Consider the following 72089-nt stretch of genomic DNA (forward strand, 5'->3'; position numbering starts at 1 on the left):
TTGCTCTTATAGTTATGGGTAGTCTAGCCAACCATTACTTATGTAGCAATGGGGATGTTACCTGATGCACTGAGAAGTACCTCGCTCTATTTCTCTAATATATTAATGTATAAATATATACCAATATTGCCGTCTCTAACTTATTTCTCCTTTTTCCCGCAGGTCTTCCTGATTAAGTGCAGTTGTACATGTTGTTCTGTCTTTCCTGTCGTCTACACCCCAACCAGTCGAGGCAGATGGCTGCCCTCCCTGAGCCGGGTTCTGCCGGAGGTTTTCTTCCTGTTAAAGGGGAGTTTTTTCCTTCCCACTGTCGCCTCATGCAGCTCAGGATGGGGGATTGGATCGAAGTCATGACTCGATGCAATCAGCTGGTTTCTAATATGGGATATGTATGAATTGGCTTGAAATGATGTGTATGTAAAGTGTCCTGTGACAAAATTGTTGTGAAGTGGCGCTATACTAATAAAGTTGAATTGAACTGAATTAATCTGACACAATCAAGTTAACAAGACACCATTAAAAACCAGCAAAGCTAAATGATTCAGTAGCAGTCCCCAGACTATTCAACTTTGTATGTCATGACAACCAGGTGTGTATGTTGATGTTTTTCCTCAAAAGAAAGATGTGAAAATGGTTTAAGCCTCTCCAGCAGGGTCATCTCTCCGCTGAGCAACCATCGTCGAGAGCGAAGCATCAACTCACTGATTCTCTGTGAAAGGTATGTAGATCATCGGCATAGAACGGTAACGTAAAAAGGCTGCGTAGTGATCTGCTTCTTTTCTGATTTTATAAGGGGAACAAACTTCGTATGTGTGAACACACATCGTTGCGATGATATGAGAGGCAAAGCAGAGCAGGACTGTGTCTACAGCCTCGACCGTACAGCGCAGGTGAGTTGTGCAGCTTCTCTGCCTAGACAGAGGAGGCGCTGTTGAGTCATTTTTAATTGAGCTATGAAAAGCACTAAATGCCATCAGTTAAATGTTGATAGATACTACAGGCTATAGGAAATTATCCTCTGAAAGATTATATTAAAGATGGTTATTATAAAACAAACCAAAAAAATGTAGAAACTAATTATTAAAATGGAATGATTACATTTATTTCTTTCCTACTTGGGTAGGCAGTGCCTGGACACAACTGCTTGTAAATAACTTATTAAAGCACTACAACATACTTCCTGTACACGTCAGGTGTGTGTTTGTGTGTGTTATGGTGACGTGATGCTCGGAGGACAGCAGCAGACCATAAAGGGTGTCATCACGTTATGTTTCGTGTTGTGTCTTTAGTTCTGGTTTCCTGTTTTATTTTGTAGTTTTCCTTGTTTAGTCCCCTTGTGTCTTGTTTCCTGTTTTTCTTTCCCATTCATCAGATTCACCCAGACTATATTAGTTGATTCATAACACCTGTGTCTTGTTCTGTTTCTGTCTGTATTTATAGCCCTTGGTTTCATTGTGTTTGTTTGCTTCATCGTATTCATTGGCCTTCCAGTTTTCTGTTTAGTTTATTAAAACTTGTTCCGACAACCCGTCTGCCTCCTGCCTTTCTGTACCTGCATTTGGGTCCACACCTCCACCCACACTGAGACAAAGGGATTGTAAAAGTATTCCAAAGTAACACAAGAGAAAAAAAATCCCCTTGTGTCGCCTGGGTAGGCTCGGTCGATAACGTGTGTTACCACTGAAACCTTTGGTATGGCCTTGCTCTATTTGCTGTGACTGCTTGGACCAAGTGCAGTGAGGAGACGTGTTCTTGTGCGTTTATGTGACCCTGTTGTGATTATGTGTTTCATTATTTTAACTTTTTTTTTTACATACCAGTATTCTCTTCAGGTGTCTCTTCCATGGAAACTATGGAAATACGGCTGGGAAAGCAGAGAAAGAGAGGGGACAGCAAGGGGCATGAAAAAAGACTGGGAAAGGGGGCTTGTCCTCGAAATCTAATGGAGAATTATTTGTGTTTTATTTTATTTGGGTCTCAGCTGGCAAAATCCAACGTATTCTGTTTGACTGTATGTGTGTGTTTGTGTTTCAGATGCAGGAATCACTGAGGTGATTCCCAGTGTAGATTCAAACACACACACATCTACGGTGCTAAGTGAAACTGCCCTCCGAGGTTAAAATTTACATAATGATCCGCTAACTGTTTGATTTATCAGTTCAAATCCGAGTCTCCCATTTCTTTATGATCCCCTGGGTGAAGCCGTTTACTGCTCCACCGTCCCTAATCGGATGAGCAAGGCAGCAACACGGCCTGGGTGAGAATTCGATTCAGGGCGGGGACAGACATGTTAAACATTAATACAAACTGATTCCAGCTAAATAGAACGTTAATATTGGAAATGTTTAATAATAATATAGTAGCTGTATTTAAATGTGACAGGGAGAGGTTGAAGAGTCAAACAAACATGAATCCCTGGTGGAAAACTTGTGTAGAGGGAGCAAAAATCTTACAAACAACCATCTTAATTAGAAATACTAAAAATAAGGACTCAACTTGTAGTTAATTATATAATTGTCACTAATAATGCTTAATGCTTTTTTATTTTTATTTTTTTCTTTATAGCGACCAGGATTTTTTTGCACTGTTGTTATTCTTTGTCATTAAATCCTATAAAAATGGCCAAACCCAAATATGTTTGTTCATCTCAACTTTTCTCATTTATTTAAGAGCTGTTCATGGTAGCACGCATTTCTGTCAGCATTGCTATTAATCCATTCAGAGTGCCTGGCAGTATAATAACAAACCACATGCTGGAAAAGAATCGGAAAGTAGTTTGACTTACTGGAGGCAGGTTATATAGTTACAGCCCTAAGTCCAAAAAAGGAAGTTCATGTAAATTAAAGCAGGATGCTATTATATGCGAGTCTTATAAATACATATTTTATTCCCAGTAAAGAAAATAAACATGGATTGGCAGAGTGTCCTCTCGATTAGCAGCTGCTGGGATGAGCTCCAGCCCACCCGCCTTCCTGTACTGGGATAAGCAGGTATACATTATGGATGAAAGGATAGATAGATAGCACTTAAACAATATATAAGATGTTAAAACTAAAAGCCTTTACACACCAAGATGGATACGAATAAACACAAAATTGCAAAATATTTGGAGGTGAATTCTCAATGTTTCTGTCCATGTACATCAAGTCCAAAGCAAATTGTGAATAAATGATGAAATTCCTTAAACAAACTCACAAGGTGGCTTCTGCATCAAGCCACAACAGTGTGCTGAAACAGGCTCTGGGTTCATCATGGTCTAGAAAAGAGAGGAGAGCTTTGTTTAATTCAGCAGCTGAAGTTCGACCACAGCTGCTTCAGCATGGATTTTAGGACCCGCTTTGGCAGCTAGCTGCTTGCTATAAGAAGCAGAGAATAAATAATAAAGACACTCAGCCATGATGATACAAAGTTTGAATGAAAAATCAGCGAAAGTGACGCCTGCATAGCTCACAACCAGTAATCTATCAGTCAACATGCTTTCTCTGATTCTCACTATTTACATCTGTCTTTTGTGGATATAAAGAAAAATCTACTTCAGTTTATAAAAATAAACTCACAAAGTCACTTGACATGATTTCATCTCTGATGTAAACCATTGTTTTGACATTGACTCAATAAAAAAATATTACCAATCAAATTGTTCACACAAAATATTTGGAGTGGGTGTGTAAAGGCCTTTATTCATTTAAGTAGGGGTGTGATGATATGAGTTTGTCCCGATTCGATTCGATTCAAATTTTTTTGGGTGGCGATTCAATTTATATTGCAATTCTCACAATTCTTCGATATTGCTGATTTTTGTAGATTAAAAACAAAATAAATGTATAAAACTTTTTTTTGGTCGTCATTTTTTTTTCTTGATTTCAATTAGGAAAAAAAACAACCCAGTTGCCAGATCATCACCCAAGAAGACAAGTAAAAAGATCAATAAAAATAATGAAAATGACAAAAATTTTCTTATGTATTATTTTTATTTGTTTGGGGAAAAAAACTATTTTTGTAACAAAAAATTTATTTTTAAATTGTGAAGCAAAAAAATCCAGATTTTCGATTTTTTTATTTGATTTTCCAACCCCTACATTTCACCATTTCATAGACGATACAGAATCAGTCCAGCAATTCATCACAAAGTTTGTTGTAGCAAAGAATCGACCAGGATTTGGACAACTGTAGCACTACACATCATTTGAACAGCTGGTTTACAGCACGTCTGACTTCCTTCCTAATGTATCACACATTTCTGCAAATGACCACAGTAGAGAGAGACAAGTTATTTTAGATCATAGCATTTAACTCATCCCAGGAAATATTCACCAGTATGAGGTTTAGCTATAGCTGTAGCCACAGCTTTAGCTTTAGCGTTAGCTTACCATTTAGGATTAATTGACAGTGATAAAATAATTATTATATATCATGTTTTAAGTGGGTTCTATAAATGCCAAGTGATCGTATTTTAATACGATTTTCTTATTTTAAGACAAATAAATATTTAGTTGCTAAGACTAAAAATGGTGGTGGTGGTGGTGGGGGAGGAAGCCGGTCAGAGCTGGCAGGCCCAAACGTGTTGTGAGGGTCTGCTGGGAATGTCTGGCTGAGTCCCCTGTCAGAGCGAGCTTCAACTCCCACCTTCAGCAGAGCTTCAAACATGTCCCGGGTGAGGCGGGGGACATTGAGTCCGAATGGGCTGTGTTCCGTGCCTCTATTGCTGAGGCGGCCAGCCGGAGCTGTGGCTGCAAGGTCGTTGGTGCCTGTCGTGGCGGTAATCCCAGGACTCGTTGGTGGACACCAGCAGTGAGGGATGCTGTCAAGCTGAAGAAGGAGTCCTATCGGGCCTTCTTGGCCTGTGGGACTCTGGAGGCAGCTGATGGGTACCGGCGGGCTAAGCGGCATGCGGCTTCGGCCGTTGCCGAGGCAAAAACTCGGGCATGGGAGGAGTTCGGCGATGCCATGGAGAAAGACTTCCGGACGGCTTCGAGGAGATTCTGGTCCACCATCCGGCGGCTCAGGGGAGGGAAGCAGTGCTCCATCAATACTGTGTACAGTGGAGATGGGGAGCTGCTGACCTCAACTCGGGACGTTGTGGGTCGGTGGAGGGAATACTTCGAAGACCTCCTCAATCCTACCAACACGGCTTCCCATGAGGGAGCAGAGCTGGTGGACTCAGGGGTGGACTCTCCTATCTCTGGGGCTGAAGTCGCTGAGGTGGTCAAAAAGCTCCTTGGCGGCAAGGCCCCGGGGGTGGATGAGATCCGCCCGGAGTTCCTTAAGGCTCTGGATGCTGTGGGGCTGTCCTGGCTGACACGCCTCTGCAGCATCGCGTGGACATCGGGGGCAGTACCGCTGGATTGGCAGACTGGGGTGGTGGTCCCCCTTTTTAAGAAGGGGGACCGGAGGGTGTGTTCCAATTACAGGGGAATCACACTCCTCAGCCTCCCTGGTAAGGTCTATTCAGGGGTCCTGGAGAGGAGGGTCCGCCGGATAGTCGAATCCCAGATTGAGGAGGAGCAGTGTGGTTTTCGTCCTGGTCGCGGAACAGTGGACCAGCTCTATACCCTCTTTGGGGTCCTGGAGGGGGCATGGGAGTTTGCCCAACCAGTCTACATGTGTTTTGTGGACCTGGAGAAGGCATTCGACCGTGTCCCCCGGGGGCTCCTGTGGGGGGTACTCCGGGAGTATGGGGTACCGGACCCCCTTGTACGAGCTGTCCGGTCCCTGTACGACAGGTGTCAGAGCTTGGTCCGCATTGCCGGTAGTAAGTCGGATTCGTTTCCGGTGAGGGTTGGACTCCGCCAAGGCTGCCCTTTATCACCGATTCTGTTCATAACTTATATGGACAGAATTTCTAGGCGCAGCCGAGGGGTTGAGGGGATCCGGCTTGGTGGCCTCAGGATTGGGTCCCTGCTTTTTGCAGATGACGTGGTCCTGTTGGCTTCGTCTGGTCGTGATCTCCAGCTCTCGCTTGAGCGATTCGCGGCCGAGTGTGAAGCGGCTGGGATGAGAATCAGCACCTCAAAATCTGAGACCATGGTCCTCAGCCGGAATAGGGTGGATTGCCCTCTCCGGGTCGGGAGTCAGGTCCTGCCTCAAGTGGAGGAGTTTAAATATCTCGGGGTCTTGTTCACGAGTGAGGGAAGGATGGAGCGCGAGATCGACAGACGGATCGGTGCTGCGTCTGCAGTAATGCGGGCTCTGCGCCGGTCTGTCGTGGTGAAGAAGGAGCTGAGCCAGAAGGCGAAGCTCTCGATTTATCAGTCGATCTACGTTCCTACCCTCACCTATGGTCATGAGCTGTGGGTCGTGACCGAAAGAACGAGATCTCGTATACAGGCGGCTGAAATGAGTTTCCTCCGCAGGGTGGCCGGGCTCTCCCTTAGAGATAGGGTGAGGAGCTCAGTCATCCGGGAGGGGCTCAGAGTAGAGCCGCTGCTCCTTCGCATCGAGAGGAACCAGTTGAGGTGGCTCGGGCATCTGGTCAGGATGCCTCCTGGACGCCTCCCTGGTGAGGTGTTCCAGGCACGTCCCTCGGGGAGGAGACCCCGGGGAAGACCCAGGACACGCTGGAGGGATTACATCTCTCGGCTGGCCTGGGAACGCCTCGGGATCCCCCCCGCAGAGTTGGCAAATGTGGCTGGGGAGAGGGAAGTCTGGGCTTCCCTGCTTAGGCTGCTGCCCCCGCGACCCGACCCCGGATAAGCGGCAGAAGATGGATGGATGGATGGATGGACTAAAAATCTAGTTGTGTATCTAGCTAAAGCTAATGCTGAAATGTTTAGCATTAGCACACTGTTTAGAAATACAAATAATTTCTCTTGAACTGGTTGTTGTCAGCTGTAGATAAGACACTAACAAGTCATCATTCCTACACAGAAACCCATCTATTCATCTGTTTTCTATCCTACCTGTACTAATTCAGGGTCACACAGAAGCCTATTCTAGTAATTAGCAGGGGAAAGGCGGGGTACACCCTGGACAGGCTGCCAGTCCATTACAGGGTCACAGAGTAACAACCACTCACTCCGAGGGAGAATGTAGGGTGAGCAATGAACCTGCATGCCTTTGGACGATGGGAGGAAGCCAGAGATAACCCAGATACCCAGGAAGAACATGCTAAAGATGCTAACTCCACACAGAAAGGCCCATGTTCAAACCTGTCACCAACCAGGGCTCAAACCAGCAACCTTAGTAACAATCAGACAACCATAAGTATTCATGCAAACTTCTGAAAATAAAAGAAAAATTAACCTCAAAAAGCAATGTTAAAAAATCTGTGAATTGAAGCATTTTTGGACCAAAACTCCACAACGATGCGAAAGACTCTTCACATCACAGAAAATCTTTACATTAACTTAATGGTGCTGAAATTGATTATTATTATTGAAGAATGAAGTTAAACACACTTCTGTATTTGGGTGGTGTCAGATAAACAAATAAAAATCCTAATTTATTATATCATGACTAGTTTTTCTGACATAGGGATGATCAAATGTAAGACCCTGTAAGGATCAAGTTATATAATTTTTCAATATCCTCAATATCATGTTTATGCAATAGATGATGTATTTAATTATAATCAGAGTTGTGTTGAATATATTAGTCATATGATGATCTGATGGCATTTTACTGCAATGATTAAACCATTTTAAATCCTATTTTGATATAATTATTTTTATTTGTACAAAACCAAAGCTGTTTATCTTCTTTCAAAACTGCCAAAGTACATTGACACCATTTAATAATATGTTTATGTTTTCCTGCCATTGGCCAATTTCTTCAAGGCCCATCCTTGCTGATACTTGCACTGAGTAAACCTGGAAAATTTCAGCTCTTTTTATCAACTGGAGGCCATAAAACAGACATTGGGTGTCTGATTCCTGCACGTGACATTCCTTCACAAAGCACCAGCGTTTCCAGATGTGATTTAGCCATCAGACTGCACAGATTACTCGCAATATTTGTATTTGGTTGCAGATCAATTAAACATGTCTAATCTCCCACTTTCTTCATTCTTCATTCTTTAATTTGACATTTACTTATTCATTCATTCACCTCATTTGTTCATCCATGTATTCATGATCTCTGCACCCTCTCGATCATGCATGCATCAATTCATGTTAATGTATTTTTTTAATATGCATGTTGCGTGATTGACTTCAGTCAAACATACATTTTAATTTAATGCGTTTGATCAGCACATTAATTCATTCATCTGTTTGTTGATTCGTCGGTTGACTCTAAATTCTCCCCGTCAACATGGTTTAAATTTTTTAGCTGTGATCTGGGCAGGTATCGGTCATGAATATCAAGCTCACCTCAAAGAGAATAATGTTCCTCAGAGGTGGCACACACACTCATCCAGTGTCGCTACTTCACCTTTAATTTGATCAACTCTGTCGGGAAAAATGTCAGATGACAAGAAAAAGACCTTTTTATATAACTTTTGATTTAATTCTTCACATTTGATTAAATCATTTCTGGATGACAAATGGATCGTCAAACACTCAGCTGATGCAATCTTACTTTAAACGCCATTAGTTTATTTAAATAAGCAGAAGATAAATAAAACATTTTAGAAAGGGTTTTTTTTTTAGGGTGGGAAACAGTGAGCATCTTCTCTCTATTAGCCTGTGCCAGCCTTTTCCATTTCCTGCACTTCTCCCTCTGTGTGTTTCTATAGTAACCTTGGCTAAAATCCAAACAGCCGGCAGGACCCTCTGAAGGGCATAACGCAGGCAAGATGAAAGATTTCCACCAGGCGACTGCAGCTTCTAGGCAACAGATAAATGTGATTTTTAAAGGAGGACATGGCTCTACTGAACTGGGAAGGATGAGAATGTAAGGATGACAGCGATGACAGCATCCATCAATTTAAGCCTGATTCTAAATGGGCTACGTTTACTGGCAACCCAAACGTCCAACCAGAAAAAATGTATGACACTGAAAACGTGCTAATCCATGTTAAAACGATTGCGTAGTTGTATTTAAAGGCTTTATTTAAAGCACAGAAGTAAAAAAAAACAAAAGGCATAACACATGCTAAAATGTGTTCACCTGAGTAATGATGAAGCCTCTTGTGGCCATCAGAAGATCTGTAACTTATTCAATAAGTTTGAATAAGTTTGGAAGAAAGCGATGCCAACTGGAGCTCTGTGTCTCTAAGTTAATGTGCTCCAGGTTAGTTCCTTATAACTGAGTTAAAACTAGTACTTTGCTGAATCAGTAAGCGTCACAAAACCTGACTCTTATAAGCAAAAGTGTCCAATCAAATTAAATTCCTTTATTTATTTGCAAGCAGAGTTGTATCAATTTAAAAATGTGACTTTAAACAACACAGAAAGCCATAGCAGATGGTGCATTTGTAGCTGAGTATTATTTTAATGTTGTGTAACACTGGAGGGATGAATGTGTACCTGTTTAGGCCCATGTGCACCTGCTATATTTGGCCTTTTTTTGTTGTAGAGATACGACTCTGTGGATAATGTTCCAAATTTCCCAGTATTATCATATGAAAAGAATAATCAAAGCAACTTTAAAACTGCACTAACGCTCCTGTGAAGGGGTTTAAAAGAAAGCAGAGTAGTAAGAACTTTTAGGGTTTAATTTTCACTCTCATGTTGCCGTTTCTCTGATTCCCAGACATTCGGTTGGTTGTTGAGGGAGAGATCAGCAAAGGAGTGTGAACCTCTGAGCACCAATGTTTCTGTTTGTTCCCTGAAAGATTCATAAGCACCACATCCACATGAATCATTCACTAAGGAAATGATTGCCGTAAACATGAAGTGCCATCTCTGCCACTGTGAGCTGAAAAATTCATGCTTTTTAAGTCATAAATTATGACATGCCTTTCTCTCCATTTGCTGGAGGGGGGTAGGGTGTGGGATCCTGATTTAGGGTTCCTCTCTTTCCTGCTCTCTTTCTCCCCCATACGCATGCAGACAAGGCCAAAGCTTTCTCACTTTTTTAAGGATATGATAGAAACTTTGATAATAGATATTATAGTAAAAAAAAGTTTTTCATACCACCAAGATCATGTACTTGCAGCACTTTTCTCAATTCCATGACGTTTCACACAACCATGCAAACGTTTAGACATAATAACACTTACACTTAATAACCTTTACGCTAAGTTATACTACATGGGAGAGCACAGGCTACCTGATCGCTAACACAGCCAAGTGAGCTGAGCTCACACACACACACACACACACACACACACACACACACACAGAAAAGTCAAACACTTTACAACTAATTTTATTAGTAATAACACAAACAAACCCTGGAATCTCAAGCAACATAGGTTCAATAAATACATTGCAATATATACAGGTTGGCCAAATTCCACTATAAGCTAACATGCTAATGCTAGCATCGCTAATGGCTAAACTATCACACAGCTGAATTTTACTCAAATATTTTCCTCCACTAATATTTTATCACAGACTGTTTGATGTGAATAAAAGAGTCTGTTCCCAAGTAATTATTTAAACTGGTCCAATATTGTTTGGTCTATGCTAACAGGTTTTTGCTAACCGCTGCTTGAGTGCTGCTAATAGAAAAATGCTAAAATGAATAAAATTACATTTTAAGAAACATTAATGGCCAAATAATTAGCATTAAAAAGCAAAGAATCACTTTTTTAGGGAAGTTAAAAATGGAACTGGTCACACATTTTCCCAAATGTAAGCAAGATGAACTAAAAAGTTGATTTGTGAAGTAGATACGGAAACACATTTATTTTATTCCAAGAATTTTTTATTGCTTTGTTAATAATATATATAACACACAATCAAGGTGCAGTAATTATAGACGCAAGTAAGTGTGCACCAACATTTTGCTCGTAGCACCATTGCAGGCACCATTAGTAATGTTGCTTACTCAAACTAAATATCTGAACATGATTTTCTGTGTTGTGTGGACTGATATATCTAGCGGATTAACTTTTCATCTGTTTTTATATGACTGGTCATTTATAGATTTTTGTCAGTAATTACTCCAAATCTTTGACCTTATTTAAAGACTACAGGGTTTTAATATAAGAGTTAGCATTTTAGCTACTACAGTAGTTCTATTTCCTTAGAATAAATTATCCATGTCGCTTTGTGTAGCAGGTCTTTCCATAGAGAGCAAAGCCCAGTTATAGTCCTGCCATGGAAAGCAAAATGAGAGGAACATCCTGGACAGGAAGGGGAAAAAGGTAACAAACCAGTGAATATTGATACTGTCTGATGGTAAACATTTAGAAATTGTGGAATAATACTGGCATGATGCATGAATAGAAAACAGGCCATAAATCAGAGAGACAAAGAAATGAAGAGGAATGAAAAATGTTTGGCTGAAATTGCTCCTGTCAAGGCAGGAAACAGGAAAGCTGGTGTGATTTTTTTGCCTGGTTGAAATGGTTCTTCACAACCATGTTTGAGTATAATCAGCTTTGAATCTCCAGATTTTGGGTCATGGATCTTTCTTGAAAAGGGCATTAGAAACATTCCAGGCTCTTGTTCATAAGTGACACAAGAATTGGTTTGTGAGACTGAGTAATGTGACCTCTTCATCATGCTCTGGTGGTGGTAAACCTCTTGAATGATTTAGTCAATCTCTGACGCAGGCCTTCAGACTCGCCTCAACCAGTAACTTTTCAGCCAGTTAGCGTCCAGTGGGAGTCTCACACATTTCAGAGAGGGTGGTGTCACAATAACAAACCTGTCAGGAGGTTGATAGCCCATGTGTGAAGTGGCAGCCATTTTATTAAGCTGCATTTGTCCCATCACCCATGGTTATGAGCTGGAAATACATTCAGCCACAGAGAGTTGCAGGAGATAGTTACAGGCAGGTTATAAGCTTGCAAATGGAAAACCCCAGAGCAGATTTGCTGCTCCTCCAGGTTGGGAGACGTTGGGGTGTGTTTACACCAATATAGTCCATTGGACTTGGTTTGATTGGGTGAAGATGTCTGAATTTTGTTGCATCATCTCTTGGTTGGGTTTGCTTTCATGCTGCTCTCTGTGGAAGCAGACCAGGGTTCATTTGAAGCAGACCAAACAGCAGCAGTGTGAATGCACACCTCCAGGGCCCCTCTTTTCAGCTTTATTCAGCTTCATTTGCAGAGCATCAATTCACCAAAAACACATCTGAGACAAAGACACTTTTATAGATACAGTATAATTTAATCAAATTCATTGTAGATAATTATGATCAAATTTAAAAAATCCATTATATTATCTAGATTAGGAGAGTTTTGTAGAATTTTCAGTCTCCAATCCTGAGCTCCATGAGGTGACAGAAAGAGAAAAAACTGCCTTTTAACTGGAGGAAAAACCTCCAGCTGAATGAAAACCAAGAAGTGGACCATTTGCCTGGACTGGTAGGGGATGAAGAAGACAGGAAAGAAGCCAACAAGCACAACAGCTGCAAGCCACAGAAACCTGCCGAGGAAGAAAAGAGAAACACAAATGAATGACATTAGTAGTGAAATGCAGAGTAAAGAGAGTAGAGAAGAGCCCAGGGCTCCTAAAGGGATGGCCAAGTGTCACCAAGTCAATCCTAACTATAGCTGCGTTTCCATTTCCCCTAGAATCACACAAAAACTGAATATTGCAATGAAAAACACTAATAAAACACATATTTTTTAAAAAGTCTCAGAAAGTTTTAACTTTCTCATGAGGTGGTTTTTCAGACATTTTCATAGGACTATATCGCAAAAGTGGAATGGAAACACTTTTTTGTATTTACGTGTCCCCGGATGTGACACGAGGTTCAGTTCTGGTAAAGATGGCACAGCATAGAACAAACAGCGAATGTCAGAGTTTTAGAAAAAATAAACGAGGGAGAAAAGTTCAGAAAAGCCGTAGCAAAATCTCCACAGAAAGTAGAAAACCCCAAAATAATGTGATGTGGGTACCTTGTATAAGCTGTAATTCTCATAAAATACCATCAGCCGGATGAGATTTAATGAGAACTGAGTCTTGCTAAACACTGTTCAATGGAAACACCTGCAAATCGAAGTTGTTGCTTGTCGAAACCTACAAATATCGCTTTTAATTTGCAAAAAAAAGCAAAGGAAGCACTACTTCTAATCGTAAATGCGATTGGTTACTTATTGGTAATACTGAAGTTTAATGAAGTCTTAGTGAAGTCTTTGTAGGGAAACATGGATCCTTCAGCCCTCTAAGAGCCATGGAGATTGGTCTCTGAGTTTCATATGTGAGAAGAAGAACCTAAATTGTTTTGTGGATTGAACAGAAAACCAGTGAAGAGAAAATAAAACTGGCAATATGCTAATTCTCATCAGAATCAGGGAGGAAGGTGATTTTCAATGTGTGTTCCTTCCTTCCTCTTTCCTGTTCTCACTGTCGGGTCATGATCTTTATTTTATTTTAGTTTTTCCTGAGGAGTGTGTGGTCCTATCTGTGTGCGCATGTTTCCATCTTTGTGTGTGTTCCTTTCTCTCGCTGTATACTGGGCTCTCACCTCGAGGCTAGTCGATCCTCTTACAGTAATACCATTGCCTAATCTCAGAGGCATATCAGAGGGAGCTCAGAGCGCTCAGCACTAATAGGTTCACACAAATGGGATCTAGTCAAAAACCTCCCAATCCTCCTGCCACTGTAAATATGGAGAGCATTATCTAAGTCTGCCTGGAGGCCTCTGATGTGGAACTGATGCAGATTTGACAGAGAGACCGAGAGATAGCAGCCAAAAAAAGAGATGATTTAACATCACATTTACCACGTTAAAACGCTAAATTATTTCCATACTGATGGCCTGAAATGAAAACTTTTTCAACTGAAAGTGAGGCTGATATAATTTAGAGAAAAATTGCTTTAAAGATCAAGAACAATAAATGTTTAGATACATATTTCTGAGGCTAAAAATTAAATAATTTTCTATGTAAATTGGCTTCTTTTCAGGCCAAAGCATGTTAAATGGGCTTTTGTGACTTAAAGTTTTATGTGAGTTTAACTGTAAGTCATGTTATATTATTATATTAATGTTCATATTTACTCCCAGTTCTGATCTTATTTTCATGGCTTGTCCATCGTTCCCGTATTAGTTTTTAGTCGCCATCTTTCTTTTAGCAAAAAAAGAGTTTTTCATCTGTTTTACAGTTTGTGGAAGAGTAATGTCCATCCATTTATTTTCTATACCTGCTTTATCATAATCAGGGTTTCAGGGACCTGGAGCTTAGCCCAGCTGCTACAAGAATGATGTACGGGGTATATTTTGGCACAAAAACATGAAACTGGAATACATCCAAAGTTTTGAACGTTTTAAAATGACTTAAATGCTAATTGCAAAGAAAATAAATGCAGCTTCACTGTTCCTGCTTTGCAGGTCAGATCTAATTAAAATTCCAGTTTTTATTGAATTATTTTCTAAATTCCAGATGGTTTCAGGTGAAAAGCACATATTGTTATTTATGTACTTCATGGCTCAAAGGTCTTTGATATCATTTAAATTTGTCAGTACATCATCTTTTACTTCTATTTTTTTTTTTTTATTATTTACTTAAAACAAGACTTAAATATGTTATAAATGAGGACAGCTTTGGATACCAAAGTACTTGTGTACATGTAGAGCCAGGAATCCCAGCATTTACCTTGCAGGACTTTGTCTTGATGCACATAAATCATATCTCTGCTATGTGCTGACCAAGCCTTAATGTTCTCTGTGGTGAAGACGCAGGAATATATGAGAAAACATTAATGATGAACTCTGTTCCCACAGCTGACCCACACACTCGTCTCCAGCTGGAGTCTGAGCGAATCAGAGCAGAGAGGACGCCACACACGATCATGTAGTGACACCTAGAGGCCGCAGGTGGTACTGCTGGGTTCACATGAATCGACAAGCTGGTCATTAAGTTATTTTAAGATTTAAGACCTTTATTAAAAACGCAAATTAATAGATAATTATCTGGAAATTATTACAAAGGTAGGAGCAGATGTTTAATTCTTTTTGGTCACGTTTTATCCTTTGATGTCCTTGCTCGTTTCCTCCCTTCATCCAACACCGTCCCAGAGGTCCCCATGTCTCCAGAGATACCTTGTCCCTGGCGGGACATGATGGTGAATGTCAGCCATGATTATTCCATTTGTTTTGTTGACTGTGTGTAATCAGTTTTGTTTGGATGAATCACAACACACATTTTCTAGAGAAGCAGACAGTTTTTAGGGTTTTATTAAAGTTTTCTTTCAAAGGAAACCTGAAATAAACCAATGAGATGTTACTTAAAACTTAAATAACCACTGAGTACATGGAAGAAATTTGATTAATAAATGTCATCACTTGCCTTTAGAATACTTTATTGACTCTGGATAAATAATATGTGACAAACTCAGAAGTATTCATTTCAATGTTAATGTTGGTTAAAGTGAATTTTGTAATGTTTAGGTTGGGTTTGTTAGTTTATTTAAAATTATTTGTTTTACTTCTAACCTTCAAATTTGATAAAATAATAAAACCCACTTCACATGCATGATCAGGTATCAAGTGTAACTCCTGTTACTTTTCTGTCTTTGTTTCTGGATCTCTTGCAGTTTTTCGCAGCAGGTCAGACTTCAGGCCTGTACAGACAGTAGACATCAAATCAAATCAAACTTTATTTATAGCACTTTTCGTACAGATGCATTTCAAAGTGCTTAACAACATAAAAACAATTTCACGCTTGGGGAAACCCACACAGGATTTCATGCATCCAAACTTAGAAAAAAGTTTGATCTGTGTGAGAGGAGTCAAACCATTTAGAAGCAGGAACTGAGACATGATGTCTTCTTACCCCGATGCTCGCTTCACACTGGGTAAATCTGGACTCATCAGACCACATGACCCCTTCCAGCTCCAGAATCCTGTCTTTATGCTCTCTAACAAACTGAAGGCTTTTTCTCTGGGTCTCCTCATTGATTAGTGGTTTTCTTCAGTCCATCCCAACCCCTTGACTTCTGAGTGATAATTTACTCACCACCCTGTGACCTCCGACTCCCCAGACTAGTCTTTAGTTTTGGCCCAACCTTAAATCCCCATTTAAAGCAGTCGCTGCATGTAAGGGACACGGAACCTGTCAAACACGACTTCCTTTACTCCCAGCCTCGTCCATCTACAAGCATTTTCCCAGAATTCTGCAGAACGTTGCAGCATCAGGACTTCTGTCTATGAAGTATTGAGTAAAAACCGCTGTCAGCAACACATCCATGCATTCCTCCTAATTCTCATGATCCATTTGACAGAGTTTGCACTGCAAAAACTCAGCCTTAAAAAGCAAGAAAAAAATATACAAAAATGAGGTAAATGTTGCTTAAAATAAGATAAATTATCTGCCAACAGAACAAGAAAATTTGGCTTGTCAAGACTTCCCAAAACAAGTAAAAATACTCTTAAAACAAGAGGAATTCTCTGGCAAAAAAAACTAAGAATTATCTTATCTTTAAAAAAAAAAAAAAGCATAGGTGCACTCAATTTAAGATTTTTAATCTTACTTAGATTTCAGTTTTTGCAGTGTGGGAGATCTCTTTCTGTCTGCTGATACATTTACATTTGCATACATTCCTCTTCTTTGTGCTCCAGAAAGCAGCTTTTACAAATTGTATCTGACCGCCTTTTACTTTACTATCATTTTCAGATACATAATATCTCCAGAAATGAAAACTTATGAGAAAGCTGAAAAGTGGGATGTTTGTGGTATATTTTGTTTTACAGAATAACACGACCACATTGTTTTCACTGATCAGTCATCCATAAGTTTTCCTTTTAAATGCAGCATGTTGTGTTGTTCATGAGGAAAGAGGAAGATTTAGGTTTGTTTTTCATGTCATTCTTCCACCACTAGGTGTCACTATTTGCTCAGACTTTTAGAGTTTATTCTAATAGTAGGAAATCAGGAAAAACAGAAAACATAAACCAGGAATCTGTTGTGATAAAGAGATCTAAAAGACAAGCATGCTGATTCAGTAACAGACATGTAACACTATATGTAACACATAACAAAGTAACACATGAAACACAATAAAATATAACACTCAAAGCTTATTTTAGGGTTTGTTTTTTTTGCACATCGTTTATTTCGGTAGTCTCTGTTGTGCCCCTTTTCATTTCATTCTACAAAGACACTTGTGATGTTTTGCCATTTTTCTAACAAAGTTTTGTCATCTTTTTTATTCCTGTGGATTAAACCTGCAATCACCTCGTTTTGTCTTAAAGGTGTGCACTTACAGGGTATCGGTAAAGGTGTAAATAACAGATCTGGCCACAGAACAATTTGTCAGTTTATCAGCTTGGTTAAATTCAAGATTTAGTTATCTGTGCTGATTTAACACAATGACTTCCATTCATGTCAATTCACAGAAGCCAACTAATGTTTGAAAATGTAGTTTTTATTCCTGAACTCAGACCTTTAAACAAACAACAACCTCTTCTTTGGATGAAAATTGGCTAAAAAAATTTCTGGATGCGGATATTCAATATATTCACACATCATGGAAAAGAAAACTGAGCAGAAAAATGTCTTTCAGTCGACATTAAAGTAGGATACAGAGTAATGTTTCTCCTATTTAGTCTCAGATCAAATTAACTGGCAGATTTTATAATAAGCAACTCTGAGGACCTGGAAATGTGGCCACACACAAGGGGCAGCATTGGTTGGCAAAGAAACCGTGGGAAGGAGGTGTTTTCCAGACCAGCTGATACCAGGTATCTGAAAAAACTGCAACAATAAGGGTATCAATCAAAAAAGAAAAGAAAACTTAACCAAGTTGGTAAAGGATGAGAAAAGGAGTCGGTGTTGAGATAACAGAAGGTCTGTCATGTTCGAGTCAAAGGAAGGAGAGGGTGATACAGGCTTTTAAACTGGTCTGCAACTAGAAAACAGACAGAAGCACCGAGGAACCACTGGACCCGAACTGGCCATTAAACGGTCAGAGAAACAGGGACTGGAGAGGGTTTAAGTAGCGCTGGGGAACAATTAGGAAAGCCCAGGAGGACTGAATGAGGTTAGCTGCCTAACAAATCACCACAGGCATGGCAGAAACATGAACCATAACAGATTTTCTCTCTTTTGTGTCCAAAACACTCCTCCATCTTCATCCTGTCTCCTCTCTGAGGTCTCTCCAGCCAGTAAAAGTTATTTGTCTTGAAGTCTTATTTCTTGCTGTGTCACTTTATCTCTTCTCCATTCTTCCTCCAATAATGACTTCTTACATTTCTCTGAGAAATCTGCCATGGTGCCCGGTCAAAACAGCCAGTGTGTTGATATCCAGTTGCTAGCGTATAGCAGGGTTGTAAAGAGAAATGCTACTGCAGGAGTATTTAATCCCAACCTGCAGAAGGTTTTCTCTGTATTCCTGTTTCAACACATCTTAATTAAATTAAATAATTCTAACAGCCAATCAGGTTTAAGCCAGCTGTGTTGGAGCAGGGATACATGGAACACCTGCTGGACTGCAGACCTTGTGGGACCAAACTGAGTAACCCTGTGCTACTGTTAGCATCATGCAGCGGCCTCAGGGGGAAAAGTTGTGAAGTTTGGTTCATCAACCTCGGGATGCTGCATGGGAAGGAATGTGTATAAAAATGTAACTATAATCACACAGACTCAAAGTTTAAGTTGAGAAAATTGTGTAATGTTGCTTTAAAAGAGAACATAGTAAACATATGTTAATGAACACATGAATGAATAAACATATTTTATGAAAACTGAGACCTGACTTTATCATAGTTGCACACCTCACCCTCAGACGACAGACTTTTCTTAACACAATAAAATAAAAATAAACTGCAGTTGTAACAACAAAGAAAATGGATTTGACTACTTTGAAGTTTGACATTTTTACTTTCAATTGATGCTGTTGGCTTATTAACCATTGTATTAATATTGGCTCATTAATACAAACACAGAGAGACTCGGGAGGAGCTTCTTCCCTCAGGCTGTCAGAACTGTGAACCCACTGGTGACACTAACAAAGTGTCCTACTTTCTGCTGGAAAGCATCCTCATTTAATCATGCCACTGTCACTTGCACCACTAAGGGTTTATACATTACACACCATCTACATCTTCAGTTGGGAATATTCACCTTTTGGGTCAAATTTAGAGAAAATGTAGAAAGCTGATGATTCACAGGATTTATGTCATAAACGTCGGGCATTTAAATAGAGCCATTAAATGTTAATTCCATCATTCAAGACAATCTACTGACACAAAAAAGCTTATCACAGAGGTAATTATACCACTACAGGAAATGTCAGTGTGTCCAGTACTTGTGCTGTATTAACTGTCATCTCAGTCTGATGATATCAAAATGTGAACAGTGTACCATATTATCATTAACGTTAACCTGGGATCCAATGTCGGAGCGACAGTGGGTGTTTTAATTATTAATTCGCTGTGTCCTTAGACAAGCGGACGATCTCGGGGCACCACCCAGCCCTAAATTTGTTATATGGTCATGCAGGGAATACCGTAATATGACAATGATATTTGTCTAATAACAGATAACCATCAGTCTCAAAGTACGCTTACTGTAAGTTCTCGTCAGAGGGAACAAATCACTTCTCAAAGATCGATCACGCTACCACGACTTCTTAAAATATAACACACTTTATTAAAAACCACACCAGTTAAAATCATCAGGCACAAATGAAATTAATAATGTAAACCAGAAATAGGGTCAGCAAGCATCAAATACTGAATTAGCCAAGATGAGGATGTGAGAGCGAGCGAGAGAGAGAGAGAGAGAGAGAGAGAGAGAGAGAGAGTATGGAAGCTCGAGCCGAGCCAACAAAAAAATGTTACATAAAATTATTAAAGGTAAAGGTATGTAAGCAGCTTACATAACTTACACAACTAGGAAGGTTGGAAAGATGGCAAGTCTAATGAAGTTAACTAACTATGTCAGGGTAGACTATCAGGCGGATACCGGGGGAATGGATTTAAAAAGGGGCAGCTTCTGCTAAGACACCAGCTGGATCGGAGACAGTGGAACAATGGGTCGGCTATACTTCAGCGCCTTGGTGGTCGAGAACCCGAACCTTGGGTCCAGTGGGCAAGGATTCAGTGGTCTTCCTGATACTTGTCCAAAGGGGACCTCCACAGAAGTCAGGAGCTCGCCTGGAACCGCCTGGTTCGACGTCTGAAGCTGGACCCAACTCCGATTAGAATCCACGGGTCACGGGTACCGGCAAAGTCCTGGGATCAGCTGGAGCAGTAACGTTCTGGTTGTCCGTGCGTTACTGGTTCCAGTCTTTGTGGGCCAGGAGAGCAGCTTCGATGGAGTGTCAGAAGCAAAAATTGTTCAGCCAGAATTGGATGAGTTTTCTGGTGTTAAGCAGTCGAGCGAGCTTACTTACTTAATAAAAACGAACACGGCTCCAGACGGACAAAAACACGACTAAAGCAAACATCAAACGAAAACGAAGAGAAAACAAAAAAAGAGAACGAGAAAAAACAAGAGAGATGAAAAACAAGAGCAGGAAAAAAAGAGAAGAGGAAAAAACGAAGAAGAAGAGATAAGAGCGAGTTCCAGGAAGACCCGCAGTTAAATTTGCCAGCGCTCTGGGGCGGACTTTAGATTATCCAATCAGAGCGCAGGGGTCAGGACATGGGGTCTGAAGGTTTGGTCAAAATACTAAGTTCTTGGGGAATTTAACTTAACATTTTTCCAACCTCAAAACATGTCTATAAAATCCATTTATAGATGAGAAGAAGTATGAATGATCCTTATAAACAAGAACCTTAAAACAGTTTTGCTGCTGTCAAACAGGGAAAAGGTTTGTTAACAGGTACAAGACATTTCATCAAGACATTTCAATACCCTGCAACGATGATTTTCACTTTCCACAGACCTGGTGGGTCAAGAAATCATTTCCACACAACAAGTTCTTACTTTGAGTCAGAGTCGTTAATAACAACAGCATATAATGTTAATCACGGTGTTTTTAATCAGCCTGAAATGCATATCTCAACCTGTTCGAGGGTGTCTGCTAGATGGCGCCATTGCTCCATCCAAGGAATCAGAAATGAACTAACTTGGTAACTTCTGTGGATTTCACATCTGAAAAATGGTTAAAGTCTTGGATTAATTTAGAAAGGAAGAAGAGTCCATTTTTCCAGGTGTGCTGAGGATACATCCAGTATTTTATACAGTTTAGAATTCAGATGTGTTGAGAGAACCTCTCCAGGTGTTGGCACTTGGTGATCAGTCTGATTAGCGCCTGGCTGACTGGTATAAGGGCAGTGCTGCACACAGCAGCATCATTCTGAGAATACCTGAGTGCACATTTCTGCTGGCTGACCTTCATCCAGATAAATTCCTTTGTGGGTCTCCTTCACCCCTGCTGATCAGTTCATTACTGGTAGGTCTGAATTCCCTATCAATAAATCCTGTCTGAGCGATTATTAAATGGGTGTATTATCAGGTCTTTTCACCGTGGGGAAAAAGCATCAAGCTTTTTGCTCCGCTCTCTGGCTGACTGGGGGGATGTCTGATCGGTAAGTCATTACTGGAGTATATATTTTAGTATTGCTCTGTGACTGACCTGTTCCATGCACCACAGGGACTGAAGGCCTGGCTGATAAAAGCCTAACGAGCAAGTTCCTGGGCTGTGGCTCGTGAAGTGGGCCGCTGGAACACGGCTGCTGCTTTGCCTCTGTCTTTTTATACATTGGACGGAATCGAGAGGAATCTGCAGGCTGATGCCTGTGTTGAGGAAATTGACTGGTCTGTGTCGTCCAGTTGTGAGGACGATCCCTCCCCCTCCGTAGCTTTATCTTTCGTGGGGAAGCTGACTGTTAATGTGTTCTTTTTATTTTAGAACATTTTAATCTTTTATCAACCATTTTAGTTTAATTGTTAAAACTTCTTAAACTGGGAACAAGTCTCTGATATTTAGTGGATAAACTTGTGTGCCTTCTGTTAAACAATTCCTTGGGTGAAATTCCCAAGGTGGTCTCGCACACGACGAGAGCCGATCTACCTCTCTCGTCTTGCCACACAGAGCTTAAAAGGTTCTACTCTGGAATTTGGTCTTTGTGTGCTGTGGATACAAAGGGACCTCCTGGGGTGATGGACAACAGGCTCTTACCAGGGTCCAACTTCAAAAGGGTGCCACAGTGTGTCTGTGTAGACCCTTCCTACCAGGAACAAGATAAAATCAGCAGGGTTCCTGGTTTAAAGTGGAGGTCTGTCTACTGGATTAAGATGGATCTGATTTTTAGGACTTTCATTGAGCTCTGTTTTGGAGATGTGTGGATGGACCTCCTCAGATAAGAACTTCCTGAGTTCTTATCTGATTTGGGAGTTAACTCGGCCTTGGGAGGTTGCTACAACAGTATGATGAAGAGGACCGGATTGTTACAAGGCATCATGGAAGCAGAACAGTGAGTGGTTGATTAATGATTTAGACTTTTTTTTTTTTTTTTTTTTTTTTTTTTTTTTTTTTTTTTTTAGTACAATAAACACTGAAACTGTACGTGTCTCCAAAAGCAAAAAATCAAGTTAATCTTTTGAAAGGTTTTAGTGTATTTTAGGTACTTTCTGTCATCATACAAAAGATGAAAATTCTTAACTGTTCGTGTATGTCATCATCGAGCAGGGGTAGGCAACTCTGGTCCTCGAGGGCCACAGTTCTGCAGATGTTAGGAGTCTCTGCTGCAACACACCTGGCACACATTAAACTTTGCATAAGTCTGCCGATTAGCCATTGATTTGAAACAGGTGTGATGTTGCAGGAAAACTCCTAACATTTGCAGGACTGTGGCCCTCTAGGACAGGAGTTGCTTACCCTGGCCATAGACTGTGTAAGATGGGCGGAGCCTCTGACGTCAGCCAAAGAGCTGAATTGAAGCTACCGTTGCCATCTTGATAACGTCACGCATACCGCCGCTCACGGAAAATACAAAAATGGGCAAAGAGGTGGAGCTGAGAGGCACGATGTGACCGTGGGGGTGGATGACTGACATCCAACACCGACCTGCCTGTGACTAAGAGCTATCAGAGCTAATTGGCTAAGCTAAAGCTAAGTCACGCTGTTAACCAGCTGAAAACTGCAGTTCTACACTCTGCCATCTTGCAGCAAGATTTCACATACCTGCCAATCAAAACGAGACACCCGTAATTATGCCTTTTTTTTTTTTTTAAAAGTACCAGATGAAATTGTTTATAAATGGATGAGTCATAAAAATGAGATTTAAAAAAAAAAAAAAAAAAACTCACTCACCCTGAAGTTGTCATGAAGGTAAGCCTGACCTATTAAACCTGAAATGATTTTTGTATCAGACTGTAAACATGTGTGTTTCTGCTGTGAAGCTGGCTTTTAACATGGGAGTCTATGGGGATTTGCTCTTTAGAGCCCCTAGTGGATGACACTAGGGGCTCTAGTGTCATCCACTAGATGACACTAGTGGCAAAAAAATGGCAAAGCCATTTTTTTGTCACTTTCACACAGGTTTCACTTTTTATCGTGGGATGTTTCCCCTTGGCAACATCCACACAATATACATTCCCTGCACTGTGGGATCTTGTCCCTTTTTAACATGTCTTGTTAGTGTTGCGTTTACTTGTTGGTGTTAAATGGGTGTGCGTATTCTCGGAAGCTTTTACGAATGCATTTCATTGCCATTTTGTATACATGTGACAACTTTAATTGTATTATATTGATCATTAACACCCCGGGTGTTCAGCAATTCCCACTGAAGTGAGAACTTCAGAGTGAGAAGATTTTAGGAGCATCTTAGAAATTATAGTATAGATGTTTGATATTTTCATTTCCAGTTGCTGATATAATTGGTCACTGTACAGATAATGTAAGGTGGTGTTTTTACACCCCCAGATTCATCAAGTACAGTTTGTATCTTCTTGAAATGTAGACTGCAAAATACACATTCCTTCATTTGAAATAATCTTCCATCCTAAAAGTGTCCATTTTTTTTCTAACTGGCTTGCAGTTGCGTACTTTCATAACCTCAAAATAAAATGACCCAGCATTTAATCTTCTACCGCCCCAATAACTGAATGACATCAAATCCTGTCACCCAGTTCTAAGAGATTAGGAATAAACTGAACAAATCCTTCTCGATACCCCCTAAAATGTTCCCCAAGTTAACACTATACTTTTCAGGAAGCCAAACTCTCTTCCTGCAGGTGCTCCTGATTGTCTGAGACTGTAGGATGGTCACTGGGGTAACAGCTGCTTGTCACATTTTTCTTTTTTTCCTCATCTTTGACTTGTCATTTTACTGATTTTAATCTTGTTTATTTCCTTTCTTTTGTCCCATCAGGTTCATATGTAGATTCAGCAACATAGAAATTCGAGAGAAGTACTTGCATATCAAGACATTCATCATGAATGTTTGCTTCTAACTACAAAGACCTAAGAGAAATTACTAAAACATGAACTAATCAGAAACGGTTTATTCTACATTAGAAGACAAGTTATTTGGTGCTGTTATAACTTTTCATCCTCCATCTTTGCACGTGTAGAAATAAGAGGACCCTCCATATAAAATGTGTTGGCATGGCGACACTGACACACTGATCACCTGCAGTTAAACATACAGCTGTTTGCAGCTGTGTCTTCTCTATTTGCAGATAATTCAGTCACATGGGTTCTCTAATTTTAGCTTCTGGATGTTCCCAGCACTGGTTGTCACAGTAGGGCTTTGTGGCCATTTAGTAAAATTTCATATCATTAAAAATGGTGCACTTAAACTAAACTTCATTTCACTATTTATTCACATTCTTACTCATTGCCCCCGCATGCTAGGTCAGTGGTGTCCAGTTCCAGTCCTCGAGGGCCACAATCCTGCAGGTTTTCCATGTATCCTTGTTCCAACCCACCTGACTCAAATTAACCAGTCATTGTGCAGAACTCCATCAGCTGTTGGATCCATTTAATAGAAGCCAGGTGTGTTGGAGCAGGGATACTTCAAAAACCTGCAGGACAGCGGCCCTCGAGCAGCAGATGTCTGAACCAAAATGTCCATTCTCCTCAGACATTGAAACAGACTGATTGGAGACTAAAAGGCAACAGGAAGTCGTATCACTGGTTCCAACCAGGAAATCATCTCTAAACACACAACAAACCCCAAAGCAGCAAACTAAACTGGTGTATGGAGCCTTGTTATATTTGAAGCACCAACCAGCACAAGTAACCATCATTACCAGTAAGCTGTTCCAGCATCACAGCAAACTGTACGGCTATCTGTGTACCTTATCTTTGCCAGAATGATTCACTGTCAAGGGAGACGTGTCATGTATATGGCTGCCCTTGAAATTCTGAATACTTTTATTGAAATCAGTGTTGATATGGAAGCACCGGACCTGACAGAGAAGGAAAAAAAAAAAAAAGAAAGCGTGTCTAAGCTGCTAAAACCACTGTATTTACAAAAACAAAAGAGTTACAGAACAACAAGATAAGATGTTTTCAAAGAAATCCAAAACTGCAGTCACACATTAAAAAGCAGATATTTTACGTTGTAACGTCGACTGGAAGTTCATCACTTCTTGGGAAGAATTAAGATCTTTGTGTAGCGGTACATCAAAATGAATTGTTTTAGTAAATACGACGATGGTAAACATTTCATGTTTGTGTTGTTGGTGTGTGAAAACCAGAAACACTAGTTGTTGCAGTGGTTCTAAACTAACCAGACTAGCTTTGGGAGGACTCGTGCATGTGGCGGAACAACAAATCTGCAGCAGCTGTGTGATAAAGCTAACTGAAGAATGTTTAGCATCAAGAAGTGTGTTCTGAATAAAAAAAGCTGGTTCAACTCGGCATCAGAGTCTGAGCTGCACACTGGGGGGAAAAAAACAGACAACAGATTGCTAAATGTGCCCTTGGCTTTTATTAATAACCATGATAAAAACCGGTGTCACATGACTGCGACCAACCTGCAGCAGCCGTCTGCTGCCATCCAGCCAGTAATAAAAGACTATCCAGTAACAGTACCACGAGGAGGAAAACAGGAAGTATGGTCAGGTTTAGCTTAGCACCGTCTCCCAGATGTTCAGTGTGAACATTAACCGTAAGAAAGTTGTAAACAAGCAGAAAATCCTTATTTTCCTTCTTTTGGATTCAATGAAAACAGGATTTTTAAAAAAATCTTTTAAGAGGTTAAAACAATGGAGATGAAGATAATTTAAGAACTTCTACAGAAAAGTAAAACAGAAGAAAACCAGAACAAGTCGGCTCTGAAAGCGACTCCAGCACGACGCTTCAGAGCAGGAAGAGAAAAAAAAAAAAAATCACTATTTACAAGTCATTCTTAAATATGGACACTAACTCATGACATCTAACATCCCACAACTAGTTAAAATAAAACATTAAAACATATGTGATGTGTTTAGCTTCATCTGCCGTAACAAAGGAACTGTTTGGGCTCAGACTTTTAGACAATTAACCGTTGTCGCTAAATGTTAAACAAAGAAAATAAAGCTAAAACTTATTAAATAACGTCAGTTTCCCAGCAGCCGCAGAGGCGCTGAACAAGCATAAACAGTAAAAAGAAGGTCTTTATTTTAAAAATCCTGAGTTAAACAACATTGTCGGTCACACGGAGTGACTTCAGACCTCCTAACGGCGGTCGCTTCTTCGGTGAGTTTAGATTCTTTTTTTTTTCTTGCTATAAATCAGGACGTCTGAGCAGAGGCGACGAGTTCAGGTCAGACACAAAGCTGTCTGGTTTCTCCATAAAAACTCATCATCAGGGGGAGGAGCTTCTGTTCTCTCATCCCTCAGAGAAAAAGGTCCGTTTCAGACGCTCCTCACTCTCCCAGACGTTTCCAACCCGACCGCTTGGCTCCGCCTCACGCTCTGCCTTCCCCTCTCAGATGTTTTCATCCTCTCTTCGTGGAACCTCCCTGATGCTGTCCTGGGGTCCGCTGCGGGCGGGCGGGCGCCGCCGAATGCTCCGGCCGGACAAGATGAGGTCAGCGTAGCCTTGGGAGTGAGAGAAGGCGTAAGCAGAGCGGCGGGAACGGCGGCCGCGCTGGAAGGCTGGAGCCCTCTTCTTCTCCTCCTCCGCCAGCTCCATCTCGTACTTCTTCCTGTTTCTCTGCACCTGGAGGATGATGGGAAACCAGCAGGTAAATGGAAAAGTTGTCCAGTTTGTTTCATTCCTGCCAGATTCCAGCTCATAATAGTTAGACGAAAAGGAAAAAGTGAGAAAATGAAGGCATTAGATCGTAGACAAATTGTCTGTTACCATGACTACCACTGTATTATGGGTACTATCCAAAACGTGTGTATAGCGCACCACATCATGATTGTCGTCATCCTCAGGATGTTTTAACGTCTGGACCAGGGATCCTCAACCCTGGTCCTCGATAGGGCAGCCAGATGTCACGCTTTGTGCGGGATCGTCCCGTATTTCTGCTTCTTTTAACACGTCCCACAAAACGGGACCCTGTCGCATCACACTGCCTGCTGATTTTATTGACACTCATGTCAATCAAACTAGGAGGCGGGACTTAATGCACATCTAGGATGCGCCGGGAGACGACAGCAGCGAAGAAGAAAAGTTTAAAGAAAAGCAGATATTCCTGGGTTAAACCTGTTCCAGGAGACTGTGAAGGTATTTTGTGATGTTTGTCAGTAATTTTTCCGTGTCACAAAAAGACGTGCTACTCTGGAGGCTTCCCAGTCAGTGGACATGTTCCTGATAAAGCCTCGACTGCTACTTTTGATTCCTGATAACGTGAAAGGAACAAGGAAATAATATGCAAGCTTTTACTGTTTCTCTTTGTCAGAGAACTTCAATTTCAGTTTAAAAAAAAAAAACAGATTTGTTATGTTTGGATAGTAATTTTATTACCAAAGAGGAGAAAATAAAGGTTTTTTGTTTTTTTTTTAAACTTTGTCATGAACGAGTGGAATCACACCTTGTCCCACATTTTCATTGTCTTTGTCCCACATTTAGTGAGAAAATCTGGTCACCCTGGTCCACGAGGACCAGTGTCCTGCTGGTTTTCTACGCGTCCCGGCTGGAACACACCCGACTGACTCAGACAAGCTCTGGACACGTCTCTTCACAGTAAATACACGTTGGTTTTAATCAGGTGTGTTGCAGCAGGGACACTTGGAAAGCCTGCAGGACACAGACCATCGAGGACCAGGACTGACCGTCCCTGCACGAGGACACCCAGAGGTCTTACCTTGTCTCCCTCAGAGGGCCAGATGGTTGTATAGATGAACTGGATGCAGATGACGGGCAGCAGGCTGATGCCCACCGTCAGGATGATGGTCAGCCACAGGTACGGCTGGCGGAGAGCGTTCGATGCCGCACCTACAGCAAAGAAAATTCCATTTCATTTCCACCAAAGCCTTTAACATAAAGTAAAACTTCCATCACAGACATGCAGAGAAGCAGGCTTGTGTTGATGGCGTTTTGGGGACGTAGAAATTTTACGGGTCAGATGTGTCGGTCCCTGAAAACACAAACTGAACCGAATCCTGCTGTGTAGAAACGCGACAGTAGATGTCTGATTTCAGGCCCATTTATTCTCCCTTTACAGTCTGTTTCAAACGTCACTTCATGCCTTCCTCACGCCGGTGTGGTTGCTATGCAACACATCCACTAGAGGGCGGTGCAAAGCTGAATGCACCAGAGTTCCCACGTTGGCGTAGGACGACTGAAGACATCACAGCGTTCTTGGAAATACATAAATGGAGGCAATGCAGCAGCTTCTTGGTTCTTTTCACAGACATACAGTCGTCCTCAGTTGTACTCATACCCCCCCCCCAGCTGCCTGTGAAATAAACTAAAACTGACCAAAGTAAAAATAAAAAAGCAAACATGTGTTCCTGATACAGTTTCCATTCCAGTCAGGTGTTTTTTGTTCCTCCCAGTCAGACTTCTGCACCTGCTGACAGGGACTTTGTCCCACTGTTCAACAGAAAAGGGTTTTAATTTGTCCAGGACCCATTTGTTTGGTTTTTTTTTTCTTCAAGTCAATTCAATGAAATCATAATCTGGCTAATTTCTAGTTACTGTTCCTTTTTTAAGTCTCCAGTTATCGGAGTGACTGTTGTAAATTCAGCCTTTTCTTTAATGAAAGGGGAGGAAGACATCTGAGGACGGCTGTACAGCTCAATGCTGTCCCCACAGTTCCCAGTGGTCCCACTCTGATCTGCCCATCAGCAAAAGGCCCCAAAAAACTGACCTAATTACACATGTAGAGGATGCAGAAGACTAGATGTTAAATATGCACTTTTAACGTGGAGCATAAATGTTTGAAGTGGAAGAAGCTGAAATATTCCCAACAACCAGCATAAAGACTGGCGGTGTGTTGAAGGACAGCCATGCAGGCAGGAAACTGCTGTTTCATCAGAAACCTAACCTGATCCGTGGTCACACAAGCTGTTTGCATTCTGTAACTTCCTTTTAAATGAATGGAAATTTAACACGGGGAAGACCAGTTCAACGTTCCCAGACTTCTTGTACAGAGAATCTCCACCCACGCTCCTCATGCTTCCTTCTTCAATCTCAAGATCATTTCTGACCACAGGACTCTTTTCTCCTTACATTAGTGCAGCTTTTAAATAAAATCTCTCATGAAACTTGAATTATCATCCAAGTTTCTGGTCCATAACACACACAAACATAAAAAACAAGTTTCCATGACTTGCAGGCAGCTGATAGGATTTTATCTGCTAACTAAATGACAACTTTCCACTTTAAAGGAGATAAAATATTAATGCTTTGAAATGGAGACTGTAGTCGGAAAGGTCAGTTCAGCGTGGCGCCGTGGCGGCTGGTGACCGACTAACCTGTGAAGGTGAACACCGAGGGGAAGATGACGTGGATTCCTGCACTGTGGATGTCAAACATGATCCCAAAGTAGATGGCGATGCTGCCCAACACGGCAAAGCAGTTAACGAAGGTCCAGTATGAGGTGTCCAAAGAGATCTGGACAAAAAACAAGCAGGTAAACGTTAGACAGTACGTACACACTTTATTCTGAGCGCGCACACACACACACACACACACACACACACACACACACACACACCTGCAGGTTGACTGTAAAAATCAAGGAGGAGGCGGTTACGACGGCGAAGGACTGCAGGTCTGAGGGAGCTTCTCCGTCCTGCCCCATCGTCTGCACAAATGCTCCGTAAGGGATGAAGAAGATGATGAGAGAGACGAAGATGCCGTGGAACAAGCTGATGAAGAAATTCTTATAGTTGAACATCGCCCCCTGCTGGCCGGGAAGGTAGAGCTTCGGGAATTTAAGGCTGAGTCTGTCGTTTACGTCCTGCAACACAAACAAATACATCCCATGTTAAATGGAACCAATGTTGATGTGTTGGTTTGGAGGAGGAACCCTTTTGATGAAACACGCCGACAATGTCTAACTTCATTAGTTTTACCTTTTATATGATGATTATTTAATTTCCTACTTTAAAGTGAAGCAATCCATCCATATATTTATATCAACTTTTATATAAGAATCTGCATTTCTTCCAGTTAATATAAAAGTACCCATTAAAAGCTGAGTGCATCATTTTTGATACATAGTTTTCTGAGACCCATCGCATCATTTTATGGTAAAAATACTTTGACAAAAACTGTCGTAAACAATCTGATACTAGTCTTCTGCCCCCTGCTGGACACCTTTTGCTCTAAAATAATTTACTCAGCACAAATAAAACGTATGAAAGTATTTTTATTTTTGGCACATTGTGCTAAAAAGGTCCAATAAAGAATTCAAATGAAAAAAATATATATTTTGACAATTTTTGGGGGTCAGGATTTAAAAAGGTCAAATATTTATCTATAGTTTAGTTTACTTTTTATCTATTCGGTTTCCCCAAAGTCTTTATTCTGTCATTTTAATTCTAAACTATATTACACACACACACACACACACACACACACACACATATATATTTTTATTCTTTCACCTGGTCAAGAAGTCCGACCAGCAGCACAGGTAAGCTGCTGTACGCCAGGTTGTAGAGAGTGATGAACCAGTCTTCGAAGGCGACCTGCAGAAAGAGCAGCAATCATGCAGCATTTCTGACGAGTGCACATGAACATCGACTCAACGGGAGACTGAGTGAACGGATGGGGGTCATCTGTCATTAAGTTTTACAACTAATAAAATAAAAAAAGAATACAGAATCTAAATCAATATAAGAATAAATAGGACATATTTCAGACTTTCTTAATTTGACAAATTAAAAAATGTTCCTGTAAAATGTGACTTCACCCATAAATGTAAGATTAACTACAACAAACAAATACTGTGCAGCCAGTATTATTTATACCTTCTGGGCTACCGTACTAAGATTTAGTTCAGAGGTGTCCAGCTCCGGTCCTCGAGGGCCAGAATCCTGCAGGTTTTCTATGCATCCCTGCTCAGACACACCTGATTCAAATTAATTAGTAGTAGAGCTTAATCAGTTGTGCACGTCATTGGCTGTTTGATCCATTTAGTGGAAGCTAGATGTGTTGGAACAGGAATACATGGGAAACCTGCAGGACAGCGGCCCTCGAGGACCGACTTTGGACACCCCTGATTTAGTTGGTTGTTCACATTCTAACCACCAAATAATCATTTACTGAACTAGTATATTAATCTTTTTTTTTTTTTTTTTTTTTTGTGGAAAAAAACCTCCAGGTGAAAAACATTTAATTACTAAAAAATAAAAATAAAAATTTAAAAAACGATAAAAATTCTAACAAAAATAAAAATATTCAAAAAGAAATAAAAAATGAAAATAAAAAATTGAAATATCTAAATAGAGGAAAATCAGTGTGTGATGGTTTTCCCGTCACATGGCTGCGTTAGCAGAAGCAAAGTGAAACATTCGTTGGTTCGTTTGACCAAGCGAAGCTTAAATCTCATGAGGAGCGCAGAGCTGCTGACCTGTGAGGAGTATCCGCTGAAGAAAGAGTACCAGAAATGGATCAGAGTGAAGGCGAAGTTCTTGAAGAAGAAGAAACGCAGGAATTTGCACATTCGGATGTAGGACCAGCGGCCGTGCACCAGCAGGAGGCGCTGCAGGTAACGGAACTGAGCGAAGGCGTAGTCGCTGGACATGACGGCCTGCATCCCCTCCTGACCGCTGATGCCCACACCGATGTCTGCAGCTGGACAGGAGGAGCAGAACGAGGGATCAGAGAAAGTTCTCACAGCCATGACACCTTCAGAAGGTGGCGCAGTCCTTACTTTTGATCATGTTGACGTCGTTTGCTCCGTCGCCGATGGACAACGTCACGGCCTTCTTGTACTTCTTCACCAAACTCACCACATTAGCTTTTTGTTTGGGTGTGACGCGACAGCAGATGACCGCCTCACACTCGCAGGCCATGTCCACAAAGTCGATCTTTGGAAGGGGGAAAAAATTTTTTTAAATTTTGCTTGTTCGTTATGATGATACAAACGGAAAGAGCAGCGTCTAGTTTCACCTGCCGCAACTCCTTCTCCTTGTCATCCATAGGCTGGCCATCTTGAGGGGTGCTGGGAGGAGGTCGCCTTCCTAGACGACGAAGACGAAGGCGACGACGTTTCTTCTTCTTTTCATAAAGAATCTCATTCTTTAAAAAAAATAAAAACAAAACAAGGTCATAAAGAGAAAAAACAGACAGACTTTCAGTTACCTTCTTGATCTTTTAGAAAGGAACTTGAAGATCGAAGCTTCAAGAGTTGTAAAAAGCTAAATGAACCATCTGGTTTGAGTTTGAAACGGTATTAGTGTTGAAAGAATCTAACCAGCCATCCTCCAGTGATGATGAGAGCGTTTTTGCCCGGTTCAGGGAAGAAAGGCTCCTTGGGTTTCTTTTTGCCTCGGTGAGAACCTGAAGGTGGTTCATTTCTCCTCCTAGTCTGACGAATTCTCAGCTTCTCACTGCAGACACAGTGAAGTATATGGTAAGTAACATTGTTAACACAAAGGTGTACCACTTAAAAGACAAAAAATAGACCAATCAGTGAATGATTGGTTTAAAGGTCCAGTGTTAGATCTACTGACATCTAGTGGTGAAGAAGGGGCATAGAAATTCAGTCAGAAGCCAAAATTCGTCCAGACCAGGAGCTTCAGGTCCGATGATGACCGCACTACAGGCAAGTACTTCAACAACAGTGTACATAAGTACTGTCTTCTTCTATGGTTCTTTAAACCATTTATGGGGCAAGTGACTATTTTTTTTTATCACTTTGTTTTCTTTCATATTCAGCATGAAACTATTTTTTCTTTTAATGTAAGAGACTGGAGGTTGTTGGGGAAAATTGTTATGAGTTTGGTTTGTATTAAGTATTAGACATATATGCATTGATTTGCTGTGATCCTGCTGTGTTTTGTGTCTATGCACAAAGCTTTCTTTAAGTCATATGATCCTTGTCTGGAATGTGCAGACAAAGTCTGAGACAGGAAGAGTTTCATGCAGGGCATCGGTTTTTGTCAACTGCTTGGTTGACCAGTTGTCTAAAGGTTAGAGGTTAAAGGTAATAAAGTAATATAGTGAGTGATTGATGCTTAGCGAGTTCAGTTTAGTCTTAAATAAGAGATAATGATTGTTTCATATGGTGTGCCCAGCAACTAGGAGGAGTTAAGCATGGTTTATAATCGGGTGTTACTTCAGCATCTGCAGAGAGAGTTCTCTCTCCAAGCTCCAGCGTGTGCTTGTATTAGTTTATAATAAAATGTTCATTGTAAGAAGACAGTTGACTCTTAGATGTATTACAACTTCTCAAGACCAGAGTATTTTCCACCACAAGGTCTTGGTACCTTCATACCAGGACAATTTTAGGTTATAATTTCTAATTTCAAGGTATTTCATTGAATGCCCTATAAAGGGTTAAGGCATTGATTATCCCAAACAGTGTGAAACTGGCATCTATAAAACACAGCAGGTGCTGCAGTTTTAAAGCAAAGTTTGGTTTCACAGTTGTTTGTCCTTTCAGAGGCACCGTATAAAGCTGCTCTGTATGTCGAACGACGGCAAGTTAAGAGATTAGATACCGATAGAAACAAGGTTTTTAACTCTTTGGCTGTCAAACCAAACCTGTCAAGTATCCCATTTTGGCTGCAAAACTCCTGTCTTTGTTGTTTTTTTTTTAACCAGCTTTCCCCGCATCTGAGACAAAGCCCCAGTCCCTGAGAACAATAATGCCATGACAACACAATTTGGCCATGTGTGCCTGTCCAGACGTCTTCCTAGTGGACAGTCTGACTGCGCACACAACACATTGTGAATGCACTGTGTGTGTGCACCCCGAAGATGGCCAGACACTCACAGCCGGCCACATCAGCCCTCCATATCTGTAGTCCCAGAAGTCGGTATTCTGTTGGTCCTGAAAGATGAGCCAAAATGCTCCAAAGCGTTGGCAGAATGGGATTCTGCCATGAAAGTCTGGCAGCCAATAAGTTCATGAAACTAAATGTTTCTGTAATTGACCTGTGATTCTGCAACACTGACTCTTGACTTTGGACAGTTGAACGTCTGCTCCAGACTAAATGCTGCGTTTGTTGCCAGTTTTATTAAAAGCATTATCTTTTATGCTTATTTCTGTTTTATTCTCATGGACGGAGGTCGTACACAGATCCTCATTTCCACAGACTTACTTGACATCCTCTCCGTAGTGGATCTCCATGTCGTCAGTCAGAAGTGAGCAGGAGTATCCAATGTTTTCTGCAGTTTCTGAGATTGAAGGAAAATAGGTATAAATATCAGACGTCTCTTCACTCGTTTAGGACCATTTCAGATCTACTTCTCTCTGGTCTGGTGATGGTACCTTTCTTATCCCCGGTCAGAACCCAGATCTTGATGTCAGCCTTGGCCAGTGTGGCGATGGTTTCTGGAACGCCGTCTTGCAGTTTGTCCTCTATAGCTGTTGCTCCAATCAGCTATATTTATAAAACAAATATTTTAACGTGGAAAAAAGGAGATTAAAAAGTGCATCCATGGCTTCATTTCTTAAACAAAACCCTTCCATTCTCTGGATTTCTGTTCTGATCCGGAGTGTGCTGCTCCCGCCTGCTTAGGTAAGGTCTGAAAGCTCATTTCATATTTAGTGAACTAAAGTGAAATCAAATCAAAGATAATTTATTCATCCCAGAGGGGATGAATCATTTGGTGGATGAAAGTAAGAAATGGTTTCTACTCACCATCAGGTTCTTCTCGATCTGCTCGTACACGCGGTCCAAGGCAGAGTCTCGATCAACCATGGTCACCTGGGCTTCTTTGTGCTGCCTGGACCAGGCCTCGTACTCGCTTGCACTGATGTCTTTGTAACACAAACAAAGCGTCCGCAATGTCTCGTTGGCAAACACCTACAACACAAACAAAAAAAACACACAGATCCAACTGAATTCTTTCCATGGCTGCAGTAAAACACACATCTGCTAATGAGAATCAACTCACATCCAAGGCAGTCTGGGTGCTCTCCTTGTGTCTGCAGTTGGGTTCAAGTCGCTCATAGATGACGGTGTCAGCTCCTTTACAGTACAGACGGATACGACCATCAGGAAACTTCACTAGAAGACAAGAACATTTCATTTTAACACAACTGCAATTTCAATACGCACTTATCAGCCACTCTATTTGGTCCACCGGTTCAAATGCATGTTGACCAAACACCTATTGGCCAATCAGATGACAGCGACGAAATGCATAGAGACGTGGTGAAGACGACTTGCTGAAGTTCAATCTGAGCATCAGAATGAGGAAGAAATGGGATTTACAAGACTTTAAACGCAGCATGGTTGTTGGTCTGAGTGTTTACTGGGATTTTCACACACATCCATCCCCAGTGTTTCCAGAGAAGGTCTGAAGAAGAGAAAACATCCAGCGAGCAGCAGTTGTCTGGACCAGAATGTCTGGTTGATGTCAGAGGTCAGAGGAGAATGGACAGACTGGTTGGAGATGATTGAAAGACAACAGGAAGTCCAGTAAGAACTGGTTCCATCCAGGATCTGCAGACCATCATCTCTAAACACACAACATGTCCATCCTGGAAGCAGATGGTCTCCAGCAGCAGAAGACCACAGCGGGTTCCCTCCTGTCAGTAAGAACAGGAAACTGAGGCTACAATTCACACAGACTCACCAGAACTGGACAATAGAAGATGGAGAAACGTTGCTGGTCTGATGAGTCTTTTCTACAGTCATTTGGTGGATCCTTTTATCCAAAGCAAATTATATGTGATAAAGGATCAATTAATCATGGCCATTAACCTAACATGCAAAACTTGTAGGGTGGGAGGAAGCCGGAGTACCTGGAGAGAACACACGCATTCATGGGGAGAACATGTAAGGTCCACACAGAAAGCCCACTGCTCAAACCAGCGATCTTCTTGCTGTGAGGCCACAGAGCTAACCACTATGCCATTATGCAGCCATGAGTCTCCATTTCAGCTCCACAGGTAGGATCAGAATCTGCTGGAAACATTAAAACATGGATCCATCCTGACTTGGATAAACCTTTTAGGCTGCTGCTGGTGGAATGGTGAGGGGGGGGGGGTGTCTTCTGGTCCCACTTTGGTCCCCTTAGTGCCAACATGACCTGGTTTAACCAGCACAGCCTACCTGAGTCCTGCTGCTGACCATGTCCATCCCTTTCTGAGCACAGTGTAGCATCTTCTGATGGAAACTTCCAGCAGGATGATGCACCATGTCACAAAGCTCACATCATCTCCACCATGACGATGAGTTCACTGTCCTCCAACGGCCTCCACAGTCACCAGATCTACATCCAGCAGAGCAGTGGTTCCCATCCTGGGGTCCTGGACTCCCCCAAAAGGGTTTGGCGAGGCTTGGAACATTTGAAGCTTTTGGGATTAATGTTGACAAATTGTCTTTATTTTAAAAGGTAAAGAAAGTAAGGTCTTCTGTTCATTTTCCTTTGGCTTCGTGAAAACACAAGTCAGAACACACGATTCCTGGTGAAAGTCTTACTTTTGAAAGCATAAAGCCAAGGGCGTACCCCAAGTGAAATAAGTTGGGAACCACTGCAACAGAGCAGCTTTGGGATGAGGTGGATGTGCAGCAGCTGTGTGATGCTTCATGTCAACATGGAGAAGAATCTCTGAGGAATGTTTCCACCATGTTGGAATCTTTGACACCAAGAATTCAAGCCGTTCTGAAGTAAAACCGGGAAATGGTCTACACAGCAAGGTGAGAGTAATAAAGTGGCCGTTGAGTGGAACCATCATTACATCTGCAGTTATAAACATGTCTGGCCAAGTTGGCAACACCAACACATCTAACAACGAAATAAAATACATTCATAACAAATTCACTGAACTCAAAGTGATTTCACAGAATCTGACTTCTGCAGCTACAAATGTGTGTGTGTGTTTATACTCTTACAGATGATAGACATGCGCTTGCGGTCGGAGTTGAAGTCGAGCAGTGCCAGCATTTCATAGGTCGACTCTTGTCCCATCTCCGAGATGGTGACTGTGTCCTGCGTGCGAGACAGGAACACGAAGCCGAAGTTCCTGGCGGCCGTCACCAGAGCGCCCTCGTCAGGAGATGCAGCCTGGTACACCAGCTCGCCTGAAAACGGAGAGGGGGGGGGGAAGAACAGGACGCTGCTCATTGATGGTTTTACCCAGAAAAACTCCTCACTTCAGCTTTTTTCTTATGATTACCATCCTTGTCTTCCACCATGACTGTGTGGCAGAGAGAGAGCAGTTTGAAGAACTCCAGGGCATCTTTGTCCTTCTTGGATCGGACCAGAGCAACCAGGGAATGATCCATGAACTGGAACTTTTTGTCAGCATGGTGGTTCCAGCTCCAGTCCACCGGCTAAAAAGCAGCAGAGGATTGTGTCACTATTTTATTCAACTTCATACAAACAACAAAAATTCCTATAATTCAGAACCATAAGTCCTATTAGTTCATGCATTAGACTGCCGTTTTACCCTTCCTCGGTCCAGCGACACTCCTTCTGCAGTGGTCGGATCACCTGTTGGAGGAAAGCAAAAAGGTGAAATGATGAAGATGTAGACTCACAGTACAAACAGCAGAGACAGCAGCTAAATGCACAGACTGACTTCTAGTAGCTAAAATTCACTTAACGCGTATTTTTTCCCCTCATTCTTTTTAATGATTTCATTTCTCATACTGTAACTGTTGTTGCTGTCTCACAAACACGTCAGCACTCACTCTGACTTTGTACCTGTTGTACCAGTTATTCAACAAGCTGTTTGCTCAAATTGTTTGTTCAGCTTCGAGCTTCCTCGTTCTGGTATGCGTTAAACCCGATGGGATCATTGTAACGAAACGATGCAGGCAGCAGCTAAAACACATTTATTTCCTGAAACTTCCATGTTAAATGACACTTCCTGGGGGGGGGGGGTTAGAGTTTGACCACATCTTGATGATGAAAGTCTTTTCTGGATAAGCTTTTATTCTCCCACAAGGTCAAACCATGAACTAATAATTGTATCATATCCAAATTACTTTTGTTAAATATCTTAGACACACATTACATAACTTTCTGACCTTAAAATCCCACATCCCATACTTGTTCAATGACATGGTGACATCTATCGTGCATTTCTAGAGCCGCTGCGGCCCAACAGTTTCCAGAGTCTGAGAAACCAACACTATACAAGCTTTACGTCCAGGAATCTGCGTGACGTAGCAGTAGAGTTTTACTTCACGGTATAAGAAGGAACTGACTGTCTTAAACACGCAACATCGCTGATTTAGCAGAGAAAGGAAAGAAGATTAAGAAAGAGAAAGAGACAGAACAAGAGTCATCGTAAGATAGTCTTCTGCTGGCTGGAGCGATGATTTACTGTGACGACTCCTTTAGAGTAACAAGCCAAAAGGGAAACATTTATTCCCTAAAGGAATTTGTAAAACTTGCACTTGTAATATTTTTCAGATTTAGAGTAAAAATAAAAAAGAAAAGCTCAAACTTTCAGAGCAATCCAAATGATTTATATAAATTCAGAAGGTAACCGCACCAGAGCCAGACTTCAGGACCAAAACCAGGTCCAAGTAGCTTGTAATTCAGGTATCCTCAATACTGCCCTCAAGTGGCAACAAAATGCAACAACATGTAGACATATGTCTGCAAAGTCCATAGACTGCATATAAAAGATGGATGGAGCCTCTGTGACATCATCAGTAGGTTTCTGAAGAGCTGATTGAAGCTCGGTGGGCGGTTCCTACCATCTTTGTATGGTCATGCGTGTCATCTCTCCCGGAAAATACAAAAAAAAAAAAAAAAAAAAAGAGGTTGAGCTGAAAGGGGGGCTGTGAACGTGGGGATGGATGACTGACATCTAGCAAACACTGACCTGCCTGTAGCTACGAGTTATCCGAGCTAACCTGGACAGAACAGGAGCTAACCAATTAATGGAGGTAAGCAGTTAACCAGCTAAAAACCACGCTTGTTCTACATTCCTCCTTCTTGAAGCGGGAGATCAAGTACCTGTCAATTATGCCAAATTTCAAGACAAAATTACTTTAAATGGATGATTTATAAAAACAAATCTCCCCCCCCCCCCCCCCCCCCCACATGAAGGCAAACCTGATCCAATAAACCTAAAATGTTTTTGTACCAGGCGGTAAACATGTTTATTTCTTCTGTGAAGTTGTTGGGGCTTTTTTTTTTTTTTTTTTTTTTTTGTTTTTAAAAAACATGGGAGTCTATGGGGATTTGCTCCGTTTTGGAGTCCTAGTGGAGGAGGAAGGAAATGCAGTTTTTGGCACTTCTGCATAGGCTTCACTTTTACCCGCCAGAGGCTGCTGCTTGGCAAAGTCCCAACACACAGAACTTGTTTACATATATACTAAACTTACTGATGATATCGACCCTACTAGATCTCATCTGATGTCTATTCAGTGAGAAAAACCTAAATCGCTTGAACTCGACTGCTGCGTTTATAGGAAATGAAGCCTGTCAGTACCATAGCTGCATCCACCGATGTTGCACTTCTTGAACTGCATGATGTTCTGAGTCAGAGTTCCCGTCTTGTCTGAGAAAATGTACTCGATCTGACCAAGCTGCTCATTCAGGGTGGTGGTTCGGGCCTGTACAGAGTTGATGAAAGAACTTATAAATGAGTTGCAGGTAGCATACGGGCTAAAAAGTGCATTAAAAGCTAGTCTACCTTGATCTCAGCAAGACTCAACAAGCTCTTTGTAAAACTCTGAATATTAACTGCATAATTATGCATAATTGTATCAAACTACTGTTTATTAAATATTTAATATCTTGTTAAAGACTTATTGACTTGCAGTTTTATAACTTGCAGAATTAATGTACTAGGACTGTATGCATGTCATTCATTCGAAAGCTCCTAAATGAGAGAGTGAAAGGGTTATTTCTATTCTCACCATTTCTACAACCATTTTTACTTTTTTTTTTCAAACTGATTTTACTTTTTTAAGTTTTTATTGTAGATTTGTTGGTTTTTTGTTCTTCACAGAAAAATACTAAACCATCCTTCATATGCTTTTCTTTGGCTTCGTGGCTTATTTGCAATGTTAAAGAACAAAGGTAAATTTAAAAAAATCTGGTGTAATGTACCTTGGCTGGTGTGTCTTTCTCTGGAAAATACATCTGGAGATCCCAGTTGATGAATTTGCTCTGGCCCAGACGAATCACCTCCACACTGCAGAGGACAAATGACTGCTGTTATATTTAATATCAGCATTAGAGCTGCTCTTTGTCAGAAGTGTTTAGAAAACATCAGATTTTCTTGTGATCTTAGCTTGAACTTGAGGGAAACTGTACAGATAGAACCAAAAGTACAAATCCTAGTCAGCACTGGTGTCATATCGCTGACGACTGACAGCCACCAGGAGCAGAAACGTAAACTAGCAGTTTAATAAAAGTTTTCTCAGATAAATAACTTTACACATAGACAGCAGCTTGTTGTGCAAAAGGAAAGCTAGACTTGTCACTACCATCATTACCATATTTACATTACCTGCCTTATTTCTTTTAGCTAAACTGATTTAACAGAAATTTTATGGACGGACAAAATCTTTATTATAGAAATTTTATTTTAAAAACACTGAATTTTGCATTAGATGCAAACCCAACAATTCACAAGAATTTAATCATCTCTCCAAGAAATGTTCACGTCAGCAACATATGGCACTTTATTCACGCAGCGCACACGTCTGAGAATTCACTAAAACTAAAGTTTTGCAAAAGTATAGATTTTATGAAAAATTGCAACTTTTTCTGTGGTTTTGTTTGTAGCTGTGCAAATTACAAAAAGAACAATTACACCTAAATCAGTGAAGAGAAAAACTATGACGGGTCAACATCCAAGATGCCTGCATTCATTTCTTTATTTTTTTTTCCCCCCGCAGGTCTTCCTGAATAAGTGCAGTTGTACATGTTGATCTGTCTTTCCTGTCGTCTCCACCCCAACCAGTCGAGGCAGATGGCTGCCCTCCCTGAGCCGGGTTCTGCCAGAGGTCTTCTTCCTGTTAAAGGGGAGTTTTTTCCTTCCCACTGTCGCCGCGTGCAGCTCAGGATGGGGGATTGGATCCAAGTCATGACTCGATGTAATCAGTTGGTTTCTATTATAGGATATGTATGAATTGGCTTGAAATGATGTGTATGTAAAGTGTCCTGTGACAAAATTGTTGTGAAGTGGCGCTGTACTAATAAAGCTGGATTGAATTGATGTAACAGATTATGTTCATCAACTATGAAAAACAGAATAACTTTGAGATTACCAGATAAGACTGTCTAACAATGTCAGTCCAACTATCCATGTTGGGAGGTGGTTGCAGATAGAAAGTATTGTGCAAGATGGCACAATAGACAAAATGGGTACCAAATGAATCTATGTCATTTGTGTCATTTAAAAAACACCCAAAATGTTATAGGGTTGTGTATTATCTTTTCAATGTATGCCAGCATGAAATGTTATGTTATGTTATATATACAAATAAAGCTGTATTGAATTGAATTAAAATAGCAAAACAAAGCTAACTGAAAAAATTTTTTTTAAATTAAATACGCAAAAAATTCTACTATTGATTAATCAAAATTACTGTCAATATCACAATATTGATTGAAAATAATGCACAAATCCCTGATTGTTAACCTTTGTTATGTGCAATAAATAGTCCAAATAATGGTCTTTTTTATCGCAATGCTGTCAAACTGTTTAAGAGACCAGAAAGCCAGAGACAGTTAATGTTGCTCATAGAAAACTTGCAACATGATAAAGAATAAAAAAATATATATATATATATATATATATTAGAAGAAAAAAAAAGCAACATGCAGTGTTCTAAAAAAGAAAACTAAATCTGGCTCAGAATTGGAGCGTTGTTACGGTCAGTGCATTCAAAATAAAAAAAACTTTCTATCGATAGATGACACATACCTACTCTAGGATGGACGTTAAACCTGCATGTCTAAAAGTTTTAAGTAAGAATATTGATGCTAAAGGATGACGGATTTCCAAACATTGAATGTACCGTGTTACATGTTACCTCACTGGCTGCTATCTTTCACAGGAAACCCTGTGCTGACGGTGTCCTGGAGCATTCTGGCTCAACTCAAAAAGTCATTTTACTGATTTTACTGGGTGCATGTGTCGGGACATCTTCCGTGTGCAGTCACAACATTATGTGCGCGCTCAGAGAGCATATTTTGGGGTTAGTTTTGATGGGCATACCCAGCCAAATCCCGTATACAGAAAGGGCAAAAGATATCTTTGGCAGCCTATGAGTTAAAGTAGTAGCCTAGTAGGAATAACAGAAATTAGACTGACTGGTAACAGCTATATGTGGACCTAACTGGAAACTAACTCCCACACACATACAGGCTTTCACAATGACCAGCTGCATCGTCCAAGCACCTTTAACTGACCTGACGTAGAGTGAAATCGGCACCATGGTGTTGAGGACGATGATGTATCCCCAGAAGCTGAGGAAGCCTCTGTAAGAAGAGGCCTGGTCTTTGCCGTCATACAGATACCAGGCCTTGGAGCCAACGTCGTCATACCAGAAGGAGTGACCAATAGCCAGACCAGCTGAGACCAGAACGAGCAGAGCAAAGATCTAAGATGAAGGAAAGGAAGGGTTTGAGAAAGACCTGAGAGGACATTTAAAGTACATATATCTGCTGACTACTACATGATGAGTTCAATTTAAAGCAGCATCTGTCGACTAAACAACATCCTGCAAAAGTGTGGAGAGAATTCACCAGACTCACCGTGTAAACCATGAAGTTCATCAGCTCATCAATTTTAGTTCTCTTAAATCTTGTTTTCCCACCATTCCTCATGATTTTGGTGTCTCCTCCTACGGCAACATAGATCAGGTATTAAACACTCCTTAACAGCCTTCATGAGAACGACTTTAATTCCTTTCATTTTGTCAAACGCTGCATTATTTAGCATGTAAACTGATGTATGAATGAGAAAAATGTTTAAAAAGAATCATATGAACATTTTGTTGACTCATTCTTGAATGGAAAATATCAGCTCCAGCTTTTGGAAACTGGTTTAACAAACATGAACATGATACCATCGGAAAAGATCCGATTTATAAGCTCCAGAAATGGGAAGAAACTTGGGATCCTTTATTGAAATATATAGATAAATTACAGATAACCCTTGCAAATGATATGAAGAACTATAAATTGACAAATAAAGCACTGTTAACGTATATTTTTTATTATATTTGTTCTCTGGTTGTATGTGCCTGGGGATTGATTTAAGGTGTATTTTTGGTGGGAGAGCATCGAGGGAATAGGTCGTAGTACTGCTTCCTTTGGAGCTCTTCATATCAGCTTTACTATGCATCTGTTATTTTGAGTCAATTCAGATTAGATAGCGCACATCTCTCCTCAGGTATGAATATATAGTGATGAATGTGAATAAAAGTAATTGTGACAGAGTGGATTTTATGGGGTTTTTTTGTCACTAAAATAAAAAAAATATTAAACTCAAAAAATAAAAATTTGAACATATTGTTGACCAATGTGTTTTTCTAAAAGATCAACTCAAATAAGTATTTTGATTTTCCATCACTTGTGTGTATGATCAACAGACCCATTTATCCACCTTTAAATAAACTTAACGGACACCCTGCAGCCAATCAGAATCGAGACCATGGTATAACCAGCTTTAAATAAACTTTAAGACATTTGCCAGAAATGTGTCATATTGAACTGAAACACTGAAGGACGATGTAAAAAGTTCATCTGAAGACGAGTTGATGCCGCACACACCTGCAAAGATGACCAGTCCGTGGCACGTCTCGGTGTTTCGGATTTTACAGCCTCGCAGCAGCATGTTGTCCAGCTCCAAAGGGTAACGCTCTCTGTTCCACAACATCATCCCTGTGAACTTGTCCAGACGGTTGTTTGGTTCCTCACATTCTATCATGGCTAGAAAAAGAAAAAAAGAAAAAGTTCATACATCTACAACTTTAAAGGCTCAAAGTTCCTGACAGGAAGCAGATGTGATTTTAACTTTGACCTGAATCCTACTAATTTCAAAAGAGTCAAAATGAAGAGAAATCTCTGCAACTACTGTGCACCATGTCAGACTCTTTAAAAACACACCGTCTATTCCCGTCAGAGAAATAGAACTTTGGACTTCAAGTAAAATCAAGACGTGAATAAATACGACCCCCAAAAACCAATACGAATTACTGGAAACTGTCAGCAAGTTTATAGGAAACGTCGAATTTCAACAAAGGTTTATTTAAACTACAAATAATGAAACATTAAGTTGGGACCTGCCATGTAGAAGTCAGTACTCATCAGCATCAAGAGCATAATAATGCTGACTATTTCTGCCATAAACAATACACCATTTTCAAAAGTATTCTGCACATTTACAGGGTCATCCATGAGCTGCACTGCCCCCGCCGTGTCCGGCAATACTGCTACATGCTGACACACTGCACACTTTGAAAATGGACTGAAATATTTATGGAAACGATGGACAAAGCTCTACATATGCAGATTTATGATAAGGTGATTAGAAAAGCACATTAACACTGGGAATCATACAAACCATCAAACTGTGCAAGCTGCTGTTCATGCTGCAGCCCCTCATCCGTCACACGAAGTCCCATCTTAAACTTCAGGTTTGTTTCTCTGTGACGGGAAAAATAAAACATACAGGGGAATAACTACAGACTGCTAATTCAACTTAACTTTATTCACACAAATAATTCAGGACAAAATCATCAACGGGCTTGAACAGATACAGTCCAGTTCAAGTTTACCCAGTCTGCATTAAAGCTTGCTTTTTGGTAAAAGATTAAAAGTAAAGTAAGAAAAGTCTACTGTTCTGGACAACTTGTGTCAGAGAGTAGAAGTTTAAACATGTTAAAATGCAACGACCAGAGTCGCAGTCTGGATTTGAACAGGTTTTATTTTATTAACACTGGAATGCTCTTCATACAGCCATTATGATGCACTAAGCTTGAATGAGCAACTCGCTGCAAGGTAACGTCCCCTGGAGGCAGTAAAATAAAACTCATTAAACATTAAAGTTGTATTCATCTTTCATTTGACCTCCAGTGAGAACGGCCGCCACAGTTTTACCAATGTTAACAGTCTTTTAGACACAATATTTAATTTTATGTTCCTTTATCTTTTCAGTTGAACTCATGAATCATCTCTGCAGTCTGGCAGGAATTAAATAGCCAAGAGAGAAGCCCAGATCCAGATCCAGATCCAGACCCAGACCCAGACAGAGCTTTCAATGAGGATCAAGCATCCGGTCTGTTGCAGGTTTTTCCTCCACAACTATGCAGACCAACACTCAGGCTGACTGACCAGTCAGGGGTGACGGAGAGGGACAATAGCACCACAGAGACATACACTCATTACCAGCCACCACTGTCACCATGGTGACCACAGTGCAGGGGTGTGACCATAGACTGTGTGTAGAGATAGACGTCACCTGTTGGTTTCTGAAGAGCTGGATTGAAGCTCATTGGGCGATTCCCGCTGTCGTCAGCGTAATACATGCAGTCGCTCCCACAAAATACAAAAAAAGTTTAAAGCGGTAGAGCTAAGAGGGGTCTGTGAGCGTGGGGGTGTATGATTGCCATCTGGCAAACTCTGACATGCCTGTAGCTAAGAGCTAACCGAGTTAACAGGAACTAACTAGCTAACAGAGGAAAGCAGGCTAAAGCTAAGTCACACTGTTAGCTGGTTAATCGCAGTTGTGCTAAACTGACTTCATGCAGAAGGACGTCAGGTACCTGTAACTCGAAAGGACACGCCCCTAATTATGTTGAATTTTTAAGCTGAAATGGAGTAGTTTGAAAAAAACATGGGAGTCTCTGGGGATTTGCTCTGTTTTGGAGCCCCTAGTGGATGAGGGTGGAACTGCAACTTTTGGCACTTCTGCAAAGGCTTCACTTTTACGCGCTGGAGGGGTCCGACACCCTGCTGGGCCAGACCACACCCACACGGCAGGTTTATGCAACAATATCTCTCATTAAGAAAGTCTGGGATCAAATCAAGCAGCAACCTCCGGCGGTTAAAAGCAAAGCCTATGCAGTTCCCCCTTCATCCACTAGGAGCTCCAAAACAAAGCAAATCCCCATAGACTCCCATGTTAAAAAGACCAACTTCACAGCAGAAATAAACATGTTTACAGCAGAAATAAACATGTTTACAGCCTGTTACAAAAATCCATTTTAGATTTACATAGGTCAGGTTTACTTTCATGACAACTGTGGGGGGAGTGAATTTTTTTCCAACTCACCCGTTTAAAAGTAATTTAATCTCGAAGTTCAGCATATTTAGGGGCGTGTCCTTTTGATTGACAGGTACCAATCTCCCGCTTAAAGTCAGAAGAACGCAGAACAACCGCAGTTTTTAGCCGGTTAACATTGTGACTTAGCTTTAGCCCGCTTACCTCCATTAGCTGGTTAGCTCCTGTTATCTCGGGGTTAGTTCGGTTAGCTCTTAGCTACAGAAAGCTTGGAGTTCACTTGATGTCAATCATCCACCATGACGTTCACAGCCCCTCTCTCAGCTCCACCTCTTTGCCCATATTTGTATTTTCCGGGTGAGACGACACACATGCCCCTGCCAAGATGGTGATGGTAGGAACCGCCCACCGAGCTTCAATTCAGCTCTTCAGAAACCTACGGGTGATGTCACGGAGGCTACGTCCATCTTTTATATACAGTCTATGGATCAAATAAAAGTCTAAACACACCAAAAAAAACTCAGACATAAATAGCGAGGCCTCCAGGGACAACAAGCAGCAAGTCCATTAACGACTTGAAAAGTAACGTCACCACGTACATCAGGAAGGGAGCTGTGATGAGGTCATGCTGTGTGTTTATTAGACGGTCGTCCTAAACATTTGTGGCTCGGAGTTTTTCTGCTTCCTACTTTCACATCTGTAAATGTGTCCATATTTTGTATCGAGTGTTGCTTCGACCTGTACCAAGTGTGGCATTTAAATCATTTTGGCTCTTTTCTTTGACAAAGAAAAAGCAGTATTTCTTTTACACACATTTAGTCTCAGGATATATGATGATTATTTATCCTTGTGATCAGGGCCGTGTATGGGCTCCTTGATGTTCTAGTTCTTGGCAACTTTCTATTAATGAGTCACTTGGAAAACTGAACAGTTTAGACTAATAAAACAAAACCTTCACAAAGCAAAAGCTGCCGCTCCAATAGACCAAAACGTTCATATAACCCTGAATATATTTGTTTAAAAACATTTCTAACTCTGGAAAACACAGAAGAAAAGTCCGTTTGAAGGAATTTCCTACTTTAACAGTGTACAGGTGAAAGGTTGCGGGGTCTTACCCATCGAGCTCAGCCGTCTCCACATAACACAGGCTGTTTGGGTTGGAACTGGATAACAACAGGATGTCAGCCTGAAACAACAAACATGTTACATATTTCAATAATGTAGGCATTTAAGCAGGTTTACAGCTAATATCTTAACATTTATCATCTAATTTCATGCTGATGTGAAGCATTACATTTCAGTTTAATGGGATTTCCTGATGCGTTTGCAATGTACAACACAGACACTCCAACCTCACCAATGAGGCGCCTAAAAATAATCCGTCAACTAAAACAGATCTGGTGAAGACACCAATTTATCTGACAAATGAAGATGGTGTTAGCTATAAATACTTCTGTTAAGCTTGTTATGCCTTCCACGAGAAGCTTTTTCGTCTGGTCTGTTTATTCTCCACGACAAGCTGCGTCTGCAATGAACCCTGTTTGTTCATTTAACAAGAAGCTTCGTCCACAACGGGGTGGTTCATGTAGCTGCATTACTGTGTTTTATTGCCACAAGATATATATATGTTCGTACTTTCTCACCACCTTGATCAGCTGTTTTTAATCAAAACAATCCGTTTTACCTGCAACAGCAAAAATGCGGAAGCAGCGACTTTCCGCTTCGTGCTTTTCCATGTTAACCACGCCCACCTCACATATCTAACAAATCACACAATACTTCTCAGAGCCCCACGAGAGGAAAATTCTGCCAGCCCGATGTGTTGAAAACCATTTTTAACCACGTCTGCAAGAACAAAATGACGTCGTTTTCTTCTCACAGCCTCGAGAACAAGAAAAAGTTCTTCCCTCACGTGAAGGACGTCGCAGACTTTAGCTGATGAAGGAACTAAAGATGATAAGATTTGACTTTTACTTCTCGTTCAGTTTTGTTTTATTCTGATTGAAAAAGAAACGTCTGACATTTTGACCATCACTGGGTAGTTACAGGATGTTTTTTTAATTCAGAATTAACAATTTGGAACTAAATAATTTAGAATTAACAGTATTCTTGTAAGAGTTTACATGAAAATCATTCTGATTGGAGGTTTACATGGAAACACGTCCTGATCGGCGGGTTGGAAGGGTTCTGACTGGACAGAGGGCCGACGTGATGTAATGACGTCTGCTTGAAATAAACAAAGTTCACTTCCTGCTTCTTGTCTTTTTAACCGTAACATGGAAAACGACATAATAAGAACCAGTTTTGACATTAAACAACTTACCTCAGAATTAAGTTCAATTTTAATTTTTTCATTTTTGGTCATTTTTCACCAGTTTAAAACAGAATTAACTTTTATTCGGAGTTAAAACTTCCATGTAAACATGGCCATTGTCTCGGTAAAGCCAATTTAAAAGAACAACAACAAACCGCATACCGGAATAAAGTCGTTTTTCTTGAGGCGAACCACATCTCCAACCTGGATGTTCATCCATTTAGACTCTTGAAACCTGCAGCATAGGCATGTTTTTTTTTTTAATGCTGTTAAAACTTTGAGCAACAGCTGGATTTCTCATGAAGAAAATACTTTATTCTGACCTGCCATTTAACAAGACATCACACTTCCTGTTGTTGATCTCCTTGTCCATCCTGTGGCGGGCCTGGAGGAAAAAAGATAAGTAGTTTTACTGTAGTTATCCTGCAGTGTAAGAACCAGCCATGGGTTGTTTAAAAATAGGTGTACCACAAACGGAGGTGTCAATTCCTGGTCCAGAAAGTAAAAGTCCGGTCCGGCAGCTGTTCCAACCAGTCACCAAACCAGCTGAATTTAATGAGCAGAGTTTATTTGCCAGGTAAACGAGCCTGTTAGTGAAAACACCTGTTCTAAATGTACAGGTAGATCCAAAAACATGGCAGGACTTCTGCTTTCTGGACCAATTGCCACCTCTGACCACAAGAAAGAAATAAAAACCCTCAAGTTTAACACTGTAAAAAAACAAAATTTATTCAGACAGTTTTTTTTTTCCAACACAAAGAAAACCGATGGCGATGGAATCCAACATGAGGCTTTCTATCTGCAGGTTCATGTAGCCAACCGGCTCCATCATGAGCTAATTGTTTTACATGCAAGCTCATGTGCTGCACTTGTTAGTGGAGGCTTTCACTGCAGGTACATTAGTGAACTCAGATCACATAAAGCTGCTGGATTTATCAGGTGCAACTAAACCCATGAATTCAGAATGTGTTACATTGTATTCATTTCTGAGAACACGGACAAATGACGTCTCAAACAAACACAAAACACACAAGACGTGTACATGAGTAAAAGCAAGTATATTCTCAGTCTAACACATGCTAACACAGTAGCTACCTGAGCTAGCATGGCTTCAGATGTGATTCCAACAAGAACCATCTAGAACTTCTTCCTGAGCCATCTACAGCCAAATCCAGGGTACACAACTTTATTCTGACATGTGTGACCAGCTATAACATGTCTAGAACTCGTGCTTACTGTACTTATTACCTAGCACATTTTGAAGTAAAAACCTCTGGAACATCTTCCATGGTCGGCTCTAGGAATGCATACATGAGGCAGCAGGCAGAAATGTGAACATGTTATCATGCATTTACATCATGCTTCAGCTTTTTGGTTGGTCTTATGGTTTAAAAGTGTGAAAAAATGGATTGCCCTTCGTCAGGCCTCTAACCAAAGATCTGTCCAGCTTGGGTGTCTCACTAGACACTAAGGCTCCTGCTGGTGTAGCTCTTAGGGTCACTGAGGTACGAAGACCCCCTGACCACAATAAGGTGGCAATCCCTCAGGGGGGAAACAGAATATAAAAATTATAGATGCATCAAAATAAGAAAACAGTAACAAATGTCAAAGTTTTAACAAACAACAACATAATTGTTTCAGACAGTCAAATAAACTAAACTATTAAACTAAGCTGAAATGGTTAGGCTGATCACAAACAACAAAAACAGGGCAGAACATCAAACTCAGCCCCTCAAACAATAACTTTAAATTTATATAAAAATCAAGAACAAAAAAATTAAGTTTTTTCTTAATTTCGTTGATTTATTTTTTTTTTTTTTTTTTTTTTTAATGAAACTCATTCCCTGCTCTACAACAACAGTCTGGATGACACACACACACACACACACACACATCCAGTGCTCATGTGTGATTGAGCAATGCTCCCACTGACAGGCTCACACACTTAAAAAAGCAACAATCACCTGCTGACAGAACATATAGATGTTAATAACTAATTAACAATAAATAAAGCAGCGTATAAGTAACATATCTCACAATAAAAATCATTACGAGGTATTTAAACAGAGCTTCACTCTGTCACTTAAAGTTTTACCGCTGCAGCAGCTCAGCCAGCGAGGGGGAGAAACCAGACACCCAACAATCAGGCTATTTGTCAACTCATTTGCATACTAAATGCTGATTGGTTATTCACTGGGAGGAGAAGGAGGGGGTCCCACAGTGCAGTGCTGTACAACCGGCAACCAGCTCGGTGCAGAGGAGAGTTTAAGTACTTTATGCATTTTTGGCAGATTTGATTTGAGCGGGCAAAGTGTTTGTTTGAGGGGTCGTTTCGCCCTCTTGCCCCTGCTTAAAGCCGGCCTCGACGTCTTCAGACTGTTCAGAACGCTGCTGAACTACGACTAGTAAAATCTTCTCATTCAGTTGCACTGGCTCCTTATTCATTACAGAGGGTGTTTTAAAACACTGGTTTTAAAAAAGCTGTAAATAATCAAGTTGCAGTTTGTATCAGCCTTATGGCCTCGACAAGTTGAAAAATCATCAGGTTTCAGTGACTGATGGGATAAAACCTGAATTTTTCTGGTTTGGCTTTGAGGTCCACCATCACATGATGATATCCAGGATGTTTCCTTGCTAAAGATGAACCAGGGTGTCTTTTTCTTTTGTTTCTTTATCATAACTAAATCACATTTCTTGGAGACAAGCGATCAGAGTGTGATGTGTGACACGGCTGTCGCCATTTGTTGCGTCTTGTGTTGCGATGAATTTGCAGCAGTTGTTTCCTCCTTGTTAACCTGAGATCTGCAGACTCAGTCATCTCTTTTAAAAAGCAGCTCAAAGTGCATCTGTTTAGTTTTATGTTTTTATGTCTTATGTTTGTGTGTGTGTTTATTATGAATCACTGATTTTTGTCTTGAAAAGGTGCTTCATACATCCATCTTTACTCACTGATAAACTAATAAAAACTAATGAGCTAATTAACACTTTTGCTTGTAGTTCTGTAACACTGGACACACACACACACACACACACACACACACACAATAAGAACTGAGGGAAAGTCTTACCAGATCATCCACCAGGTCTTTCATGGCGGTGATTCCCAGCACCACAACCAGAGGAATCAGTGTGGTGTACCAAGGCAGAGTGGAAATATCTGGAATGATCTACCAAACATTTGATGGAACTCATCAGGCTTCATTTTACATACCGTAAAAAAAACAGAAAGCTACAACAAGTATCACATTCTTTGGACATACCTGTAAGATGAGCAGAGCCAGGAAATACAGGTTGGCCGCTCTCTTAAACTGCTCATACAGGTTCAGAGGGAGGAAGGTGAGGGCGTTGTATTTGTATGTCTTTATGGCATTTCCCTGCAGAGAAAAACAACACAAACAATGTCAGCACTGTCAAAACACAAAATGTGCATCTTTAAAGTATTCTTACTATGAAACTAGAATCAAGAGTAGTATAGTGTTAGTAACACACGTTTATCACAAAGATCTTGGAGAGTTCAGGTGAATACAACCTTAGGTGAACAACGCCACCATGTCATTGTAAACAAAAACAAAACAAAGCCAAAAACACAAACACGGTGTTTGGGGAAAACTGGGGAAATGTCGACCCACACCGTTTCAAAGGTAAGATGGTAAGTAGCAGCCATCTGCAGGCGTGACCATCTCTACGAAAGCAGAGTTCGTCATTCCACAATCAGGATTATTCAATTGGGAAAATATCCAAAACAGCTGCTCATCTTTCAAAGAATGGAAATGCCAAAAACTTCACAGAAAGGTTGAACCATGTGCTTACTAAACCCAAGATCTACATCTCAGACTCTCCAGGCTACTTTCAGCCTGTAAATATTAAAATTCATAACAGTGTCATTACAAAAAGTCCATGTTTGGTCTTTTTGTTATTGAGAGTTGCAGGAGAAAGTTAGCTTGTTTTCTCTAAAACAAAATGTATATCCGGGGTGTCAGACTCCAGTCCTTGAGGGTCGGTATCCGGCAGGTTTTGTTGCCTCCCTCCACCAACACAGCTGTTTCAGAATCAAATGGATCCAGCAGCTTCTTGTCAACCTAATTATGAATGTTGGTCAGGTGTGTTGGAGCACGGAGGCAACAAACACCTGTAGCGTGCCGACCCTCGAGGACTGGAGTTTGACACTCCTGATGTATATCATATAAGGATGGCTTAGGTTTGCAACGTCTGACCAAATCACAAGACTTCTGGAACAATGCAGTGTGCAGCTCTAATATTCTGCATCAGCTTTCGTAAGATTACCACGAACACTTCCTACCAGCAGTCAAACAGCGTTGGAGGGACTGATGTGTTGCTGCCACAGGGAATGGACACCTTGCAGCCACTGAGGGGATCATAAGGTAGAGGAATCGAATATCAGGATTTTTTGCTTTACGATTTAAAAAAAGAAAAAAAAAAGAAAAAAAGTTTTTTTTTTCCTCAAATAAAAATACTCCATTATGAAATTTGTCAGTTTTATTGTTTTTAATCAATCTTTTTACGTGTCTTCTTGAGCATTATAGCAGCAGAATGATGGTCTGGCTAAAATGTTTTTTTTCTAATTGAAATCAAGAACAATGAGCAAAAAAAAAAAAGTTTTGTACTTTTTTTTTTTTTTTTTTTTTAATCTACAAAAATCAGCAATATCAAAGAATTGTGAGAATCGCAATTTAAATCGAATCGGCACCCAAAAAATTGGAATCAAATTGGGAGAAAAGCATATTGTTGCCGCTCTATCATCTATTATCCAAAGTGAGACCATCTGTGTGATGGATATAGTCTGACTCCAATTTAGTCAGGAAACAAGGCAATTAGCATAAAATCAGTAGCAAATTTACTACATTGGAACAACAACAACAAAAGATCAAGGTAGTGCAACGACCAGGTCAGTTTAGACCTCGACCTGATGGAAAGGCTGCAGAGGGACCTTCAGTGAGCTTCATATAAACAAAAACATGGAAACTTAATGACCCGAAGTACTGCTGGAAAAGCAAGTGCGGACCAAAATTCCTCGACAGGGATGCAAGAGGCTGACAAGGTCATGCAGAAAGCCATTTACGTTACATTATGGCTGTACATTTCAATCCTCAAGTTATGGATTGAAATTCCCTCAGTCCATAACTTGAGGGAATTTCCAGTAACTTGACCAAGATTTCCTTTGCTGGGAGACTTGATTATGAGTACGAATCAGTACGAACTGGACTTGTGGACAAAAAGGAATTCATGCCTTCCTTTGCTAGGCAGTTTTATAACAGGTATTATATACCGGGCTAATATAGATCAGAATGAACTCGCTTCAACTGTTGATGTAAAGTGCCTTCAGTTGACTGAATTAGTAGTATGATTTATAATTAATTTAAAAAAAACAAACAACATTTTAAGTGATTTTCTTAAGTCGGCTGATCAGATCAGTTAGGATAATTTAATTGGTGATGTCATCAATAATTAAATGAAATATACCTTAACCCCAGGGAGCGAATTGAACAACATGTACCCGCCACACTCTTGAGGTTTTTCCATCATCGTCCCATCGTGTCTTTTTGCTTCTGAGGGACCATTTTTGAAGGTTTTGTAACCGTGCTGCTCCTGTCTGTTCTGCCGTCACTGCCAATTCCAGCAGAAACCACCTGTAACTTTTCCTGTTTCTGTCCCCGCATGGCGGTCGGGAGACACATGGGAGATGCTTCCTTCTGAGCTGATGCTGCAGCTCGCTTCAGGGTCAACTCCTTTCACCTTAAAGGACAGTCGGTATGCAGACACGGGACTTTGCTAGCAACCAGAGGAGCTAGAAACAGACTGAACCGAATACAAGTAAAGATGGTTTTATACACTGGTGAGTCATGTGGCGAACTTAGTAGATGTAATACAGCCACAGAGTTCTGAAGGTGAAGATATGACAAAGGCATAACTCTGCATGATAAATAATTAAAAGAAAGACTGGGGACTATTTACTACTCAGTCCATCTTTCTCTACATCTTCACTAGAGGATGGAAGTCCTCTTCTGACCTGACCCACACATATCTAATGCCAACTGCGTCATGACTGATGGCTGTAAGAGGTAGCTAAGGGGCAGTGTCCTGGAAGCTGAATGAATGTTAGGTCATGGCTCTAGAATAAACTATAGACAAACAACACGTGCGGTGTAACAAGTCGTCTCCATTTAAATGGTAATGTGAGGCGAAACCAAAATATTAATGACCCACACAACCATCCAGGCAGTAGTCTAGGTGGTGTGGACATTATGATAAAGACTAATGTCTTTCAGAACAAAGAAAAACATTTCCTCACACCCAGTTTCTGTTTAACGCTGGATTAATATGTAGAAGATTACTTCTGTTTAAGTTTTTTGAAAGAACTTCTGCCCTCAGTTACATGAAGAAGGTCGCCTCAACTGATGGATCAAGTTTCCAATCTCACAAAGACCGATGACACAAAAACATTCACGTTCAACAACCTGAGCTGCACCACTCAGCCGGGGGGAGCACCTCACACAGGAGGTGATCACTTTCCGCATGATGAGCAGATTCATTTAACAAAAAGGATCTGCGGTTAACCAAGGGGTCTCATCGAGCTTTACTTGTGTAGATAAACTTACATTTTTTGCAATTTGTACCTTTTTTCAAGACAAAGTGCGAATAAAGAATTCCAAACATGTTTACTGTAAATACTTGTACAGGCCGATGAGGCAGAACAAGTCATGCAAAATACACATTTTCCCTGTTATTTGCACAGGGTGTGTACTGTACATAACCATGCTCAACTATGTTGGGAGTTGGATTACATGAGGGTTGTAACGCATTCATGAAGCGTTGAACTCACTGAGTATCGGCTTTTCTTTATGCAGAGGAAGATCTTTTTCTGGAACTCCGGCAAATGATGAAACGGTCGGTCATTGGCTTTCACCTTCCAGCCAACGTCTGAAAAACATCAGCAGCCATTTAGAAGTTAGAACAAAGTTAGTTTTGGAAAATTTTCAGTCTAATAGTAATGACTCAAGACACATACCGCTAGGTCTCGTTTCCACAGGGGGTCGTGGCTCTACCTCCTGTTCTTCGTCTTCGGTGCCTTCACTCAATTCATCTTCTGTCTCGTCATCACTGTATGGCATGGCCTCATCATCAGGCTCCAGGGAGCCCCGCGACTCCACACGCCACCTACTCATCTTGGCACTTCCGGTTTCTGATGGAAAAAATACATAGTAAAAAATATATTAAAATATTTTTAAAAATGCATAATACAGTACATAAATACATCAATAATGTCAGCAATAACTGAATGAAAAATACATAATCTTTAAAAGGCAAATAACGAAGAACGTGTTATTTCTATAATGCGGGTGTGTTCTACACAAGTGTTTTTACGTTATATTCAAAGATTCTGTGGGCTCGCCTGTTCTTTCCTGTCAAGCCCATAGATGAGAAAGTGGCTCAGGGAGATGGTAGGATTGAACCTGGGCTGACTGTATTCATGGATGGCTGCCAGGTGAACCAAAAAACTACATTCCACAGCAGCGTTCAGCATCAACAAAACCAGTTACTTTCCTCATATTTGTGTCTGGCGTTTCGGCTCCTGAAGTGCAACATCTCTAATGGCTTTGTAACCCTGCTGCTCTGGTCTGTTGGCACCACTATCATTGTAAACTGTCAAACCAATACCTCTGATGCCAGCAAGTCAGTTGATGGACTCCTGCGTCATTTCAGTTTGAAAATCTTAAAATGTAATGTTTCACCAATAAAACTCAAAAGCACCATAAGCAAAAAGACACCATGGCAACACACAAATATGGTCGAAAACCTAAAAAAAAAAAAAAAGTAAATGAAATGCAGAAAAGCATAACGCAGAACTTCAAAACAAAACTTCAAATTCACTTTGAGCTGTACCATCACAGCCTGTGAAATTATAACAACAAGCTGTGAAAGGATAGAGAAGTTTCTTTTCTTTTTTTTAACCGCAGATTAACAAAAACGTCAACATTATGTACTCTTCAGGAGTCAGTCTGTTCAACTTCAATACATGCTTTATCACAGTTATGCAGACAACAAAACTTTGTGTCCATCACCAGATGGTACAATAGACATACTATGTCAGTGTCTGGAACAAATAAAACACATAAAATGAGGGTATTTTCTAAAATTCAATTAAGACTAATCTTTATACTGATGTCCGGTCAGTCACAAAACGGATTTTAAAACGCTACAGATAGTTTACAAAGCCTAGAATGGTTTAAACCCAGAATATATTTGATATATGAGAGCATAAACCTGGCAGAGCTCTTCGATCTGGACAACTAGTCCAGACCGGACCAGAGTCCAGACTAAACATGGAGAAGCAGCATTTCGCTGTTATGATGCAAACAAGTGGAACAAATTGCCAGTGGAGATTAAACTAACCAGTTGTAGACCCTTAAACCCAGTTTAAAATCATTTTGTTTCTAACGTGCCCATGTATGAAATCTGCATAGTAACTTAACTTTTCTTGCTTTTAATAACTAATTCAGTTGATATTGTAATTTTATTGTGATTTTTGCTATTTGTTGCTGCCTTTTACTACTTCTAAGTTTTTACTTTGCACTGTCTGTCATGTTTTTAATGGTCTATGTAAAGCACTTTAAACAATATTGTATAATAAATGTGATGTACAAATAAACTTGACATTGCTTCACTTTACACAGCAGTGCTGAACCAGATGCAGGACTCTGCTGTAACTCCAAGAAATGTTTGGTGTTTATTGCCAACGCTAGTAACTAAAAACTCATCACCAAACATGCAGTAGTCCATCGATAAATACACCTGCTCCGACACATATCTCTCTGTCTCGCTCTAACTCGAGCATAAAAAGATCATGCAGTTTTACCACAGCGCTGTAAACACCACCATGCCCGTCAACCTTATGTGATATTTTGACTGCTCGATTGGTCATGCACATCCCTGGCGCAAAAAGGTTTGCCACAGACAGATGATCAGAAACCAAAACTTGCTGACCGCATGCAGCAGTTTAAAACCCTGCATGCATATTTACGCTTGGAACCAGGTCCCACCTTGTCAGATGCTGCGGTAAAATATTTTGGGAAATCATACAGACATGTTGAACCACTGTCAATGATAAATAAGAAGCAAGCTTAAAGGAGTGGAAGCCTAAAATTTCTTCTACTTGGTTTTTTTTTTTTTTTTTTTTTTAGCTTTTATTAGGTGCATCATTCAATCTAAAAATAGTTTCCTGTGGTGTTAAAAAAAAACAAATACAAGTTATCCAACTGTTTTAAAAAACAATTAAAAAAAAAATAAAAAAATAACAGTGAAGCAGATTAACTATTGAGATTTTTATTTATTTATTTATTTTTTTTAGCTTTTTTAATGACCAGTTAGCAGCAGATATGTTTTACAGTCAATGTTTCAACACCAGCACAGCAACTTCCAGCTAAATGGGACCCGAAACCCAACTGTCCAGGGTACAAGTACAGAGGAAAACTGCAGGTGTTGAAAATAAAAAACTGCAAGTCATTCATTTTTCTATTTGGTGTCCCAGGGATAATTTCTGTAAGATATGTCCCAAGTGGTAAGTATTATGGATCTGAGGCAAACCTGAAGGGGCTTAACAGTAATTTTTAAGGAAAAAAAAAAAACCCCAGGTGAGACCAGCCAGGAAATGAATATATACAAGATTATATAAAAGTTAGGTATCATGTCAACTTATTTTCCCATCTTAGTTTAATGTTCATGAAAAGTCCCTTTTCTGCCAGCAAATTGTAAAACTACCCAAAAAGAAGGCATCAATGAAACTCTAAAATGATACAGAGGTGTAAAATAAATATAGGAAAAAAGAGCTGCTGCTGTGTTTGTTAGTTTATCCATACATTTTAGGCATTTCACGCAGAACAGAACACTAACTATGGTAAACACACCTGCTAAGCGTCTGTGTGTTAGCTAACTGATGCTAGCAAGTTAAGAAAAAAAAAAAAAAAAAAAAAAAAAAAACTGTCATCACTTATCAAAGTACTTACATTTCTCACACTGTCATTTTTTAGCCACTGCAATTTTCTTTTAAACAGTTCAGTGGTTTGCTTTTAATGTTCTCTGCACTTTGCTTTAATGCTTTATCGCTTTTGTGTGAATTGTCTTGTACATGAAATGTGCTGTACAAATAAACGTGCCTCGCCTTGAGCTGAATCTTTTTCCAACTTTACTGGATGTTTTAGTAGTTTGTGTTTCTGTTGGGTCAAGCAGACATTAAACATGAATAAATAAAAAGATAAAATGAATGTTTTTATCTTAAGAACATTTTAGTTTTCCAAAAATGAAGAAATAAATAAATACTGACTACTGTCAGCTGATGGCCGTAAGGGTAACATCAGGTTTAACACGTTTTTAGTTGCAAGTCACTCAGCACTTCAAGGAAAACTAAATATATCTCTTAAGAACTGCGTACCGAGTAGCAGCACAAAGAACAACAATGCAGGTTAATTCCAGGAACTCTGAACAGTTTTGACAACAGCTGGTAGATCGGCTGAACTCTGGTCTGTCTGAAAGGGTTCAAAAGTTTCACAGGATCCATTCTTAAATTAACAGCCATCTCGTTCATTATATCACACCAACTATTAATAGTCACAGAAACGGCCGAGACTGAACGGTTGTCACATGACGCATGTCTGGTGTGGTTATGTCGTGAACGAGGATCTATTTGCATCTTGAGGAATGCGGCCACATCTTCCTGATCGCCATCACCTCCTGCCTGGACTCCAGAGTCTACATGACCTGAGATCATCTCAGATGGTTCTCAGCAGTAATTTGAAACCAACAAGCAAGCAAGAAGAAAGTGCTTTATTTTAGGCTGAGGAGAAAATCTGACTATAACTTTTGATGTTTTCACTCTTGCGAGTTGTTTCACGTGCACATCTCTGTCCGTTTTTATTAATAAATAAGGAATCCATGTCATGAAAGAGATCCGGCTACTATATAGACATCTATTGTTTGCAATTTTTTTGTTTTGAAAAATTTTCCCTATGAATGGATTCAACAAAATTGAATAATGCTTCAACTTAAAATCTATTTAATATTGCTAACTTTACAGTTGATTTCAATTTAAGTCTATATGCATATAACATTTATAAATTAACCAGTTAATTAAAAGACAATGAATGGCCTTAATTTATATTTCCGCCCAGATTGCACCACTACACAGCAATCTCTTCCATCACCAAAACAAGTGGAAGTGCTCCATGTTTCCCAGATAGAGGCGTTTAATGCCACCCAAGAGAAAAGGAATTAGTGCTTGTCCCTTCAATGCGTAATATACATTTGGTAGACGTCTTTATCCAAAGTAAAACACAAATGAACACAATGGGACATTGCAGTCTTCCATATCTTGCAGAACAACATGCAAATAAATCAAGTAGGGGATCAAATAGTAACCTTCAGTTTCAGGAAAACCACTCTACCTCCCTATCTGCAGACAACCCAGCTGTGTACACAGGTTCATCAGAGAAGTGCAGCGGTTATTGTACTTATGAACTGAAAACTGACCAGTCAAGTTCAGCAGAAATGCAGACAGAATGTAAAAAACACACATTGTGAAGAAAAAGTTTCAGCAAAACATCTCTCTACACCATGATAGGACTAGATCAGGGGAGTTCAAAGTTGGTTCCTGGGGACCTCTTTCCTGCATGTTTTTGCTGTATCCTTGCTCCAACACCTCTGGCATACATTAAATGGATTCAACCACCAATGAGGTTCTGCTCAGTGACTCATTAATTTGGGTCAGGTGTGTTGAAGCACAGAAACGTGGAAAAGCTGCAGGATTGTGGCTGAAGCTTGACACCGCTGGCAAGATTCAGAACCAACAATCCATAAAATATTGCTCGTCAATTATTTATCTTATATTTAAATGAAACCATCATATAGTTTAACTGTGTGGTCATTTTCACTTATTTAAAAAAAAAAAAAATCTATTCATTAGGGGTGGGAAAATCTAATTGAAAAATCGAAAACCGGGATTTTTTTTGCTTCACAATTTTAAAATCAATTTTTTTTAAATAAATAAATATTCATTATAAAATTTGTCATTTTTACTGTTTTTAATTGATCTTTTCACTTGTCTTCTTGGGCCTTTATAGCAGAATGATGGTCTGGCTTGTAGTGTTTTTTTTTTTGTTTTTTTTATTGAAATCAAGAAAAATGATGTTCAAAAGAAAAGTTCGATATATTTTTTTTTTAATCTACAAATATTAGCAATGTCAAAGAATTGTGAGAATCGCAATTTAAATCGAATCGGAAAATCGAACCCAAAAAATCGTAATCGAATTGGGACAAAAGCATATCGTCACAGCCCTACTATACATGCTTTTCTATAATAAACAAATTTGCAACAAAGACAGTCAACTAGGAGGGCTAAAAATGAAAAAAAAAAAAATATATATATATATATATATTTAAAAAAATTGGTAATGACTTCTGACAGATTAAACATGTTTAATTGTAATACCAATTTGAGGTCATACCACCCAACCCTTCATTATGTCACCACATTCTAACTAAACGCCTCGTTTCCTCTTTACAATCATGGCAAATTGTAGTTTGAGTCTCCATCCAACAGACCTTTTACAGGTAAGAAGCACCAGAGTGGCACTCAGAATGGTTCCCATCTGTTTAAATGTTTAATGTATGGAGCACAGGAGTCAAACTCCAGTCCTTGAGGGCCAGTATCCTGCAAGTTTTTGTCGTCGCCATGCTCCAAGGCACCTGACCAAAATGAATGAATAGGTTGACACGTAGCTTTTGGATCCATCTGATTTAAATCAGGTGTGCTGGTGCAGAAAAACAAAAGCCTGTTTGATACTGGCCATCAAGGACTGGAGTTTGACACCACTGGTGTAGAGCAATCTGTTCGCACAGCTATTAGCAAAGGCACAAAGAACAAATCCATCTTTAAACGAAATGCAGAGAGCAGTGTCAGGACACCAGATCCAGTGTTAACGGAGACGAGCAGGGCCAGACAGGGACTCTGGCGTCACCTTTCTCCTGGAGAAGCCGCCTTCCCCAACAGAACAGAGCTTTACGTATGTTACATCCGCCACGAGAAGAGAGAACTTGGTTCTTGCTCTCAAGGTCGCAAAAACAAGAAAAAGATTTCGACTGGTCCATTCATACTTCACGAGAAGATCCCCGTCACAGCGATCACTGTGGGCATCAGGATTATTATTGTTATTTTTATATTCAACCAAACTTAATCTGTGGCAGGGAAGGTTGTGCAAATGGCTGCGTCCGTGTGTTTTAACGCACATGTTGTATAAATGGTTGTTCTTTATCACCTTGATCAAAACAATTCATTTTTACCTGAATCAGTAAACATGCAGAAGAGGCAACTGTCCACTTCGTGTTTTAACCACGCCCACCTCGAATATTCAACCAATCAGATGATACTTCTCATAGCACCACGAGAGAACATTTCTGCCAGCCAGATTTGTGTCGGGAACTGTCTGCAACCATGTCCACAAGGACAAGTTGCCATAAATTTTCTTTTTGCTTTTTGTTGACTATGTAGCAGGCTTTAATCAGCTTTAGCTTAGCGATGGGTAATGGGCTTAAAATTTTTCAATAATCATTCAACAAATGACCATCTCCTCAATATGCAACTGTTTTTACTGAACCTGATAGTAATGGAGGTGCAAGCACGGAAAGGTGGCTTCATTTCACCAGCCAGGAAAAAATTATCTTTTCATGATTTCCAGGTGCAAAAAAGAAATAAACTGGTGAAATTAAAAGCTAATTGATTATTAATTTAAGAAACATGCAGAGTCAAAGACATTTGGCACTAAAACATTGTGTGTGAAACTACAAGAAAATAAATAAATTCAAAACAACCACAATAATGGAGTAGAACAGAAGGTGTGTAAGCAAATTAGCAGCTAGCTTAGTCCCCAGATCAAGTTTGATGTTAGATGTGAAATAAGACTAGTGACCCCCATACCAAAAAGAAGAGGCAACGACAAGCTTGCATCAATATTTGGAGTTTACAGTCCCACCAAGAGAAACCAGCCACAGAAGCCTGACAGACCTGCGTGATGGTACTGTAGGGGGGCTGAACACTGGGTGTTGAAAAGTTGACTCATGAACAGCATTTTCAACATAATCATATTCAGCGTTCACACTAGGGATGCACCAATACTGATATCAATATCGGCTCAATACAAAGCATGTGTACTCGTACTTGGTATTAATAAAAGTGTACCGATACCACAACTGATACATTAGTCAAGCCAGCGCAGATGTGTGTGATGACATGCTTTGCATATGTTTTGAAAGAAATGCCGTGAATGTTAAAATGTGACCTTTTTTTTTTTTTTATAAAAAACACTAAAAGCGAGATCTTTGTTTCAAAACCACACATTTATAGTTGTATTAAGGTAAAATGTGCCAAATCAAAATAAAACTTGTTGAAATCGTTAGATCTGTAATGTTATTATAATTGTATTGGTGAAGTAACTTCAGAAAGGACGGGTCATTTATTACAACCTAATGAAATCTTAACACAGTTATAACACTAATAACCATAGTCACAATAATGTTCACATAAACAGATTTGGCATCAGCAAATATCGTTATCTGCAGATATTCACATTTCAGATATCGGTATCGGATCAGAACTCCCAAACAGTGGATTGGTGCGTCCCTACTTCACACCACTGACATTCTACTGGAAAAGGCACCGAGATGTTCTGGCAACAAACACCTTGCTCGAGCAACACACAGCTGAGTGGAGTATTTAAAGAGTGGTTGAATAATTCTCATTGATTTGTTTTTAAAGGACTACAACTGCTTAATAGTGATGTTTCATGCTCAAACGAGACCGAGAATCGATTCTTTGTAGTGAATCAAAAGAGCCGACTCGTATCGAATGAGAGGCGGCTCAGTTTTTTCCCCTTGTTACGATGGAGTTTGTCCAGGGGTAAACGGGGGTGGCAACATTAACAAAAGAATACCACGAAAATGTACAAATGAAGGCTTTATTTCTGGACCCACTAGTCAGAATCCCACTAGTCAGAAAACAACCAAACAAACCCAATAACAAAAGTTTCCACCAAAGCTGGCACCAACCCAGCAGTAATCGCAAAAGCGTCAATGCAAACACCAAACAGTCAAACTCCTTCGCAGTCACTGAAGGAGTGGCAAGCTGTGGCACCAGGCTCAACCAGAACACAGCTGCCAGGAACGAAGGTCCGGCCAATCAAGGGTAGGTGGGCGTGTGGCGACCAATCAGCATCCAGCACACATCAGCCTGAGGGCAGCTCCAGGAAGAAAGCCAGGTGTATCAGATCCCCGAGGTGATGCTTGTTGAAATGATGAGCTAGATGACAGGCCATGGGCCGCAACACCCTTTTACTTCAGAGTACTCAGCCGCAGCTCTACCCAAGGCAGTGTTTTGTTTGGATTGGCCCATATGACCATGAGCCAATCACATGTGAGGATATGGGATCATACCATTGTGTGAAAACAGAGAGGGGGGTAGATGATACACTGTGAGACAGCAGACAGCTGTGAGGAGAATACGTGAGGGTGTTGTGTAAGTTTATATAATTATGAGTGACTAATGTCTAAAAGTTGCTGCAGTTTTAAACAATGAGGACATTATTGATGTGTTCTTGAGTTTGGTTCTCATTGTTTTGCAGAATTTTTGCTGGTTTTCTTTCATTATTCGTGCAATAAAAGACTTTGGTTTAAATGATTAAAAAAACTTTTTTTTTTTTTTTAAATGCACAAATGGAGGCAAAACACCACCAAAAGGTTTTTTGTTTTTTTTAAAAATTCCATTAATTTTTGACAAGTTAAAGTAAAATACAGGATCCTAAATCAAGAGCCGGCTCCTTTTCCACTACTGCTTAAGGCTGGTTTGGATTCATTAGGAGGACAACACCTGAGCCTGTTGTCAAATAGAAACAACAAAATTAGCTCAACACCTGGGTGCAGTAGTCCCGTACTAACCCTGTTCTAACACATATTTTTAGACGGGCATTTTTCCTTTAGTCCTGGGACTGGGTTGACCCCATTGTTGCTGTTTTTACTCTATAATTTTTTTCCCCCTTTCCTTTTATTCTTTTAGCCTTTTTTTTTTAAAAATAAATTATTTTACCTTCACTTCTAGCTCCACCAGGGAGGTTCTGTTTTTGCCCGCCCTCATCTGTTAGCTACATTACGCAAAAACTCCTGGAAGGATTTTTGGGATTTTTATGATAAGGAGTGTTTGTATAACAGATTTCATTACATTTTGGGAATAATCTGGAAGCAATTGTGGACACAGGTATTTCTACGAGGATCCTTCACAATATGGATGGAAATAAGTTGCTAGACAGAGGTCTGCGCTCTCCAAGTGCTTTTCTGGTTACAGTCTTCTCACTTGTTCCCTACTTTCTTTTCTACGTTTTACTTTCTACGTTTTCTCAGTTTTTCCAGACAACTACGTACAGTATCTGTAAAACTTACTGTGACTAATGGCTGAATGTTTGCCTTTCCAGCCGCCCTTTTGTCTGACAAGTTTTTACTTTTGCCATTTTGCTCCACTATGAAGTATAGATCCAGGCAAGGCCAGATTATCCTATGGGCATTATGGGAACAGGCCCAGGGGCCCACACTCACTTGGGGCCCAAGTATGGCAAACACCAGCAGTTTAGACATGAAACAAAATGTACATAAAAGCCAGATAGTTACACCACAGTGTCTAGTGTATTGCTACTGGTACCATTGGCTGAGAGATGTTAGAAGTGTCGTTTCACAGAGTATCATTCACAATCGTCACAATGTTGCGACGGGGCAGGGGCCACCTGGAACACTTTGGGCCCAGGGGCCTGTGCACTTTTAATCCGGCCCTGGATCCAGGTGGTTATTTGCCAAACAGGATTCTACGTCATTAAAATCCATCTTAAAGTGGAGACAAACTGATCGCCACCTGCTTGACGTGTCAAACCGCAGGAATGTTGATTTTCTTGTGTTTGAAGACAAAGCAGTGAATCGCCCATTTTGTTTAGACACAAATCCATCCAGTGTTAAATTCAAACAAAATGACTCCAGAGCTCCCACACTGACACTCACAGGCTTTAGGGTGCGTTGTAGATATAAAACTTTACAAGTAAAATACTCAGCTTACCGCCTTTGACTGCATAACACACCCACCTGTCCTCTTCAGAATGTTTGTGTGACATAATAATGAAGCAATCTTGTTTAACAGCATGAGGAATTTGTCCAACTCAAGCTGTGAGCATTATTTGCATGTTCACACATGCTTGTCATGTTGCATACCACAGGCAGACAACCCATACACGGCTTTATCATGGTATGTTCATGTAAGACAGGGTGTTTCCACAAAGTTTCATAAATTCCTAAAAATAATCCGTTAAATGTTTCATAAACTCATTAAAATGAATTAAAAGTAATATTAACACAGCAGGGTGGAAAACATTCTCTTATTTATCATCAATTACCCACAGTAATGTAAATATTGTTATATGGAAAAAAAAAAAAACCTCTAAAGTTTTTGGAAGATTTTTGTTGTTTCACCTTGGAGAGAATTTTCCAGAAAGGTAAAATACTCCCAGTGTGACGCTGGATTATCACAATTACTCTTTAATTGTTTTGAATAAATCTGAAGTCATTTTGCAAGAAACAAAAATACCAAGTAATCACCAAAACATTTGCTGCAACTATCGACACATTCATGTAAAAATCAGGAACTTTACGTCGAAACAAAAACCATAAAAAACTGCAGCAAAGTACCAGAGGACAGATGATTTATTATTTATCATTTATTTTCGATTTATAATGAGTCCTCTCTGGTCTATGGAAGTGTGTCGCATTCGCTAAAAAAAAAAAAAAAAAAAAAAAAAATTTAAAAAAACCCCTGGTTTTCTAAATTAATGACAAATTTAAAAAAGAAAAAAAAAAAAGTTATTTTTAGTTATTTTTCTTCTGTTGTATTTTCTAAGCCTGTTTGCATTATTAACAGGCTTGATCTAGAGAAGGTCCAACATCTCCCGTTTGTTTAGTTTCATTCACTTCGACTTTGTTTTGGGATCTCGACATTGGGAAATACTTTTGTCTCGAAGTTACATTGATGGGATCATCATTAGTTTGTCCATTTTGCGAAGACACCTGCAGAGGATTTTACCTTTCTGGAAAATTCTTTCTTGAAGGTGAAACAAAAATCTTTTTTTTTTTCATATCTAAATATTTTCATTACTGTGGGTAATTGATGATCAATAAGAGAATGTTTTCCATTCTGCTGTGTTAATATTAGTTTTAATTCATTTTAATGAGTTTGTTCAGACGAAAACCACATCTGATGTTCGGGACATGGCCGCGTTTCTTCATCAGTTAGATACGGTGTGCTCCACAGATATAAGCTGACGCATATGAAAAACTTTTTTTTTTTTTTGTAAAACTTCTCATCAATTTAGAGAAAGATCTTTTTTTTTTTTTTTTTCCCCAAGTGAACCCAAAATGCTTCCCTATTATTCTGACACGTCGGACAACTAAAAATCTTGTTTTTCTGGTAAAAGTTGTAAAATCATCAAGTCAGCTCGATTAAAGTCAATCATTTCAAAGCTGTTACTGTTTTCATTTGATCTTATGGAAGATGTATGATTAAATGTGTTAAGCTGCACTGACTGAACCGTTTTCCCCAAAAACATTTCTGGAGTGAAAATTATGATCCGACTGGTAACTTCAGGAATCCACGTAGAATTAGACATTTAAAGCTAAATAAGTCTTAAAACGTGTGAAATCTGCTGACGTAATGTGTGGCCTTCTTTCACTTCTACTCTTTTTCCACACAGTCAAACGTTTTCTGACCTCTGCAGCTTCCCGTCTGTTTGACGTCTCCTGCAGGACTCGCGTCTCCTCCAGAAAGTCTCTGAGAGACACCAACAGAAACGCCAGAGTCCTGAAGGAGATCACTAGACAAACAATCCACAAAACTACTGGAGGGGAGATTTAGGGTTGAAGTAAAGCAAGCTGAACTGCTTCAGCAGCAGCAGCTCATATTCAGAGGCTACAGCTACCTGAAGCAGCTGGCCAGCTGCAAACCTCTGATGCTTGCATATGATTCAGGCTTATAAGAAATATTTAGACAACACTATGTTGTCTGCAGTATGAAGACTGAGTGGTTTAATCGACTAAAATCTCATTTAGTTCTTGGTTTTTTCCTGAGTTGCATGTTTCAGGGAGGCAAAGGTTCAGTTTGGTTTTGTTTACATCACGTCTACGTTTCCACCTGAGAGCAGCCTCATTAACACAATCAGTCCATCTGGTTTCCATACGAGCCTCAACACTCGCTGCTTTACCCACACAGCCCAGCGGCAGGCAGAGAGGTGTCGCCTGACTCAGAACAGGTTCTGGTGTCTGTCCTGGGGCATCCCTATGACAACGCTGAAGAGAGAGGGGGGGGGTTTCGCAGACTTGGAAAGAGAAGAGCATACCCAAGTAACGAGAATGAAACCTGAGAGGGTGGAGGAGGTGCAGCTCAGAAAAGCCCAGGTGAGCCGGCGGCTTTAGAAAAACTAAAAACAGCAAGTATCGACCAGGTTTCTTCTCCTGCAGCCAAAACCTGGAAACCATGAACAGCCTCCAAACAGCATTTACACAAGTCTATTTAGTGGCTTTACACAGATAAAATATTTCAGCTTTAGACAGAATGTTTCTCCATCAGTTCAATCATTATGCAAATCCCAATTAAAATATTCAATATCAATATCATCATCATCATCATCATCTTCATCTTCATCTTCATCTTCCTGAAGAGCCTAAAGTAATGAAAACGTCTGGAGATGTGTTCCAGGTTTGTGTGAACTCAGACATCTGTGAGCCGGTTGCTCTGTATGAGCCTCCAGGCTGCATTTACTTCCTGTTGATCTAGAAAACAACGGGATGTAAATCTGTTACAAACCAACTCTGGATTTTACAGCCTGACAGTGACTTTTATTCAACCAAAGAGCTGATTAACTAAACCAATACGTTTGGCCATCGCTGCGTTACATGCGACATTATCATGCAACGTTATAATGCATGATGTAAACAAAGTGGATCACAGAAGCAAATAAAAAAATACGTATAAAATGCAAGAAACAGCTTTTTATCCCAGTTAAACCTTTTCCTCTTAACTTTGTACAACATGTTATAGTTGTTTATTAAGTGAGAGGACACGACTGATAGTTTGGGCAGCTTTTTTGTCATTACTGTTGTCAGTGTGGCTTTAATGAGAAAAACAAACAAACATGACTTTAAATCCAGCAGAAGTTGCAGCCTTGACCAAAAATAAGGTCTTTCCTGGTTTCTTCTGATGCTTCTGTGGCGACGCTGGGCAGTTCGCTAGCTAACACCATTTGGTTGTCAGAAAAACTATTCTTATTCCTTAGAACCAGTTTTCCCAGTCTACCCAAGCCTAGAAACCTGGCCCAGCAGGAAATGAGGGGTTGTGTTTACCAACAATGTCCTGTGTTGAACCCACAACGCGTTTTATTTTGTAGTAGGCTTCCTGTGTTTGGTCCTATTGAAGCAGACAGAAGCTGTGTTTCCATGATACCTAGAATTACCCAAAAACTAAATATCGCAATAAAAACACACTAATGGAAACTACATTTGGAAAAAAAGTCTCATATCTCTAAAGTTTTACACTCATAAGGTGGTTTTTCAGATTAAAATCAAAATATACAATAAAAGTGTAATAGAAACTCTTTTTGGCATTTGCGTGTCCCTGGACGTACCGTGGGGGGTTGTGACCCGTTCTGGTTGCGGTGTGGAACAAACAGCGAATTTCAGAATTATAGAAAAGGAAATCATGGAGAAAAGCTGTAGCAAATTCTCAGCAACAACTAGAAAACCTAAAAAAAAAAAAAAAAAAAAACTACGAAAAAATTTAATGAAACACGGCTGGAGACCTAGGTTTCCAGGTAGACTAGAGTTTGCCTCTTTGACCACAGCTGCATTTTCACAATTCTCCAAACAGCAGATTTTCCGAGCAAATGGACTGGAATTCCAGCCCAACAGGCTGGTGTTACTGGATCCTTCACATCAGCAGATTAAACTTCACACTGCCGGCGCACTGATGCCCTGAAATACAGTAACACAGTTCACTGTTGGTGAACTTTAAGGGTCACATTTAGAAGACAATGTGTCTGAAGGGGAATGTTTGAGATATTCTTCAACGAAGAGATCATCGCTCTGTTCGTCGCGAGACTAATCGGTACGCGGACCAAGTAAAAGATACAAAGACGGACAGAGCAGGACAATCGAGTCGTGTTGCTTTTGAAACAGGTAGGCATGATTTTTTTTTCTGTTTGTGAAAGAGAACTTAGGTTTATAAAAGGAAAAAACATTGTTTTATGCAGTGTGATGAAGGTTAAATTGAAAAAGCTGGAGACCTCAAAACCGATCAAGATAAAGAATTCCCGATCCTGTCACAAACCAATCCTGATATAATCTGAAGAGAAAACGGATTCAGGGATACGGCGGAGACGTTCCTCTTTACCAATCTGCTGCTGTAATTCTAATCTCAGGGGAAAATGTGGGCAACATCCAGTCCTTCATGGGAAACAAATACTGTAACACTGGTGTCATTTTAAAAGAACGCCATGATGTCTAACTTTAGTCATGTCACCCTGCATCTATAGTTTCCAGCAACTACTGAAGGTTGCCAGGTAACGGGTTGATCTGCAACATCAGCATCATGGCAGACACAAAGGGTACAGTTGCATCTTTTATGTTTCCACAGCAACACTGCCGCTCTCGTCATAGATGCCCGACTGCTTGCTCGTCAACTCGAGTCAATGACAAACACCGAGCCAAAAGAAGGTTCAAACTCGGCGACATTCATGGTGAAACAGATAAAAGAGCAGATTTCCAAACACCAGCGAAGGTGGATAGTCTTGATTTTCAGTTTGGCTTAAAATGGTTTTGTTCACACAGAATCAATTCAATCTCAATCCATTTCCTACCATTTATCCAGGTAATGTGTGTTCACGAGACATTTCAGCCTCTAAGAGACTCGGAGGCCTTTCCCAACGCAGTAAAGAGACAATCTCGCCGGTGTGTCTTCGGGCCGTTTGAGGTCTCACTTTAATTTCATTAAAACACCTAATGGGGTTAAAGTTAAAACACTTCCCTCCCTCATCTCCACCATGTTCGTGTGTGTGTGTTGGAGCTTAATGAAAGTTAATGAGTCAAATCTTCAGTATTTTACTCACAGCGGGAGTCCAGACGATGAATCCATGAACACCCAGGCAGTTAAAGTCTAATGAGTCCCCAGCAGCTGCTGCAGCACCTCGGAGCAAGGCCATGACGCTTTAAGGGTTCTAATGTCAACAGAAACTCTGGTAACCGACTTTCTTTACAGTGGAAACATAAACCACCATTTGTACCAGCATCATCCCCTGCACAGACTGGATTTTAAGTAAGTAATTTGCATGTTAGATGTGATCCAGTAGATGTGTTTACTGAACCCTTACAACAGATTCCATTAGTCTCCTTATTGAAGAAGGAATTCAGAAAGGAGAAGAGCTGGTGTGCGAAGACTTCATGCTGAAAGGACAAAGTCCTTTAAGGAAAGAACCAATTATCATCAAACCAGTTGCTTTTGGAACAGCTACTGGTCGTTGGCTCCAGAGCCAGTTTGTATGGAAACAAACCAGCATGCGGCCTTAAAGTGGAACTGAGCAGGAAAGCTCACAACCCCTAAAATAAAACTTCAGACTATAATAATCCAGAAGCTAACTCTTCATCTGAGTCTTCATGGAATTATTTGAAGATGTTTAAAAAGGAAATGTTTGCTCCAAGACGTCTTCGGTCAACCATTCAATCCATTTGCCTCTCAAGTCGCGATTCAAATTCTTCGTCCCAGCTTTCAGGGTTGGACATTTCAATGAGGACAACATTTCCATAATCCAAAGTACTCAGGAGTTGTTTTGGCCATAGAAGAGGAGCTTCTTTGTTTATGGAAAAATACAGAGTCTGGTAAGGACACGTGGCTGTGTACATCCACAACAGCAGAAACAGAGGGTGTGTCTCCGGTCTCCACTGGACGTCCAACAGGCCTCAGTTTACTTCACACATTCAGCCTGTTTGCACAAGAGCTGCATGATACATTTTCCTTTGTCACAAAATTAT

At 40.3% G+C, this 72089-nt stretch overlaps 1 protein-coding gene across 1 annotated transcript; it reads right to left on the bottom strand.

Moving 5' to 3' along the window:
* Nucleotides 1-26811: 26811 nt before the first annotated feature.
* Nucleotides 26812-56110, bottom strand: atp8b1 (ATPase phospholipid transporting 8B1; the record flags this gene model as incomplete). The annotated part of the gene is made up of 29 exons (XM_079256053.1): nucleotides 26812-27045; nucleotides 28139-28269; nucleotides 29754-29892; nucleotides 29996-30241; nucleotides 30891-30974; nucleotides 31859-32082; nucleotides 32162-32318; nucleotides 32401-32529; nucleotides 32705-32840; nucleotides 34557-34632; nucleotides 34727-34838; nucleotides 35100-35264; nucleotides 35356-35468; nucleotides 37302-37490; nucleotides 37586-37742; nucleotides 37859-37902; nucleotides 39860-39983; nucleotides 40483-40567; nucleotides 42796-42986; nucleotides 43141-43229; nucleotides 44161-44319; nucleotides 44954-45036; nucleotides 47728-47798; nucleotides 49089-49161; nucleotides 49250-49311; nucleotides 51995-52093; nucleotides 52187-52300; nucleotides 55768-55865; nucleotides 55954-56110. 29 exons carry the CDS (start codon nucleotides 56108-56110, stop codon nucleotides 26812-26814), a joined length of 3741 nt encoding a protein of 1246 aa, XP_079112179.1.
* Nucleotides 56111-72089: the final 15979 nt, after the last annotated feature.

This window comes from Telmatherina bonti (assembly GCF_933228915.1).
Source record: "Telmatherina bonti genome assembly, chromosome: 17".
Classification (NCBI taxonomy): Eukaryota; Metazoa; Chordata; class Actinopteri; order Atheriniformes; family Telmatherinidae; genus Telmatherina; species Telmatherina bonti.